General features: G+C 34.8%; 2 long non-coding RNA genes across 7 annotated transcripts; one reads left to right on the plus strand and one right to left on the minus strand.

Annotated features, from left to right (window-relative positions):
* Positions 1–10,043: 10,043 nt before the first annotated feature.
* On the plus strand, positions 10,044–32,096 carry LOC101025220. The gene is made up of 4 exons (XR_004181997.1): positions 10,044–10,132; positions 12,527–12,605; positions 15,604–15,689; positions 32,016–32,096. It is a non-coding gene; the product is annotated as an uncharacterized LOC101025220 (long non-coding RNA).
* A 1,903-nt stretch (positions 32,097–33,999) lies between these two features.
* On the minus strand, positions 34,000–59,590 carry LOC110742496. Of its 6 annotated transcripts, none has more exons than XR_004181999.1 (4): positions 57,404–59,590; positions 52,963–53,058; positions 47,170–48,267; positions 34,000–43,141 (listed from the first exon to the last, which is right to left on the minus strand). It is a non-coding gene; the product is annotated as an uncharacterized LOC110742496 (long non-coding RNA). The 6 variants fall into 6 exon arrangements; XR_004182001.1 differs by lacking the exon at positions 34,000–43,141 and having other exon boundaries at positions 45,351–48,267; positions 57,404–58,904; positions 59,042–59,590; XR_004182002.1 differs by lacking the exon at positions 34,000–43,141 and having other exon boundaries at positions 45,351–48,267; positions 57,404–57,487; positions 58,726–59,590.
* Positions 59,591–72,089: the final 12,499 nt, after the last annotated feature.

Consider the following 72,089-nt stretch of genomic DNA (forward strand, 5'->3'; position numbering starts at 1 on the left):
AACTGTTAAATTCTCAATTAATGCTCTAAGAAGTTAAATAAACCAGAGCCATTGAATACAGTTCTTGGGAAGCTCTGAGGTTAGAATGTTTTATTTGCTCCACAGGTTCCTTTTCTCAACACTAGGCAAAAGGTTTTGTACAAAGTTAAAGTAGCCATAATATAACTGCTTGTTAGAATAAATACATTTACCACTTACTCTTTATGCCAAAAGCTTGGAAACTCAATTGTCAAAATAATATTGATAGTAAAATGGCCAGTAATAACATTTTTGACATGTTCAAGAACAGTTTTTATTTCTCTGTTGCATTTATCTATCGCAAATATATATAATATAATTTTTTCATGGTATAATTCAAAACCTTTCATTTTTTAATAAGAAACAGTTGTATAGTGTTTACTATGTACAGGCAATATTCCGAATATACTTATGAATGTTAAATTATTTTCATACCTGTGTAGGATAAAGGTGAAGAAGCAGAAGTATGCAAGGAGAGCCTACAGACTGCAAAGTAAATATGACATCTGTGAAAGGAGAGAGGAAAGGAAGAATAGTTGGACAGGAAGAGTTGCAGATTGAAGCACAGTTCTAAGAAAGATTCAGTGAGTCAAATAGGGAGTCCATGAGCCAAAGATGTCAGTAAGTGAAGTGCTGAATATTGCAGGGATGGCAGGGCACTAGACCTGCCGTCATGGTAAGTCATTGGCTGGAAGCATTCTGGTCAAGCATGGTTCATTACAAAGGCAGTGATACGTTCAGAAGGTGACGGCTGGAGATATCATCATGTCTGCTGTTCCTTACAGCAAGTTTTAATAAAGGAAATCTGAGGCCTGGAATTCCATGTCTACCATTCCTCACAGCAAACCTGTAAGTTATTTTTTTACTATAATTCCATTTTACATAAGAGAAAATGGAGAATTAGAGATTAAATAAATTGCCCAAGACCACGTTTTTTTGTTCAATCAAGCTAAATAATTTTCTTTTTTTGTGGAGTGATTGTTTTTTACGTTTTTCGACAAAATCTCACATATCTACATGTGATTGGTTAATTAAGTAACTAATGATAAAATCATCCTGTAATTCTACCATTCTAGGTGTAAATGTTTAGAGAATATTCAGCTTCCATGTGATCTGTTCTTAAACTTCCTCTCAGTAGAAATTGCACTAAGCAACAAGGAATTGGGGAAGTATAAAGTTAGTGATATCATTAGAAGCTGTCTGAAATAGTAAATAAAAATCCTAAGGAAACTCAGACAGATTAAAATTTACTTACTGTTTTATTGATATTCATCTTCCGTTTTATATCAAGGTAATATTGGCAATTCATTAGGTAAAGGAAGAGCTCATATGCTTGAGAACTTCCTTTATATTAAGGGTAAAAGTTTCCCATCATTGCTAAAATAAATATATTGAGTTTTCTCTCCAGGTCAATATTCTGTGATGTATATGTTCATTTTTATTGTTTTCATATTATACTTCCTCAAAATGTGTGACTACTCTTCACCACTGGAAAACACAGTGACCAAGATGCTATGCACATAGCAAACTAGCAAACAAGTCTCTAATCTCCCATCAAACATTTGTCTTAATTTTGTAGGTCTTCAGTTTCTCATCTATACATGAGGAAAGCTAACCTCTACCCAAAATGTTAAAAAAAAAAAAAAATTATCATAATTAAAGTCACCCTAGAAGCTATTTTTGAAAAATCAGGTTTCTCAGCCCAAATGTAAAGAATCAAACTATATAGGCTAGTATGAGCCTGGGGAATTCTCTAAAAGTGTACAATGATGAACCAGGTTTAGGTGTCACTAAACTATATAACCTGCAGTAATTACATTCTTTTAAAAAATCTCTCTACTTACCTAATATTAATATTTTAAAATTTCTTTGCATGCAAAATTAATTGAATGTTTACATCCAATTAAACTTTTTATGAGTTTTTTGCCTTATACTATGTGAGCAAGAAGAGCACTAAAATATACTATAACTATCATATTTGGTTTTTAGCCAAATACTATATAAAATATAATATTCTAAAGCATCACGTAAATTAGAAACATAAACTATCTTTTTTACAGGCTAATAAAGCTTTTGTATAAAAATTTAAAATATGTTATCTTCAATGATATGTTAATCTACTACCAGTAGAAATACTTAACATTTATTAAAGATAAAATTTCATACAATGACTTGAGTGCAATTTTTTTTCAAGTGAGAATTCTTTGTGCATTTGGAAATACAGCCCTCTACCACTATACAGTTTAAAATTTCAATTGAATGATGTTTTTAATTTGTTTCTCTATTCTCATATATCATCAGTAGATTACCACTTCATGTTACAATTACTCACAATGCTTATCTGTAAATGAAATTTGAAAACATGATGGGAACATAATGCACTGCCAGCACAAACAGAAACACTGCTCCGTACTCCTATCACACCTTACGTCAACATGTTCATTCTTAATAATAAAAAAATGCACCTTCAAGGAAATAATTTGATTAAACCCTATCAGAACAACTAACATTTCCTATTTTAATGTAACACTTCAAATACTCCAAATCTTACAAGCTGATCTACATGGCAGTGAAGCGCATCATGGCAACACTTTTCAACACACATAAGCAAGACACTTGCTTCTGTGCTGTCTTTGCTTCTGTCTCCATGGAACATTGCAGGTATGATGAAATGAACATTCCTGAAGTGTTTTGTTGTTGTTCTGAAACTCGTACAATCACGAAAGTCTCTGAGGCAGTTGCATTAGATTAAGTATATTGAATAACTTGCATCTGCTTCCTGCTCCTGCCATCACCAGCTCCCCAAACATGTATCCCCAGACGTTATTTTTATTCAGAACTCATCACTCGCTTACAGAAAGGTCATTAGAAACACCTCTATGCGCTAATTATTTGATCGCATGCTCTATTTAATTCTGAAATCAGGGAGAAGTCTGGAATAAATTAAAGACTTTTACAAAGACATGAAGTAACAAAAGTTATGTCATCATTCCAGGGATCGTAAAGAAAAATGTTTTTAGAAACACAATTGAATGTTGCATTTATATAATTAAAAGAGTGACTCATGAAATTTGCAAAAAATTAAGCAGTAGAGATATGCATACAAACACAAAAACTTTTCAGTTATCTTCACCACAGTCCAGCTCCATCTCTTGGGAGTGATCAATATTAACCGTTGAGTGTGCACTCTGCTACACTTTTCCTATGTCCTTTATGTATATATGCAGAGATTTTGAGGCTATTACGTTTATTTTCTCGTAAATTACACACTGCCTCATAACCTGGTTTTTTTTTTCAGTTAGCTGGACATTTCATAGGTAAACAATCTTTTCAAAATATATTTACAATTTTATTATAAACATATACATACATAATTTTAAATTTCAAACATATTACTTGCCTTATAATGAAAAGAAGCCGTATTTGGCCTAAGCCACACTTTGACTCACATTCCCCATAGGCAACCACTTTTACCTTTTCAGGCATTCATTTATTCACCAAATACTTATGGAATGCCAGGTGCTATTCTCAGTACATGGATATGAAATGCAGCAAAGAATAAAACAGCTAACTTTTCTGCTTTCAGAAACAAAACATTCAAGGGAGGGAACTCTACCAAAAAAGAAACAAACCAAAAAGCTTCAACTAATTAATAAATTATATGTTAATGGTGATTAGGTGATGGAAAATGACAAGGAAGTATTTCGGGTTGTTATTTATTTAGATAGTTCTTCAAATATTTACTTCTGCATTAAAATGTTTTTAATACTATTTTTTGGTTTTTCAATACCGAACACTGTTTATTGTCTTCCAATTTTGCAAGATGAGAAATTATCTAATTTACATTCCCTTCCCTTTTCTTATTACACACTATATATATACACACACACATATGTACACACAAAGAATTTTAGGTTAAAATAATATCCATGGTTCATCCTTATGACTACATATTATTCACAGAAAAATTTAAATATTTTTATGATTGTATTTCCTTTATTGAGCAACCTCTCTACCTTTGATATTTAAAATTACCTTATTTTGGCTGGGCGTGGTGGCTCACTCCTGTAATCCTAGCACTTTGGAAGGCCGAAGTGGGTGGACTGCATGAGCTCAGGAGTTCTAGACCAGCCTGGGCAACACGGTGAAACTCTGTCTCTACTAAAAATACAAAAAATTAGCCGGGCATGGCGGTGTGTGCCTGTAGTCCCAGCTACTCAGGAGGCTGAGGCAAGAGAATTGGTTAAACCTTGGAGACGCGGGTTGCTGTGAGCCGAGATTGTGCCACTGCACTCCAGCCTGGGTGACAGAGCGAGACTGCATCTCCAATAAATTAAATAAATAAATAAATAAATAAATAAATAAACTTCCTTATTTTTTCCCTCCCTCCCTTCCTTCCTCCTTCTCTTCCTCTCTTCTTCATTTAATCTTCCTAGGAATGTTTGCATGGGATATGTGTTACAGAGGGCGTCATCAGGAAAACAAAGCAATCTAGATTCCAAGCATGCCAAAGCTGGAAGAGCAAAGTTCAAGGTAAAATCAGTTTGCGGATTCCAGGAGAACTGAGGTATAAGGAGTTTGTTGCTTAAAGAACCAAAATGAGTGATTTGGAGCAATTAGCACAGAATCCACTGCAAACTTCGTTCTCGCTGTCCTCGCATCTGCCCACTGCTCCCATAATAGTACATCAAAGGCAACATCTAACTCAAATTTTACTGGCAAGAGGTCTAGAAAATCTCATTCACAATTTTATCCCACAAGATGTATAGGAGAATGTGAAGTGGAAGGGATAATGTTAAATAACAGACAATCCAACAAATAAATATAAAAATCTGAGACTTTATGTAACTGTAAATTTATTTACCTAACAAATGATAAAAATTAACAGGGTAAGTAAGATGTCAGAAAGATTTTCTCTTTCTCACTTTTGCTGTTTTTTAGGATATTCTTTCAATCTCCCAGTTGTTGAAATTTAATAAGGGTAAACTTTGAGGTTGATGTTTTTATTCATTTTGTTTATTTTAATTTACCGAGTTAGAAACAGTCTGAAATTTTTCAGTCTGAAAATTCATGCTTTTCAGTTTTAATGCATTTTCTTATGCAGTAGTCCCCTATTATCTGTGGTTATGCTTTTGATGGTTTCAGTTTCCTGAGGTCAACTGAAGTCTGAAAATACTAACTGAAAATTTCCAAAAATAAATGATTTGTAAGTTTTAAATTTCCTGTTCAGGATGTCAGTCATCCCTTGTCCAGTGTAGCCACGCTGTATACAGACCAAACTGTTAGTCACTTGTTTAGCTCTCTAGATTATCAGATCAACCGTCACAGTATCCCTCAACGTTTATGTTCAAGAAGCCTTCATTTTAATCATGACCCCAAAACACGAGAGTAATGATGCTGATCATTCACGTATGCCAAAGAGAAGTCTTAAAGTGCTTTCTTTAAGTGAAAAAATAAAAGTTCTTGACTAAAAGAAAAAAAAAATCATAGATTGTTCAGTGATTAGAAATAATCACTTAGTGATTATCTCTTAGATAATTTAGTACCTGGCTTATATTCAAACAGTCTTAGGTTGTTAAGTGAAGAGAACAAATATATTTGTGAAATTATGAAGAAGGAAAAAAGAACTCATCCTAGTGTTACTGTCACATCTCAAACTGTAAAAGTTATGACCACAGTGCATGGTTAAGTGTTTACTTATGATGAAAAAGACATTCAATTTTTAGGTGAAAGACATAAATAGAAATGAGTTCTGACTGACGACAATTGTGTTCTATAATGTTCTTGGTTTTAGGCAACTATAGGGAATCTTAGAATGTATTTCTCGTGGTTAAGGGAGGAACTATTATGTATTTTTCTTTGATAATCTCCTAACAGCTTTTTTCTGTAGTATTTTCAGAAGCTCCTATTAATTGAATATTTGATTTATTGTAGTAGTGTCTATAGTGTCTATTTTTTTCTCTTGTTTTCCATTTGTCTACATTTTAGTTCTATATTCCAAACTATTACTTTCATTTTTTATCTTCTAACCCTTCAGTGTTTGTAATCAGCTGTGCAATTTCCAAAATTGTGCATTTTTAAAAAGTTTTTCTTTAACAGCATTTTTTATAGATGCAATATCTTCTCTTAGATTTTGCAGACCTTGAATCTAATAGTTCCATTAAAATTCTGCACTAATCTTGAATTTTCTCAAATTGTCTCTTTTGTTATCTGTCATTTATGTAGAAAAATTTATTGGAATGCCTGTTGACTTGACTACCATTCTTTGTTTAGTATTGAGGCACTAGTAAGCTCCATAAAGCCCTGGGAACTGTATGGGAAGCATAGAGAGATAGGCCTCATCTTGGTGTGATGGTACAGGCACCAGGCTATTTCCCTGGACTATGCCAAACTGAAATCCGTCTATTAGGCAAGCATTTTCCCAAAGAAGGATGCCCAATCTCCCACATAGGGGCTATTTGCCTATTCTATTTGAATTAGTTGACTATTAGGAATAATAATCTCTAAAACATATCTTGTAAACCATTTCTCCATTTTTTTCCTTAGACTGTGCTTATGGTGAAATTTTATGTAATTTTTTTCATGTACCAAATATCCTTCACCCGACTTTGACTCATGACCCTTGCCTAACAAAGTATTCTTTCAGAGTGTAAATGATTATTTTAAAGTAATTTTCAAATGTTTGTTTGTTTTTTAAAACATAAATATTCATTTATTCTATAAGGACCTCCCTCCTTCATTTTTTTAACTTTCAAATGAATGGCAAATTATGCTAAAAAAAATTACTAAAATCACCATCATTTTCCACAAATTTGAAAAACCATCTTTGCCATATATTGCTTAGATAAATGCCTTGGTTTATAACTGTATAATTTAGTTATTTTTAATGATTTTTTAAAAATAATTTCATTGTAAATAATGCACATTTTTAGCAGTAATATTATAGAAAATGTTAATATCAGATAGAAAATATCTTGCTTCACTTTTCTTTTTTTGACCATTTCCAGACTCTAGTCTATTCTTGGATGGTTTTCTTCCATTTGAACTGCTGCTAAAAGAAAGGAAAAAATTTTCTGGGGCTAAAAATGCTAGTCACAACAGTGCAATTTTTTTTTCTATTTTAGAAGTTATTAAAATTTTGCCCATTATAGATATACATTTATGATTTAATCAAGAAATATTAATATCCATGTCTTTTCCCTCGATTAATATGGCTGTGAATTTAGAAACTATTAGCAATTTTAAAACTGAAGCCTTTATCTAGCCAATGAATAAATAATGTTTAATGAGAGGTTATTAATTGCAAAGTAATATGATAACCACTTTATATGTATTATTTTGTTAAAATCTTATAACAAACATCCCACAAAGTAGTCATTATTATTCGCTTATTTATCATATTGGTAAACTCTTTCTGCTGTCTCACATGTTGCCCTCTTCTGTGAGAAATATCTTCCTCTTGCTCATCTTATATCCTACTTCTGTCCCTGATGATGAGTTTTTACTTTTCAGTTCCAGAAAGATTATTTTTTTGCTTTTAAATTATGTATCTTTGAGAGTTTTCTTTTCATTGAAATTCTCTTCTGCCTATTCTGTTAACTATTAATAATATTTATAACTATCAATATTTGTTGAATATTAATTTTATGTCAGAAGCCATTGTAATTACTTTAAAGATATGACTTTACCTATTTTTCATAACAACAATTGAAGTTGGTATGATTATTATATCAAAATTACATGTGGAGAAACTGAGACAAGAAGAGTATAAATAACTTAGTGTCATCCAGATAATAATAGGTGAAGCTGAGTCACAAACCTAGGGGTTCAGACCACAGAGGTCATGAGTTTAAAATAAACTACCTATGCACCTGTCTCTGTAGGAGCTACTTGCTCTTCCTCCCTTAAGTCACTGAATATTCTTACACTCGTTTAACTTTTTTTCCTGCAGATACATTTTTATCCTGAGCTCTGGAAATCCGAGAGTAGCAAGGGGAATATGGCAGTCTAGTGAGTCTGTAGCTAATGAGCTAAAAACTGAAACAAGATACATGTCCAGAGGGAGCTGAGCTGCCAGTAACTTTGTTAGCAGGGACATCCAGTTCTTCTCTCCCTCCTTCCACTGGAGTGTCTGGCTTGTATTCAAAGTAGACACATGGTCAAGAAGTCTTTTAGTGTTCCAGCAGGATACAGGAAAAGTGAAGGAGGGTAGAAAATAATTTTCTGGAAGCTTCAACCAATTCTTCTTTAAATCTCCTTGGGCAGAAAATGGCCATATTTTCATAACTATTTACAAAGTATTCTGGAAAATGCATATGAGAGAAAGAGAGAGAGAGAGAGAGAGTGTGTGTGTGTGTGTGTGTGTGTTTGAGGACACTTCCATATCCCAATAATATAAGTTTCTGTGTCTATATAATTAACTTTAATCCGTTCACAGTCCACACTTCTGGCAATGAAGCTGTCAAGGGGTATACTGATACTGATTCTAACACATTATAAGATTCCGAATTTCACCCAATTACCAAACAAGCTCAAATTCCAGGACGTTTGCCTTCTGTTTACCTCTCTACTGGGACAGCAGATGACATCTCATAGTCCACTGAGCTAAAGCTAACAGACAAGTCCTCTGTCTTCAGTAATAAAGAATACACAAAGGCAGACATGAATTAAAAAAATATTTAGAAGACATATGCAGAAATTATTAGTACATAGCTTTTACCCAATACAGCTGTGCAGGCATCACAGGAACTCCCGCCTGAGGCTTTCTCTGGTTCTAGTGCCTGAGAGGCACTTTCCTGTCTTTTTCACTTGGCTATAATTGAGGTGGATGATGAGAAGGGTATTCAGAGTTCCTAAGCGATATTCAAATTAGCAGCCTACTTTATGATGGTATGGATTCAGGGCCTTTGGTATTTTAAGGTACTTAAAGGCACAGGCAATTTAGCAGGAGCAGGAGTAAATTCCTTTCACTAAGTATGTGAAATGCTTACCCTCATTCCCAAATATAACAAGTTTCAAAGACGCCCTTGCAGAGTAACATCAGTGATTAAAATTTAAGGTGTATGGTACCCTCGTGAGACACCTGTATCTAGTGAAAAATTTAGAGCATTTTGGAATGTGTCATTTTTTGAAGACCTAACAAAATATAAAAGGGTGCAGAATTAGATGTCTGAAAATCTAGGTTCAAGTCTCTATCTATATTTATTTCATATTTGGCTTTGGTCAAGCCACAGACATTCCTTAAGTTAATTTCGTCTTCTTAAAAATGCTATTAACCTCAGCAAGGAACAAATGAGATAATATGAATAAAATAGTGTCATGGATTATAAAATAGCCCATTATAGGAGGTATTATTGTTATAACAGCAATCACTGAAGAGCATCTACTGTAATAGAAAATTTTCTTTATGCAAAATATGCCATAAAAGAAAAAAATTATATAATGTGCTGAGCACACTATCAAGTATTGTATATTGCTCAAGGGGCATTTCTATAAGAACTTGGCATTGCTGTTCTCTCAGTGTCAAATACGTCATTGTGGCTGCATTCTATAACACCGTAATTTGGGGCGTCTTTCACAAATTTCTCATATAATGAATATACACAATTTTCCATATTGAAGCAAAAATAGAGAGTGCTGGTTTCTTATGATTGAAAAAGGTTATAGTTTATTGTAGAAATAAATACTTACCAAGGGCTCTGTGCCCTTTGTTTCAACAAACTTTAAAAGCCTAGCTCAAACATGTTCCTTAATGACTGAGGAAATATACAAAACATACTGAAATATTGGGAAAAATCTGGGGCGATTCAGCATGTGCAAATATAGATGTCTCAGTCTGTGTTTCCTATTGTGCAGATGGATTTTTCCCCAGTGCGCCTGGAATGAGTCCATAATGTCCTGCCATATACACACATCCAGGGTTCAAGCCCACGGCAATCTTTTCATTGCCAAACCCACTGTCAAAACATTGGCATCATATCAAGAACATGGAGACAGCAAAGCTAAATTCTCAGTCGCTATGAGAGAGAATGCTAGATTGGCTACATGGATATTTCCTTTGTGTTAGAGATAATTATTCCAACAAAGAGTGAAAGAATCATTTTCATATGACCAGGTAAAATTTCAAATCTTATCTTTCAGGGGTTTCTGCATTTAAACATCATATATATGTGGGTTTTGTGGTGTGTATACGTGTGTGTCATATCTCTCTATATATGCACATATAACATGTACATGTATATATTACATATTACATATATTTATATTAAATCATCATTATACTTAGTGAAAAATCTATCCTGAACCCCACCTCTACTTAACATCCACATCTACCAAAACATACAAAAAGTTAATTATTTTTCTGCCTCTACTTTTTGATTTTTTCTATATCTACATGTGACAAAGGATGTAAAATCTATTCCCCCTTATTACACATAAAGTAGCATACAATCACACACTTCTGTACCTCACTTTCTTCATTTAATAGTAGTATACAAATACTAATATATACATTTCTCATTATTTTGTACAGAAACATATTTTCCACTTTATGGGAATCCATAATTATTTAACCAGTGCCTTCTTAATAGCATATTACAAATAATTTAATATTTAAAGACTACTTTAATGGAAAGCTATTGAAGTCATTTCCCAGGAGAACAAGCAGAAGTAGACATGCAGATTAAAAGGTTATACACATTTATAATTGTGAAAGATATTGTCACATTTTCTACATAGAGATGGTAGAAATTTAATATGCAAATGGAAATATATAAAACTTCCTGTTTCCTCACAGCCTCACCAATGTATTATGTAATCTCACTATGGGATTTGAATCAATATATTATGTATTTGGGAAGAGAGTGGCTTGGTGTAATTTTAAATGTAATTTTATCTTATTAGAAGTGAGGTTGAACATTTCTTCATCTGTTTAAAGAACAGCTACATTTATCTGTGACTGAATATTCTATAGTTTTGCTCATTTGTAGTAAGAGTTTTGAACCTTTTCTCATTGACTTCTAGAAACTCTTCATGTAATTAGATATTATCTCTTTAACAAAGTATGAGATACAAACACCTTTTAATTTCAAGTTTTGTGTTTTCTCTTTTGAATAGGTGCATGGTGTGAAGTAACACGTAGAAGTTCTTGACTTTTATGAAGTCATGATTATCAATATTTTCATATATATCTTCAGAATTTTAATATTATTAGAAAAGACTTTCTATTTCAATACTATGAAGACATTTTCCCATCGTTTTTATTTTTATTATTTTATTTTCTACTTTTTTTCTTCTTTTAAAAAGTGTCCTTTTGACTTACAAATGTAATTTTATTTTTTTCAAGATTATTATTCAGTTTTCCCTCAATTTTTGGCCTTCTCTTTCATTCATTTGGCTTTATAATATTAATTTCTACCGTTTTTATTAAAATGTGTATATATTTAAGGTGTATAGCGTTGTAGATATAATGGTGACATGCTGTATTATATGTAGTGATATTATGACTACAGCCAAGCTCATTAACCCATATCCACCCTCTTACATATTGACTCTTGTGCTTGTGGTGAAAACATTTAAGATCTACTCTTTTAGTAAATTTCAAGTACATAATATAACATTATTAACTATAGTCATTATGCTATACATTAAATCTCTAGAACGTACTCATTCTACCTAACTGAGACTTTGTACACTTTGACTAACATCTCTCCATCCCCACACCATTGTTAACTACCATTCTACTTTCTGCTTCTATACATTTGACTTTTTTAGATTCCAGATATAGGTGAGATTAGACAGTATTTTTCTTTCTCGGTCTGGCTTATTTCACTTGACATAATGTCCTCCAGTTTCACTCAAGTTTCAGAGGGCAGAATTGGCTTCTTTATAAGGGCTGAGTAATATTTCACAATTTCTTTCTCCATCTATTTACCAGGTACTTAGATTGTTGCCATACATTGGCTATTGTAAATATGTAGCCATGAACGTAGGAGTGCACCTATTTCCTTGACACACTGATTTCAAATTTTTTGGATATAAAGCCAGAAGTGAGATTCCTGGGTCATAGGGTAGTTCTGTTTTTAACAGTGAGGAAACTACACACTGTCTTCCCTAATGGCTATATTAATTTGCATTCCCCAAATCAGTATACTAGAATTCCCTTTTCTCCACATTCTCACCAAAACTCATTATCTTTTGTATTTTTATAATGGCCATCCTAACGGGTATAAAGTGATACCCCACTGTAGTTTTTATTTAATGAAAACTACTGATGATTAGAGTGTTGAGCATTTTTCATATACCTCTTGCCATTCGTATTTCTTCTTTGAGAAAATGTCTACTATTCATGTCTATTTTAAACCCAGGTTATTCTTTTTATTGCCTCTGAGTGTGTATGTGTTCCTTATGTATTTTTAATATTAACCTCTTATCAGATATATGGTTTGCAAACATTTTCTGTCAATCCATAGGTTGTCATTTCATCATGTTTTTTTCTTTTTCTGTGCAGAAGCCTTTTAGTTTGGTGTACTCCCAGTTGATCGATTTTTGCATTTTTTGGCCTGTGCTTTTGGAGTCATAGCCAAAAGGTAATTGCCAAAACCAATGTCAAACCTTTTTAATATATTTCCTTCTAGGAGTTTTAAGGTTTTAGGGCTTACAATTAAGTCTACAATTCATGTTGATTTTATTTTTGAGTATGATACATGATGATGGTCCAGTTTAATTTTTTTCTTTGTCGATACTCAGTTCTTCTAACACCATTTATTGAAGTGACTGTTCTTTCCCTATTATATATTATTTGTGCTCTTGGCAAAGACTAGTTGATTAATTGATAAGCATGGCTTATGTCTAGGCTCTCTCTTCTCTTCTATTGCTCTATGTGAGTGTATGGCAGTACCAAGCTGTTTTGATTACTATGTATTTTTGACTAGCTTTATAATACAGTTTAGGAAATGTGACGCCTTCCACAATGTTCTTGCTCAGAATTGCTTTGGCTAGTTAGTGTCTTTTTGTTCAATAAATATTTTGAATTTTTATTTTTATTCCTGTGAAAGAAGCTTAGAATTTTGATAGTATTGCATTGAATCTACGTATTATTTTGGGAAGTATGAACATTTAAAAAATAATTTTTCCAATCCGTGAACATGGGATATATATCCATTCATTTGTGTCTTTTTTCAATTTCTTTCATCAGTAGTACAGCTTCATATCATATATCAATATGTATAGTTTTCAGTATACAAATCTTTCACTATATTACTTAAATTTATCCCTATTTTTTGTTGCTATTTAAAATGAGATTATTTTCTTGATTTTTTGGTACAGTTTGTCTTCATTTCTTCTCTTTCAGAGTCTTCCTGATTAGTCCTTATTTGTTCATATAAATCTGAAATTAACATGTTTAGCTCCAAAACATTACAAAAACCAAAGAAAATTAAAAACAAGAAAACAAAACAAATGTTCTCTTTATTATTACTAATGAAACCATGTTGAATTTATAAACTCATGTTGGAGTTAATTCAAATTTTAAGCCTAGCATTTTAAATTGAATTATTCAAAAAGATAGTATTGTCTTGTGTTATAGAAGGCGAATAAAAAAAGAACAAAAAAGATTTTGAAATGCGATACATTGTTATTTAAATATTATTTTATAGTTCTGTCCAATTATGTCTTAAGCATCTTTGAGGCTGATAACAATGGATTACAATCTTACCTTTTCCTTCATAAAGAATAACAATTTTTAATACAGCAAAGCCTTAGTAAATATTTATTGGAATAAGTCTTAAATATGACTACAATAACTGTGTTTAGGGATATATTAGGCAGCTCCTCCCACTTTATATAAAATGCTTAAAATTAGACACAGCACACAGTTTATAGATATAATTTGTATAGTATTATACATAGTTTATTTTGCTAGTATGTAAATATATAGAATGTATATATAATGTATATCCAATGTTAGATCTAAGGTTTTTTTTTGTTTTTTTTTTGTTTTGACAGTGTCTTGCTCTGTCACCCAGGCTGGAGTACAGTGGTGCTAGCTCAGTTCACTGCAACTGCCTCCCATTCAAGTGATTATTGTGCCTCAGCCACCACACCAGCTAATTTTTCTTGCTGTTGTATTTTTAGCAGAGACGGGGTTTTGTCATGTTGCCCAAGCTTGTCTCAAACTCCTGGCCCAAGCGATCCACCAGCCCTGGCCTCCCAAAATGCTGGGATTACAGACATGAGCCACGATGCCTGGCCGCATTTTAAATATTATATAAATTTATAAGACAAAGATATAAAATGTAATCTATACAAAAGTTGAATGATTTCCAGCTGTCCAGTTAGCAGATATTTTAACATAAAAATACGTTTTTTTTCCAAATTTTAAGCATTAATGATTCTGGATCATTCACAGAATTGTAGCATTGAGTATTGAGTGTCATAGACTTGTCCATGGGTCTAACTGGAATTCCAGAATTTCACATCACTTAAAGTTTGCCAAATGGCTTGATATTATGATAGTGAACCTATTTTCTCCTGATATCTTAATTGAATTCTGGCCATAATCATATAATGTAGATTTACCAATAATTTTACTTTTACTAATCTGAATCTACTGGTTTGTGTCCAATATAATAGAGCCCCAGATATAGACAGTTATATATGTAGAGATTGTTATAAATGTCTATGTTCCTTTTGTTATAAATCCCCATCTTATTATTTTAAAACATAGGATTAATATTATTATAATTAAAATATTCTTCCAAGTTCCCAATGTAAAAAGATACCACAGAACTATTTTAAATGCTACAAATTGTGTTTATATTTTCCATACCACCAGAAAGTTTCAGGAAAATTCACAAGTTTTTAATATTAAAAGGAATGTGTGATTGTAAAATCATTCACACATACTGACATGCAGTATTAAAATATCCAACAATATATGTAACCTACAATTAAGATACCACTAAACTAACTACTTTCAGGACTTAAAGTATATTTTTCAAATATTTTTATCTACTAAAAAGGTGTTGATAAGACATAATAATAGATTCATGCTTACTTATGCATAGATATAGAAATAGATATAAATAAACAGGAATGTAAAAAGATTATATTCAGAGTCACTGAATAGTTCATAGAATTGTAGCAAAAATTGAATATAACCAGACCTTGAAAATTGGAAGTATCAAGAGTGTTCTCAACAATTTTCTCTTTTATACTTTGTAAGTGCTCATTTTAAAATTCTTTAAATTTGATTATCATTCTACTCAGTTTTCTTAAAAAAACCCACCAGATTAATGTAGACTGTATTATGGTTATTGACATGACAATTCTCAGCTGCATGTCCCCAATGCCAGCAGAAATGCAAGAACCAGAAAAAAATATACCCCTCCAGAAGTAGTGCTACTACCAAAATAAAATTGTTGCTAATAATTGTTAAAGGCCTATTTTCAGAAAGCCTTTTAAAATAGAAAATATTTTATTCATAATTTTATTTCTATATGTTTATACATATATTCATATGTAGACTTATATTTAAGACATCTTATGTTTATGATCATCATTTTGTTTCTTTTCTCAAAATACCAGCTGTTGCACAACTTTACCGAAAGTAAGAAATAATAAAGATACATTTCAGCCTTTGCCTTGGAGGAAATCACTTTCACATTTTTCAGGTATGTGAAAGACAATCATAAGATAAATTTCTCCAAATTTTCTCTGTATTCAGGAAAAGGTTTGTGCTTTATATATAAAAATTACAATAATATATTACCTTTTATTATGTTTTTAATATAATATCCATGTAAAAGTCATTTCTACCAATATGTAAAGCATCAATAGCCAATAGGATATAATAACATTTGTTTTTAGAAAAAAAAGATTATAGGAAGTGTAAATTTATTGGCATAATATTTGCATTCCAACTACCAGTATAGACATATATTAAAGAGTGTTGGTTACAAGAAGATTATTGAACAGAAACCATCAGAGTGCCTTCTTATAAAATAATTGATCACTCATATACATGGTTCCGTTTAGAAATCATCGTTGAAAGGTTAGTGGTTATAGACACAATGCAAAAGATTTTATTGCCATTTAATTCACTATTCTGAGTATGGTATGAGACGCTGAGAGTAAAATGGAGCAGAGATTAGATTAAAAGCTTACATTTTTAATAAGCTTTATATAAGACAACTAATTAAGTATGTTAACTGCAAGGTTAATGTTGAGGCCCCAGTGTAAAACACTGGAAATATAGCATTAAATGTTCTAATTTAAAATGCTTTCAGTTGCAATTATATCTTTAATAGAAAATTTAATTTTGTAGAGTAGTATAGGGAACTAAAATTAGCATTCTTATTTTATACACACACACATACTCGCGCGGAGTTAAGCATGTACGTTGTATTAGTAATGGATTTCCAATATTTCTATGCCGTTATTACTAAGGTAACTTTATTAAGAAAATTAAATACTAATGTTAACACAAAAATCATTTTTACATAAAAAATTTAGAGAAGCATGAATATCAAGCTTTATATTATGAAGTAACAATTTTCTTGATAGTACTAAATTATATCTGAAAGTCGTCAGAATGAAAATGGAGCCCATATTGTTTTTTAAAAAATCTTGATAAGTAGAGCCACCAAAAGCCTTGAAGAGAGGATTTATATGCTTACAGGCCTGATGACAAAAACTATCACAGAAGACTGCAAAAACCACAACGTTCCACAAAGCCTATTTGCAACCTTACACAAAAATACCTCTGCAAAAACATCTGCCCGAGAACTGCCAGACCAACATCAAACTAGAGTTATCCTTGTTATTGATATTTTTAGCCAAGGATAATTATTTCAAAACAATGATATAGTCTTCCTCATTTTTTCCTTTAAATATCTTTATCTTCCTTTACCTCTCTGAATACACACATAGTTTACTATGGCACACATTTTCCCACTGCATTTCTCTATTCCCAAATAAATGCCATTTTCTGTTAGAGATCCTCTGTTATTTACATTATTTACATAAAAATCGTGGCTCTTATATGCAATGACTTAATCTTTAAATACGTTTTACTACATTGTTGTATCTTAATCTTTATTTATTAGAATTCTTGGCAGAAAATGACTCTTGGGACTGAGTTGTAATAGTGGCAAACTCATCTTAAGCTGGTTGAATTCATGTTGGTTGTGAACCAATGATTAGAATGTAGTTCAGACTCAAAAAATACAGAATCAGGTGACTGAAAGCCGTGAGGCTCTTCCTTTCTGTGTCTCTAGCTCTAGACAAAATTTCTCTATGTAGCAAAACAAAACAAAACAAAACATAACAAAACAAAACAAAACAAAACATAACATAGCCTTCACCAGTTCCTGAGATTTAGATTCTGTAGTTTGAATCATCTGTAAGAATGATAACATGCTCTAGCTTCTAGTTTGAAAACCTTATGCAAAGGATTCATTGTCTAGTCTAGGACTAAGCCTAGCCATTCTGTGGTCACCCTACTAACTTACCTTTGATGAAGCAAGGAGCAGCTGTGATACTAACTTGTAATCCCCATGATAATCATGTGATTGTGAAGGAGGCAGTTGCCAGAAAAGGAGTACAGTTTCAGAAAATTCCAGCAATTAAAAAAAAATGGAGGATTAAAATTAGTTTTTCAGTTGCCCAATTAAGAAACTTTTCTCGAGGAATCGCCATACTGTTTTCCATAATGGTTGAACTAGTTTACAGTCCCACCAACAGTGTAAAAGTGTTCCTATTTCTCCACATCCTCTCCAGCACCTGTTGTTTCCTGACTTTTTAATGATCGCCATTCTAACTGGTGTGAGATGGTATCTCATTGTGGTTTTGATTTGCATTTCTCTGATGGCCAGTGATGATGAGCATTTTTTCATGTGTCTGTTGGCTGTATGAATGTCTTCTTTTGAGAAATGTCTGTTCATATCCTTTGCCCACTTTTTGATGGGGTTGTTTGTTTTTTTCTTGTAAATTTGTTTGAGTTCTTTGTAGGTTCTGGATATTAGCCCTTTGTCAGATGAGTAGATTGCAAAAATTTTCTCCCATTCTGTAGGTTGCCTGTTCACTCTGATGGTAGTTTCTTTTGCTGTGCAGAAGCTCTTTAGTTTAATTAGATCCCATTTGTCTATTTTGGCTTTTGCTGCCGTTGCTTTTGGTGTTTTAGACATGAAGTCTTTGCCCATGCCTATGTCCTGAATGGTGCTACCTAGGTTTTCCTCTAGAGTTTTTATGGTATTAGATCTAGAACTAGATGTACCATATGACCCAGCCATCCCATTACTGGGTATATACCCAAAGGATTATAAATCATGCTGCTATAAAGACACATGCACACGTATGTTTATTGTGGCACTATTCACAATAGCAAAGACTTGGAATCAACCCAAATGTCCATCAGTGACAGACTGGATTAAGAAAATGTGGCACATATACACCATGGAATACTATGCAGCCATAAAAAAGGATGAGTTTGTGTCCTTTGTAGAGACATGGATGCAGCTGGAAACCATCATTCTTAGCAAACTATCACAAGAACTGAAAACCAAACACCGCATGTTCTCACTCATAGGTGGGAACTGAACAATGAGATCACTTGGACTCGGGAAGGGAAACATCACACACCGGGGCCTATCATGGGGAGGGTGGGGGGGAGGGATTGCATTGGGAGTTATACCTGATGTAAATGACGAGTTGATGGGTGCAGCACAGCAACATGGCACAAGTATACATATGTAACAAACCTGCACGTTATGCACATGTACCCTAGAACTTAAAGTATAATAATAAAAAAAAATTTTTTTTTAATTAAAAAAAAAAAAAAAGAAACTTTTCTCTGGAACATTGTTGACAAATGATCCCCTCTTTGTGTTTAAATAATTCTCATTGTTAAGAATGTATTATTTTGATCACTATTTCTTGCAAAATGCAGGCAGGCAGTTATGAGTTCCAATCTGTAGTCTACCTCATGTTCCATATGTGACTTTTTACAAAAGCCTAACCTCCATAATCTCAGTTAACTGTCCCTTCTGCCCAGCAGTGCGATAAGGACTAAGTAGAAGAATGTGGCAGAGCAGCAAGCCTCTCTATGGGTGAAGCTTCTGAAAATGTTAGTTCCTGTGCTGTTATAAACTCTTCTCAGATTCTGCTACAAACTGCCTTGATTTTTGTTCATTCTGCTGGTTCTGTCATGGAGATTCATGCAAACGATGTCAAAACGCTCTTCTACAAAAACACTTCAGATACTTGAGGATCATTGATATGCTTTCTTTAAACGCACCTGGCATATTTGAACCTAAGCAGAATTTTATCTGCATACAAATTTTGTCTTGCTGTATTTGACCTCTTATTCCAGTCTGTCAGGATTTTAAACTACGGATTCTGGTACATGGAATTCTAGCTGTCAATCTCAGCTTGGGGTATTTGACAACCGTAACTTCTATATCTTATCACATCACGGATAATAAATATTTGAAAGTGTAGACCCAGAGCAGATCCTGATCTTCTCGTTAAAGAATTCTATCAACGTTGACATCAACACACTTTGAATAAATATATTTAATAATCTACAGATCCACCTACTGTCTTTATATTCCAGCCCACATCTTTTTACCTTGCCCAAAAATTTGTAATGGAAGACTTTATCAGTCATTTTCTGCAACTAAGATTTGTAGATTTAATATAATGTCAATAGACATAACTACGTAAAAGTAAATAAGTCTTTACAATCTCAGAAATTCAATTTTAATAAGATTAATCCCTATCGATGTCTAATATTCAGAATTGTGAATGCATCATACAATAATATACATGAAATAGTATTTTATCAAGAGTTAAGAGAAAGATAAAGCAGTATTATTATAAGGCAAATTTCATTTATCTTAAATGAAGCAACTACCAAAAAAAAAAAGCCTAATTTGCCCCAAGTAGTACTCACTGAATTCATGTTGTATCCTAGCAATTACTCCTCTCTAGCTCCTGCAATGCCATCTGTCTAGTTCCTCCTGTATTCTGTAGAGATTTGATGATACCACATACTGGATGATAATATTATTTCCTTAGAAATATGTTATAAATAATGCTTAGGTTCACAGGTAAGTCTTCAGGGGCCTAATTATCTATAACATAGGTATTTTTACCTTGGCTACATATTACAAATCCCTGAGGAGCTTAAAATGTTCTAGTGATCAAGCAATTAAATGCAAATTAATTGAATCATAGTCTCCACAGAAATCATTTTTAAAGCATTCAAGATTGGTTCTAATGAATAGTCAGATCAGAGAACTGTAGACAACACCATTTCTAAGATTCTAAAAGCAGCATTGCTAAGATAGTGTGAGAAGAACGCTCTTCTATGCCTAAGGTAAATTTATTAAATAGGAAAATTCTATCTTACATCCAAACATAGTCTTTTTCTTTCTTCCTCTATGCCCTAAGAATGTCTTCACACCTTAGTGAGCTCTGCACTGCAGGGCTTGTCCATTTCCACAGGTAACACAGTTTTTCAGCAACACTTACTTTATTCTTCCTCTTCCACGCTCAAAGTTCTCATCCCTTCTCAACACACAACATATGTGCTTCTCAAGTAGCTTGTGAGGGAATTGGTTGTTACCCATCTAATGTGTCACATGAGAAAAAGAGCTTGTGTCAGAATGCAAATCTAAAGAATAACTGTCTGGTTCACCTGTCATTCTTTTCTTAATCACTTTTTCCATGAAGGAAGACAGGTGTTGATTTACATTCTTGCACAAGTTTCGTATCTCACTGCAGAAGAGTAATAGTTTCCAGGTTGCTGTGGGTCCACAGGGCCACAGTGTTATATAGCACTACTAATATTTAGCTTCTTAAAGCATAATCTGTAGACCAGCAGTAGCAGGTTTACTTAGATTAGAATTGCAGAATTTTAGGCCCCATCTTTTTAACAAGATCACCCAAGAAACTCATTTCCACAGTAAAGTTTGAAAATCAGTGATTACCATGCACCTTAAAAAGAAAACAAGCTGATAGGCAAATTTACACACACACTGCTGGCTGACATGCTGAGGGAAGAATTATCTTTTTCAGATAAAGTAGTGATGGCATAATATTAGGAAGTATGAACAGAATAGCATTTTAATCTATATATCCTACTCCTCTCTCTATTGACTATGTGATATTAGGCTAGTAATTTAATCTCTATGAGCCTCGTTTTCTTGTCTTATAAAATGAAGTTAAGAATACTTACATTTCAGAGATGTCATGAGACTTAGTGTTTTATGTACATAAAACACTTGGTACAAGTCTGAGATATCATAGATGCTAAGATAAGTCTATGGTTTCTCATAATATTGTAAAGCAGAAAAATTTGGAAGAAAAACCCCCGACAAAGGTGGTCAGGGTTTATGATGTCAATCATAGTGAGCTGATGGTCAGCTAGTTGTGATTTGGACTTACTCTGCATGTTGGTCAATGTCCATGGACTTAACATGCCAATGCCTCAGTTCTCTATATATGAAAAGAGAATTTTTAAAAAGTAAATTTTGACCTTTAAACTTTATGAATCTGATAGTTAATCAATATTTGACTGCTTTAATTAAATCAGCATTTTCAATTTCTGTAAGTTATATTTTTGACTACGAAGAGTTGAAATTAATTAAAATGGCTAGAAATCACTAATGATTGTCTTATATTACCCTTAATTTTGGTCTACTCTTTTCATCTGAATTATTCTATATGACAAGAGTGACACAGCAAAACTTTGGATGTGCTGTTTTCATTTCTCTATCATTCTTTAATATTATACAATTTATCTGAATTAATGGGTCATCTCTCTATTTTCTTTTCTATTTTGACCTTTAAAGTCCATGTTCAGTGATTTTATAAGCTTTTTCTCAATACACACATTTTTAGCTGTGTCTTTTCTGAAACTTTCCTTGTCTCATTAGTGCCTCTTTTTATATTTACGGAAAATAAAATGCCATCTTGTCCTAAATTCTATATTCATTTTTTTTGTGTGTCTGAGAAGACAGTGCTACCTGCTGTATTACCTTTTTGTATTTTTTATTTGATCCATATCCACTGTCTGCAGACTCTCCTCTCTCTTCCCAAAATTAGTGCTACTCCTACATTGAAAGTAATGTATGAGCTACATTTTTTAGACTTCCAGAATAATGAGAAGGGTTTGTAAATGACAAGCCAATATTAAAAACTAAGGTATGCCATAGCTATTTGTTTTACCACATATTTTAATATCTCCTCCCCCAAATACAAGTTAATGTATAGCAGGTTGAAGAAAGCATCAATCTCCACATTTGAAGCCTTTTATGAATATGAGGGAACTTGTCCATCCTGGCCATCTTTCACCTACCTGAGAATTACTATTCAAATATTATTTTGTTTTCTCTTTTGAGTCATAACTGACAGAGCAGGAGCATCACCATCTTGGACAAGCACCACCATTTGAAAGTACCCCTTGATCAAAAACCACCTAAATCCAAAGGGCATCAGCATAATGGCTAAGGACAGCATGACCATAAACCACAAATGACCTCTCCAACCAGAAACATTCCAACCCTAAGATAAACCCCTCCCCAACCAGAAACATGCCAGCCCCAAGATAACCTCCCCTCCAACCAGAGACATTCCAGCCCCGCAATCAACTTCTCCTCCACACAGAAACATTCCAAGCATTCTTATAATAACTTCTCTCGCCCTTAGTCTTTAAGAGAGAATCCTCCTGACCAAAATAGGCTGGAAGTCCCTCTCAGGTTTATTCTCCAAAATAAAACTGTGTTTGACTGTTGACCCACTTTTCGTGTTTCTTTCCCCTTGCTTTAACTCTTACAATAACTTCCATGTTAGTCTACACATCCATCGTGCCTAGTAATTAATTAAAGTAGAACAAGGTCTCACATATTTTTTTTTTACATTCTCTTGTAGCAGGGAGTCTACCTTACATACAGCCCAGCAACCTGGTAACCACCATCCCATCAAGCAAATGGTTTTCTGGCAAATTGGTAAGAAAAACAATGCTGTCTACAGCTGTCAGACACTGCAATTCTTTTCGAATTTTCCATAGCTCCTAAATCTCAAATTAATCTAAAATTTGTTGTGAATTCCTTTTAAAACCTGTTTATTACTCAAATCATTCTTTTTAAAAAGTATCAAGAATACTACTTAAACTTGCTCCCCTAACTTGTGTGTGTGTGTATGTATCCAAATAGCCATGAATCTGTCACCTACTTTTATTTAGGCTTTCATTTTTCAAATTTTAACCAGAAATCTAAACATAATTTAAAACTGGGAAGTATTAGTTTTACATTAAAGAAGTAGAATCATTCGGGTTTACTGCAGTAAACGTACGCATCTCTTAAAGCAAAGCTTTAATTTAAAGAGGTAGGGAAAGGCAGAAAAGTACATGGTGGTCTCTCCTTATGTTCATTGTACAAAATGAGTTCTGCCTTTAGAAGGGGACATTGACTGTTTTTTTAATCTACAAATAGCTAGATATTATCAAGTCAGCAAACTTTCATAAAAACGCCTGGGTCCAAACATCATGCAAATACTTACTGTATACATTTCACTGGCATTTTTACCTCTTTGATTTATAAATGCCAGAGGTTTTGGATTGTTATGAGGGAAAAGAATGACACCTTTCCTTGATAAAGATGGGAGAGATTCAGAATAAAAGGTAGCAATCTTTGTCAGGCTGTAGCCTCAAAGATATGTTTTATTATAGTTTACAAACAGAAGCATTTGTCCTGAACTGCTGGTTTTCTCATGCTGAGACATGTTAATGGAATCATGTTACTACTCAATAAAACCACTTAACATATTACAATAGTTTAAGCAGCCCCGTCTAGGAGTTGACTATGAAAACCATTTGCTGCAACAGGAACAAGAGAAAATAACAAAAAAGTCAGAAAGAAATACAGCATGCCACTCATTATTCACTAAAGCGAATTTTGTATGTGTTTACACCAAAATGAAATGCAAATCTCCAAAATCTCATGTAAGATTCTTGCTCTGATTCCACTGTAACAGCTCTCAGAACAATTTAAAATAAAGTCTTAACTAATTTAAATGCATTTACATATTTTAACTAACATGTCTAAGTAATGCAGATATTATTGTTCTTCTCAAAAACAATTTTGGGAAATATATGTGACCTTAAAGATACTAAAATGTCAAACACACAGTACACACATACACCCACAAGCTGACTGAAGCTGGCTGTGATTACCTCTCTCTGTCATTTTCTTCCACAGAAACAGTCATTAGCTTGCCCTGTTCTTTTTGGTACTAACAGGTGATCACCTGCCATGTGGAAAATCTACATCTTACTGTGTTAAGTTCAATTCATCCCAATTTTAAATTTGAAGTAGCTTCATTATATTGTGTGTCATTTCTGAAAGCAGAACCTAAGTTCAGCTAAATATTGCTGAATATTAAAAAAAATTTCAAAATAATGCTTTTCTTTTTCTAATGGAGATACTTATTTTCAAAAATGTTTTGAAGAGTGCTGGAACTTTTAGACTCAAATAAATTCAAACTCTGATGTATATTTAATGGGACTCAGTTCTGTAGCACCCATTTTCCACAGTTTCTTCAAATTCTCTACAGTGTGTGTCAAAATTCCTATTCCCCTTAAACTGATCCAGGATCAGTTTAGATGATTAATTGTATATTACATTTCAAAGTAATATCTAACTTACTCATGGAATTTTAAAAGGCTTGTATCATATATATACTATAACGTAGAAAGCTGGATGTACTTGAGTCCAAATTCTTCTAATCAATTCTCCCCTCCTACTCTACAAAGAGGACAGATAAGGGTGAGCTTTATTATATATAGCTGGTGCCACAGCATAGAATCAATAGTTACTAATACAACATATCCTTAATCTTCACATTTTTGCCTTGCACCAGGTCAAGAGTGTTATCCCGTGATGCTTTGCCAGAGTCCCATTAGTGACTAAATATAATGAGTTGAATAGTCCCCCCCCCGACAAATTCATGTCTATTCAGAACCTCAGGATGTGACCTTATTTGGAAATACTGCCTGTAGAAGTCAGATCTCACATCGCTAATAAAGACATACCCAAGACTGGGTAATTTATAAACAAAAAGAGGTTTAATGGTCTCACAGTTCCACATGGCTGGGAAGGCCTCACAATCACAGTGGAAGGCAAAGGAGGGGAAAGTTCATCTCACATGGCTGCAGGCAAGAGAGTGTGTGCGGGGGAATCCCCTTTATAAAAACCATCAGATCTTGTGAGACTTATTCACTATCACAAGAACAGCACGGGATAGACCTGCCCCCATGATTCAATTACCTCCCACAGGGTTCCTCCCATGGCACATGGGAATTATGAAAGCTATAATTCTAGATGACATTTAGGCAGAGATACAGCCAAACCATATCGGAGTCTTTGCAGATGTAGTCAATATGAGATGATACTTGATTGGGGTGGGTCCCAAATCCTATGACTGTGTTACTGTGTCCTTATGAGAAAAGGAAAAGACACATAGAGGTGTGTGTCACATGAAGGCCATGTGACAATGAAGGCAGAGATTGGAGTGATGCTTCTACAAGCTAAGGAATGCCAAGGATTGCAGGAAATGATCAGTCACAAGTGAGGAATGGAAGAAGCTCTCTCAGAGCCTCCAAAAGGAACCAGCCTGGCTATACCTGAATTACAGACTCTGGCTTGCTGAACCGTGAGAGAATAAATTTCTTTTGTTGTAAGTCACTCAGTTTGTGGTAATTTAATAGGGTAGCCCCAGGAAAATAATAGATTAGGCTTATTTCATTGTTGTTTAACATATCTTCTTGTACTTAACACTATTAATCTCCAAACTTGTGTAAACTTTATGATCCCTTTGCTGATCTTACCAAAGGCACAGAGGAAAACCTAATGAAGTTTAAATTTCAGTCTCTACAATGCAAGAGGCTCTTCCAAGGCTCTGTACCAGATACTCCTTTTAAAAAATTATTTTATTTATTTATTTATTTATTTAATCAAAGAGAATCCCACAAAACCTTCATTTACTTTTGGCAAAAGAAGTTTCTGGACACCTACTAGAAGCCCAGTAACAGATTGCTAAATAGAGGAATGAATGAGTGAATATATTATATGCTACCCTTCAACTCTAACCAGCTGAAAAGTAGTATTTAAAACTAAAGTTAATATCTTCAAATATTCAGGATTTCCATGAGCATCATCCTTCATTCCTAGGAACAAGCAGGATTTGGGACAATGATTCTATCATTGTTAAGCAACTATAATAGGGTTGGTATGAACCAACAGTGGCAACATTTAAATTCAAGATAAATGTGCATGTTAAAATAGATTCCCTATGACTTTATCATAAAAATATTTGAGAAATGCTACAATGTAATTTATTAGTATTCCCTCTTCACATTAAAATTACTAAATTCCCGTGTGAACAAATGTATCATATATAGTCTGTTCTCCTTATTCATGGTAGTGATGTTTTATAAAGGTACCACAAATACCAAATTAGCAAATACTGAACCAATGTTCTTATGGGAAATACAGAGTTAGATTCCTGAAAGTCTCTGGTCATAACATTTTCATCAATTGACCAATATATAACCTGGTTTCATGTGTTACTCTTTAATTAGGCCTTAGTGAATATACATTGTTGATTCATTAAAATTTAATTCAGGGTCAATAGCACTACTACTCAGGCCTAAATAAGCTTATGTAAAATACATATTTTCTCTATAAGGCTCATCCTAGGCACCATGCACTGAACACTACACAACACTTAAGCACTAACCTTGAGAACCATTATAAATCATGAAATCATCCCAACAAAAGCACAAAAACATGAAGAATGCGTCACCAAGTAGACCACATAAGGACTCTTGTTTACAGTATGGGAACTGAAACAAGAAGGCGAGGGTCACTTTCAGCCTAAGCTGGAAACATGCACGTGGGCAACTCAGATTTCTTGCTGCTTTCACATGTCCGTGAATGATCATGAAAGTGTCACAACTATTAATTTTGGGGTTACAAATAAATTTTAGGGAGCATGTGAATTTGCAAATATAGAATACATGAATGAGAATCTACTGTATTATGGCTTTTTAATGAATCCTTTTCCGTTTTGTTTGCATATTCTGTGATGGCTTGTCACTCTTCTATTTCCTCCCTCTAAGTTTTGTCAACTGTCTTGCCTGCCCACTGCCACATTGCTTATCTATGCTCCATTTCACCATTTTTAATCCCTGAGTCCAATGCTAACATTTCTTACTCCATACCATGGAATTTTACATGGATTTCTTATTAACATGCTGGCTCACTATTTTCTTTTGGAGGGTTGCAATTTCTCCTAGATATACTATTTTGGTTAATGGCACTGCGATGGTTAATTTTATGTGTCTACATGTGTGGATCACAAAGCGCCCGGATATTTGGTCAAACATTATTCCATATGTGTGCATGAGGGTGTTTCTGCATGAGCTTAACATTTAAATTAAAATGAGTAAAGCAGATTATCCTCCCTAATGTGCATGAGACTCATCCAGTCAACTGAGAAACTTCACAGAGTAGGAAGAAATGTCACCTGACTTATCGCCTGAGCTGGGACTTCAGACTCCTGCCCTTAGACTGCAACTTATACCATCATCCCTCCTTATCAGGAATTCAGACTCAGACTGGGATTATACCACCACTAACACTACTGGGTCTCCAGCTTGCTTACTGCATGTCTTCTTGGGATTTCTCAACCTGCTTAATAATATGAGCTTATTTATTTATTTATTTTCTTTCTTTCTTTCAAGACAGGGTCTTGCTATGTCACGTAGGCTGGAGTGCAGTGATGCAGTCATGGCTCACTGTAGCCTTGACCTCCCAGGCTCAAGAAATCCTCCCACCTCAGCCTCCAGAGTAGCTGGGACCACAGGCATGCACCACTATATATGGTTCATAATTTTTTCAATATTTTTTGTAGTTATGGGGTCCCAATATGTTGCTGAGGCTGGTCTTGAATTCCTGGGTCTAACTCATCCTCTTGCCTTGACTTCCCAAAGTTCTAGGATTGCCAGTGTGAGCCACCACACTTGGTCCCAATTTCTTATATTAAATCTTTCTCTCTGTTTCTACATACACACACACACACAAGCCATATCATATATACATATATATTTAATACATGTTATATATATTATCTCCTACTGGTTTTCTTTCTCTGGAGAACCCTGACTGACAGAGGCACCACTATCCTCAAAGTCACCCATATTTTGGATTTATCTTCCATTCTTTTCTTACTCCTCTCTCTCACAAATGAGTTTGTCAAGGCCTCTCATTTGTGTCTTCCATTAAATATTCCTTGATTATGGTAATAGTGCTCCAACTAGATATTCTAAACAGAATAGTGGCTGTACAAATACAGATTTATTTAAAATGGAGAGCTTCTGTAACAAAGATCTATTGAAATATGTGCCCTGATGGTATTATATGTCAGAAAGTTGAACATTATGTAGTACATACAATAATTTTATCAAGGTTCAAATACCAGGAGACAAGAGAGAGCAAGAAAAATTAGACAAGTTACCTTTGTAAACATGGAGGTTAAGTTAGATATTTAAGGATGCATCATATTTAAATACCAGGGAAGGATCAGAAAAGGGCACCCTTGGCACTGAGAATATAAGCATAGACACAGAGTAGGATATGAGCATGGTCAAAATAGGATGAGTATATTCGGACAGTAAGTAATCTGCCAGAGTAAAGTAGAAGTTTGTGTAGAAAAATGATTGATTTCAATTTGTGAAGAATAGAAATGGCAGTTCATAATTGTGCATGGCACCCAAACAGAAGTGTTGAGATGATGAAATCGACAATAGTGTGTTAAACCCAGAAGATCCAATTAATTAGTTCTAGTTTGAGTCGTAAGCCCTAAAAACAAGGAGATCTGATGCTATAATTTTTCATCCAAGCTCAGGAGAAGACCTGTGTCTCAGCTCAACCAGTGTTTTATAGCACTACACAAGTGCAGAGTACTGAAAGTATCTGGGGAAGATTTTTAGATGGCACAATGACTAGAGAATGCTACTGATATTTAACAAATGGCAGCCAAATATTCTAATCCCACCACATTGCAAAAAGTAGTCACATACAACAGAGAAATGCTACACGTCAAATGTCAATAGTGCCCCAGTTGAAAACAACTGAGAGAACGTGTTTTTAATTAGAAATACATAGGCAGACTTTGGGAGATGAAGGATCACCTGGAAATTAGTATATGCTGTTATTCCCTCATCTTTCCTATAGAAGCCAGCCACATTTCTCTGAAGAAGTTAGCAATTACTACCTTAAAGCACAATGATTTTTGATTGATAGTATACATAACTCAGTAGTTCTCTAACTTTAGCCTGTTTCTTAATCACCAGGTGGTCTTGTAAAAGTAGGTATTGCTGGACTACACCCTAGAGTTTCTGATTCAGAAGCCTGTCCAAGGTAGAATGGAGAATTTGCATGTCTAACAAGTTTATATATAATGCTGAATACCATTGCTATAGTCGGGGGGTCAGAGGGGAGGCAAAAACAAATACAAAATCGATGAATGACACCTAGATATTTTTTCCTTGCCTTTTAGTTTCATGGTTAGATGGGAGACAGGTGGAGGGGATGACACTAGAAGAAGTCTGGCAAGATATGGCAATATTTTGGCTTATAAAATCTTTCTGAAAATTTATTTCTCTTGAATGGGACATGGAATAGAATATTACCGGATTTATGAAAACTATGTGTCCAGTGAAACCACCTAAAATCATTATGGCCAAATGTTCCCTGCTCTCCTTTAGGTAATCTCTTTTGTAGTCCGCTGTTACTATAATAGTCAGCATTCCCTAATATATGCTGAACAGACGCAATCTCAAAGACTTTCTGGTGTATGTTTATTTCTCATTTATGTGGATATAAACAAAGACCACCTGAATGAGAACAAACAAATGCTACTTCTTCAGAGCTTGCTATAGCAAGAGAGTCAGCCACTATCAACTGCATTTACAGAAATTTACAGGCAAAGGAGTAGGAAAGCTTTACAGTATAAAAAAGGGGGAAATGGGTGGGCCCTGTGGCTCACGTCTATAATCCCAGCAGTTTGGGAGGCCGAGGCAGGTGGATCATGAGGTCAGGAGATCGAGGTGATCCTGGCTAACACAGTGAAACCCCGTCTCTACCAAAAACACAAAACATTAGCCGGGCGTGGTGGCACACACCTGTAGTCCCAGCTACTCCGGAGGCTGAGGCAGGAGAATCGCTTTAACCCAGGAGGCCGAGAGGTTTCAGTGAGCCGAGATCGCTCCACTGCACTCTAGCCTGGGCGACAGAGCGAGATTCCATCTCAAAACAAAACAAAACAAACAAACAAACAAAAAAATGGGGAACACTCAGGTATGCCTTGATTGGAGCCTGTTGGGAAGGGAATTGGAGGCAGGCTAACTAGAAATGGAGCATCATATATAGTTGGTTAGGGGAGCATATTTGCTTTCTTTTCGTTGGTCATAAGCTGGAAATGGGGGCAAAAATTAAAGAAAGTGTTAGTTATTGATCAAGCCCTGGATGTTGGGGGCTGATTGCTACAAAGGTTGTAGCTTGGCTTCTTTGGCTGGTTGCTACATACAGGTTGTGGGGAGAGTTTTATTTTTATATGTGATATGGCTGTTGTCCATTTGTATGTTCAGTCTCTCACTTCCAGCACCTATCAGCATCTTTAGGTCCAGATATATTGCTGTAGCTCTACTCTAAGCTATAGATAGGGTTTAAGTCTCTTCCTCCTAGGTGTTCAATTGAACTGAGGCTTGTGTGTGTGTGTGTGTGTGTGTGTGTGTGTGTGTGATAGAGTGCACAGGAGCAAGAGAACTGTTGAACATCCACAGTATCTCTATAATCTTTGAATCAAGATGCATTGGTTATGGCTTCTCACCATCCTAGTGACCAAAGCAAATCATATGAACAAGATTAAAGAAAATAGAAAAATGCACAAAATAATTTCAAACACTATTATCATCTCTCAGAGCCACAAAATGCCATAACTACACAAATAAGGGAGAAATGGAGCAGGAAGTTGGGTTATTAGTATATGCACACAGAGATGTGTTAATATAATCTGATTCTGAGGCATGTATTATTTTTACTAAAATTCTAGACCATAGATTATTCATGGGAGTTAATACTTGGTTATCATATCGCTGATTACATATGTTTATGCATTTTACATTATGTATAACTTCAGAAATCTGATGACTAATAGAAAATGTGAAACTATTCTAATTTACCACAGTTTTAGTTATGCTTTCAATTTATTTTGTTTTTTACAATATTACAATTGTTTGTATTCCTCTTGTGCTGAATTTCTCTATGGAAAAATAAGAATTAAGGATATATTAACTATATAATTATAAAATTTGTATGTATTGTTAGTAGAATGATTCTAAGGCTTATATTTAACTAATAATTATAAACTCCTTATATACAAGTATAGATGAGTGGTTTTTTTCCTTTACTTTTTCATTTATAGTATTACTTTAGTGTTAAAACCGTGAATTTAGTATTCGTACTAAATGGGAAAGTCTTTCCAGTAAAATTTTTAGCACTTTATAGTTTTACCTTCTCTATTCTCTAAGCTCCTTGAAGTAAGCTTGATATCATCCATCTAAAGTGAATGCCACTATGAGAATAATGAGTAGGGAGGTAAACATACACAGCTAAAATACAGAATTAGTAAAAGCTCTAGTGTCATCTCTAGTTTATCTTATATATAATAGGCTTGAAAAGTTCCTCTCCTGTATGGACTGAAATTTCTCTTTTATCTGCAAACTGCGATCGATATTCAACCAGCTGGCGAGTAAACTAGTCATTAGGGTGTCTCTCAGCTTCAAACCCACACTTCTATACTCTGGGGTACTGTGGCTGGAACTCTGCAAACACACATTGCTTTGCTGGGGGATTCTTCGTTATGTTTTGCAGATATTAGAAACTAAAGGAAACCAGACAGTCCATGAAGGGCAAAGTTACTTTTGCTTCTTCGTGTTTTGCATCGCCTCAGCAAAAGTCATTCACCGTGATAACAGAAGTGGATGCTACTAATACCAGTCGGCCACAGTTTCTCATTTGCATCCCAAACTCTTAGAACCAGCCTCATGAAACAACATCAGAGATACACGCCCAGCATGTGTTTTGAAAGTCGGAGCTGGTGCTGCAGAGAGCAGCATCTCCGTATTTCTAGATTCTGGTTATCCTAACCTGTTCCTGTTGGTCTGTAAGTGTTGACAATGGTGGCTACTTTGTGTAGTTACTACCTCTGTGTTATTTCTATTTGTATAATAATTTCCCAATAGAATTACTAACTAATTCTACTTAATAATTTTTATATACAATTTCTAATTTAGCATTTCACTCTACCAATAGCTATTTATACAAAATTGCTTATTAAATGTTATTTGTTAAAATAACTGGAGTGGTTCAGATTTCTTTACTGGAGTCTACCTGATACAAAGAGAGCTAGATTAATTTTTTTTATTAATTAAAAACAAAAAACAAATGAAACCTTAGATTTTATTACCGTGATTATTTTCCTTTACACCTAACAAAGGCAAGTTTCAAGCAGAAAGTAGCAGTTTATTAGCAGTTGGGATGAGAAAGAAAAACAAATAATCTCAAAATGTGAAAAATGCACAGAAAAAGCAAGTCTTGGCATTCTGTTCTTGAGGTATTTATGGAAATTAAAACGCTGTTCATTCACAAAAAAGCAATAAAGCCCAAAATGTTTACATAGTTCCCCCAAACACTAATAAGCGTTGATTGCCTCCTGCCTTCTTGTGCACGTGCCCATACCACTGCCACATTGCTTTACCGTCTGGACAAAAGCTTTGGCATTTCTCATACCTTTCACACTTTGCTTCATGTCACTTCCTTTATGTGGAGCCTCTTACATTTGTCCCTCAGAATAACTCCTCCACACCCGATAAGGCCAGTTTGGAGACGTGCCCCACACCCTCCAGTCAGTACTGCCAGCTTCCTTTGCTAGGCTCCCTGAAGGCCTGACTAACATTTTCAAAATAAATCGGTGTACATACACACATACACACGTGTGTGTTTATATTTTATTCTAATAACGTATTTGGTTATTGGTTTTCATTATAATTTAATTCTGCCAGGTTAGAAATCATGTTTTATCTATTCCTGTGACACTGTCTGACATGTAACTGGTATTCAAAAAATGTGTTTTATATGAGAAAATAACTGAATATTAATTTACTTTATGATCATTGGCTAAATATATTGACAAACTATGTATATTAAAAGCCCCACAAAGCAAATGCACATAAAGATTTCACACTTGGTTAATAGCTCAGGATTCCATTAAATTGTTTTCTATTTATACAAAGATGCCGTCACCATTTCATACCTAGAATTTGGGTCTAGTAATATGTTTAGGGGTAAAAAGATTGACTGAAAAATTAAGCAAGAGGGGCAGTGGTTTGTGTGGGTAAGCCGACTGAAATGCACTTTAAATTACTAATTGTATATGTACTAGATATTTGTTATCATTTTCAGAACTATTTCTCACTTCAAGTGATTTTTCTGTTCAGTTCTTCCAATCCTCAAGCACCACAATAGTATGGATTTATTGTAGGCGCTGTCTGTGAACAACAGAGATGTCTCCTGAAATACATTCAAAAGTAAATATAATAAAAGCGCAGTGGCTCACGCCTGTAATCCCAACACTTTGGGATGCTGAGGCGGGCAGATCACCTGAATTCAGGAGTTCGAGACCAGCCTGACCAACACGGAGAAACCCCATCTCTGCTAAAAATACAAAATTAGCTGGGCATGGTGGCACATGCCTGTAATCCCAGCTACTCTGGAGGCTGAGGCAGGAAAATCGCTTGAACCTGGGAAGTGGCAGTTGCAGTGAGCCGAGATCATGCCATTGCACCCCAGCCTGGGCAACAAGAACAAAACTCTCTCAATAATAATAATTAATTAATTAAAAATAAATAAATAAACAAATACATAAATGGATCAATCGAAATACTTATTTTAGAATCCCCCTAAATGCAAGAGAAAGTAGATCTTTATACTTTCCAAGATCAGGAAGTTTAACAATTAGGTGTGCCTGGATATGCTTGTGGACATATTTCTCAGCACAGACGTGAACTTGCAGAAAATGAAGCACAACAGATGAAATAACTGCTGTGAGAGATGGAGAAAAAGAGAGAGGTGATGAATGTACCAAAAAGGAAGGTGTCTAAAAATATGATTTGATCACTTGAGTGTGGTGATGCCTGAGTCTACCTAGCTCAATTCTAAGACTTTGCTGGTAAGTGATTTTATAAATTTTGGGGGGATTAAACTAGATCGAACTCTGTCTGACTTTGACAGTAAGGGTCTTGATCATACTTCCTTTTAATTATTTCTGTTAGCACGGTTCTTTGAGAATTTATGAAATAGTTTATATGACTTCACATCCTACAATAGAGTAGTTAATTGTGAAAATCCATAACTCAGGCTTCACTTCAGGTATATTAGGTAGTACTTATTTACATGACCAACAAATTCTCATAAAATCTAGAACCAAAGGAATCTTAACATCTTTCTCTTGAACAAGTGTAATAATTTCATACATTATATCTTGGAGAGGCAGATTACTAACTTAAATTTCATGTATCCAGTGAGTTTGAGCTTCCAGCTTCACAGTGAAGACCACAACAATGATGAAGAGAACATATAAACTTCTTGCCTATGTTGATTTAAAATATGCCTTTGTTTTGTTCTGGTTTTGCTGACTTATTCATTTTTAATTGACAGGTAAAAACTATATATATTTATAATGTACAACATGATATTTTGAAATATGTATACATTGTTATTTAGATACACACCAAGAATGGCTAAATCAAGCTAATTAACACATGCATTACTTTACATACTTCTTTTTGTGGTTATAACACTTAAAATCTACTTTCTTAGCAATTTTCATGAAAGAGTACACTGTTATTAACTATAGTCACCATGTTGTACAATAGATCTCTTGAACATAACCAACATTCATGTAATGTCTAATCTTAACACAATACTGAGCAAGCATACTCTTTCTTACATTTGACAGCTCATCGTATGTTTTGAGTACAGCTGTATTTTCTTCTGTGTCTTCTTAATTCTAAGTTAAACAGTTCATACTCCTCAACTATTCCTTTTGAAATAAAATGCAGAGTATCTGCCATTTTCTTTACTTCTCCTGGGTGCTCTCTGTTTTCATTATATCATTTTTCTCCTAAAATGTATTGAATGTGCTTCTTCTAAATTGAAAGCAATTTGCAAAATGTTTTCTACCCAGAGTAGCATATAATGAACACATTACTAATCATGACTAGGATACAACATAGTTATTGGTGCAAAGTCTGTGTTATATTTCAAGTATAATTGAACAATATCGAACTGCAGTTAACTAAAACCCACAGATCATTTACACACAAATTATACCAAACACGGAGCTTTACTAATTCACATGAAGATGTGGCAAACTAAGCAATTCACTTATTTTCTTCTATTTGCTTTTGTGCATATTTGGTTATTAAGAAGTATGGATCAATTAATAAACTATTTAGAACTATAATTTTGAAGGTCCTTAGCAGATTATTTTACAAAGACAATTTAATGTAAGTTGGCTGAAATAATTAGTTAGCATGAACATGAAATGATCAGACAGCTAGAGGACTGCCTTTTCATTCTTAACTGAATTGTGTAGTTGTGTTTAATTCACTAAATTAATTAAATAGGTCAATACTATTGTAGACTCCAAGCTTAATATGTATTCTGAGAGCTCAATTTTCATTACCACATATTTTATGTTATGTGGTTTATTATAAAATTTTAAAATGCTTAGTTTATCAATTGTGTAAAATAAGCAAAGGCATGAATTATTACAAGAAATGTCTCAACTTATGAAAAGGGCAACTAGTAAAATATTTAGAAACACATGAAGAGAAAATACATAATACATACAACTGTAGGATTACATATTTTCTCAAACAAATTTATAACATGAAAATATTTCTATTATTAAATAGTCTTCAAAATTATAATTTTTAACTAATAGAGTAGGATTTCCTATGCCTTAGTAATCAATCAATTATAAGTTTCTGGTCTTTTTTTGAATTATTATTTCTAGCTGAACCCAAGGGAGTTGCAGAACAGGACTTGTAGCTGCTCCGAGAACCTTTTAGTATGATGATTCCAAAATGTCTGGATAACAGATGTTTTTGTCTAGTGCCTTATTCTAAGTTAGGAAAATATTTGGATTCCTTGTTAGCCAGTAGAACCTGAAAGTGATAAATACCGACTGACTTCATGCCTGTGTGCACTGTACTCCGTTGTACTCTGTAATTTTAATGTGTACCACATCCCTGGAGATGGATGAAGCATAGCTGGGCCAGCTGAGGTGTTCTCTGGTGCAACACCCAGATCTCTTTCTGTGCTGTGTTTTGTCAGCATAACTTATGCCAGCTTGGACCTGGATGGTAGCAGTGGAGCATCCATATAGCATCAAATGTTCTTAATATCTCAGACCTGTTATCCACAAGAGTGTATCTCATAGTCATGCTTGTTTGAGACCAGGAAATTGACACTTTCTTTGTGGCATGTTTCTGATTATGCGGCCATGTATCCTGATGATGTTGATTTCCTTCAAAATCTTTTGGCATTTAAACTGTGTTTGATGTATTGCCCGGAGATCTTCATTTATTACTTTTATCAATATGATCTCATCATGGAAAGTTTTCCATTCAGTAGTCATGTGTTTGTACATTAAAAGGTGCAGAGTGTGCAAGAGAAGGGAGAAGGGAGATTTTTGTTTCTGATAAAAGTCTCAATTAATAACCCTATCATGCAGATATGACAAGTTATGAAAGAATTTATTTTCTTGTCATTGTTTTAGATTTTACTTTCTAGTTAGTTTTTGTGTTTGAAAAAGGATGGGAATTTCTGCTGTTATCTGCCAGATGATAGGAGAAATTTTTTAAAGTGTGTTGTAAAAGGATCCAAAATACACCATACTTGAGGAACCGAGACCCTTTTCATCCCAGAATATTCTGTGCTATTTGAAGTGCACTCTTATAAGTTCTAGTCTGGTAAATAAGTTACACCCTTTCTAAATAACTATATATCCTTTTCATAATTCTAAATAAATATTTCCCAAGGAAAACTAAATCCTTACATCAAGTGGGCAACCTTTGGAGTTAAGAGGTGTGGCTTTCTAAACATGTCATCCTGCTGAGACTCTGACTGATGTAGAATATGTTTTTGGATACCTAGGCTTGCCTTTTATCAGCATAAGCAAAGGATCAGATGAATAGAATACTTGGGAATACATTGTTATACTATTCAAACCTCTGACATTTCTGCTGTTTTTTGGCTTCTAATATGTGTTTAGGTCTGAAACCAGCCTCATCACTTTTTATCTTATTTCCTTCTTTTTTAACATATTGATTCTAACAGATTTATATTTTATTTATGCTCAAAATTCATATTTTCACTAGATAGTTTTTATATGTGAATCACTTAATTCTATGTTGTATTGACAATCCCCTTCTATTTTCATAATTTGTCATTTTTTCACAACAATAATAAAAAAATTAAAAACTGCCTTTTTATTATATATTTGATTATTGAGTTTGTTCAACTTTCTTCTTCAGGAAAACTAATATTTTGAACTTTGCATCTGTTCGTTTTCCTACATCTCTATCATTTTTTAATCACTTTTACTTCTTATTTTTCTCCATTTTTGACTTTTAATGACATTTCTATGTTTTAATTTTTCTAGGGTAAATAATAATTATGCTCTTCATTTATAGTTTTCTTATTCTTCCTTATTTCATCTATCTTCATTTTTATTTCCATCTCTTTTTACCAACTTTCCCCAATTCAGTTGTCTTCCATCTCTTCTATTGTCTCCCTTATGTGAATCCAAGCCTTAATACTATCTGACAACACAAAGTAAATGCTTTCCAAATTTTTCTTGTAGCCAGTCCTTTCAAGAGATTATTCTCCTCCAACTTGAATCATTATTTTCTCCTTTTCTAATAAATAATCTTGTAAGAGTTCTCACTTTTATTTATTTTCAATATACTAATACTTCAACCAGAAATACCAGTTCTAGTCATATTTTTATCTATAAACAAGGAGGGATTCCTTGTTTCTCCTCTGTGTGTATTTTGATGTCAGAAGGTACTCCTTAAGTGATTACCCTGGAAGACTTGTAGACGTGTATAACTCATCACCCAATTTCAAAATAGCAGCAATCATTCAACATTGTGTGGCTGGATGATTAAGGAATGTGTCGTTTCCACTTTCTGGTCATCTTAAACACTCTGAATTTATCCTACTAAAGAGAGATGGAAGGAGATTGAATATGAATAATAAGCAAGAATACCCAGGGAAGAGCTTCCCACAATTTTCCCCACATATATTCTCTGTACTACTCAATCCGCATGTCCTGTGTAAACTTCCAAGACCTGTCCATTTCTGCCCCAGATCTGTATAGTATTTCTGGGAACCACTATCTAAAAGTGATGGGGAAAAATGTTATGGTTGTGTAAAAAGGTGGAAGAACAAACAGTGGGTCATAGATGGTGGTTCTCAGCAGTTAACTGGCACATTTCTTGGTGGTGTAGACCAGGACTTTCTTCCCTTCACAGATATGTTTGATCGGGTTTACATAGTCCTTTAAGCTAATTTTTTGTTTTTGTTTTTGCTTGTGTTTACATTTTGAGTTACTTTAGACAAGCCATGTACTCACTTGCTATGTAAGCCCAACTTTCTCTATGAATGAGAATAAAGTCTGATTTGTATGTTTCTGTTGTCTGCAGCTTCTGGTGGGTATTCGAATTTACAATCTCAGGAAATACCTCAAATTTACAGGAGAGGCTCAGCAAACTTAATTATGGTGTATCTGGAGGGTCAGCATGGTGCATTTATTTGAGTACATTTTGGCCTTGTTAGTGAAAGTTTCTCCCATATTTTAGTGATAGTGTAGTTGTTTAGTGTTAGTGTTCAATATAATGATAAAATTTTGTCTTCCATTGAGCTATCCTTAGATATCTTAGGTGGAAAATAAAATAGTTAAATCATAAACTTGAAAACAATTCAATTTCCAGAAATTTCCTCCAAGGTAAATTTAACCAATTCTCCTCACTTTATAGATTTATTTTAAGAGTTTCAAATTGCTTTCCTGAGGTTGTATTGGTATTTATGGTAGGCCTCAATCTAGGGACAATATTCTTTCCACACTCTGCACACATCGAATATTTCATATGGAGCTTGTTATTTTGCCAACTTTTAAGGTACTTTTTATATTTATTAGTTTCCCCCCAAGGGCATCCATGAAAGTCATTATGTGAAAATTCATGTAATTCTAATAAAATAAAAAGCAGTTTAGACAATTTTTTAAAATTTTATTTCTAAAGCACTGTTGCTAATCAGTTATTCTATTTTTTTAAAAGTAAAATTTCCTATATTAGTTTTCCACTAATATTTCAGGTTGCTCAATAGTAGGTGATTTCTTAAATTTTCCAGTTAAAATATCCAAATATTTTTTGTCAACCTATGTAGGTAAACTTGAGAGGTGCTAATATTTCTTACGATATTTAAGTTATTAATTTGGTTATATATTTGATATATAAAATTATAATTAACAAAAATTTTAAAAGAAAATTATGACTGATGAAAATACAAATAAACACATGTCAAAGAAGTAGTAAAATGTTACAACCAGTTCAAAGATCATCCCAGAAGCTAGGATATTTACGGTCAAAGTTAGGATAAGATTGCCATATTAGATAAAAACTGGTTGATATCCAAAAATGTCATAATTCTCTGGTTTATTTGTTACACTGCATGGAAATTATTTTGCAATTCTACCATACAAATGTCTACAAGTTCACAAGTAACTTCACTATTTCTAGAGCCCTTAATTAATATTAAATAGTGAGTTTAAATACATTCCTTAGACAATTTTTTGTGGCTTTTCAATTCATATAACATTGAAGAATGTACTACCTTTCTTGTCTTATTTACAAATTTTGGATAATGTTCTCTGACGTATCGATTTCAAATTATAGTTTTCCACTAATATTTCATAAAGCCGTTTTTCTCATATGAACAATTTTATTTAAATCAATATCTTTATGATGATTGGGACAGGTTGTGGGGTATAAAACACATTTATTTAAATCATATCATCTTTATTTCTCATTTGTTTTCAATGCAAAGCATTTTGAATCTATTATTGTTGCTGTTGTTCTTTAGCAGAAAGGCCCTCTTCTTATTTGTCATCTCCAAAACGTAACTATTTACTTTATTACCTTAAGTAATCTACAAAAAGTTTCTTTGCAGCAGCAACATTTGAATTTGTGAAGTCAGAGTCAGGAATAAATCAATCTATTTTAATTCAATTTTTTTGCTCTTCACAATTTTTCTAGTGACTGTCTCGTGTTTTCTTCATGAGCATTCAAAATTAGCATCGATCAAACACATTTTATGCTACTGTGTATTTATGCTACTTTATTAACAACAATAATGTAATTGAGAGATTGTCTCCATAAAATAAAAATACAGAAATTAAAACTAAAAGCCTTTCTCAAGATTTATGAGAGTTAATTTTGGGGCCAAATAATAATTCTCATTAATTTTGGCATTAACAATATTTTTTCAACTAATCTTTTTGACAGAGCAATTTAGAGGTAATGCCTGTTACTCCCCCTGTTCCCCAGAAATAACAGGGACATTTTTGATGCTCTCAAGATTAATTTTTAAGTTCATTTATGAGCTTTACTAATTTGTGAATTATACTTTATCCTCAAAGCCAGTGTCATTTGTTTAACCCTTTGTTTACTGTTTAATCACTCCTTTTAGAATAGATAGTAGCAAACTCTCTATTTACAAGATCACAAAGTTTTTGTCTTATATCTTTGAGGGTTATGTCTTATGTTCAACATTGTAACACAGCAATAAAAATTTCAGTGATATATGTTCACATAACATACCTATTTATTATGATCAATGTTTTCAAAAGAGATCCTGGAATTAAACAGAAGATACCCTAGTGTCACTCAGATATCTGGTAAATTTGTCATAATTTTAAAGAAGATGTGGATGTTTTATATCATATGAAAATATCCATTGATTATTAATTATGGTGCTAATAAGTACTACATCTCCTAAATCTACACATACCCTAAGATAATGAAAATTTTACATAAATAGCATTTTGAATGACCATAATGTATAAGAAGATTTGGAGAGTATCTCTGGACTGTCTATTATACCATCCTTTCTTCTTTTTACTTCTTATCACTCATTACTCCCTTTCAGTTACTGGATTGTGAAATATGATAGATAAAAATTTTAAATACATACAGCAATTGGTATATCCAATAAATAAGACAGCTAGATACTAATACTCAGTTTACACGAGGGGGTCAGAATCTGCAGTAAGGGCCTCCTAATATTCCTTCGTAATTTACTTACAATTAGACGTATGCTTTATTTCTGCTATTTGCTAAAGCTTACAAATTATAAACTTTTAATAAAGTCAGAAAAGGAACTGGACTTCTCTGTAGCTCATTAAATCCATTCCATTTTACATATAGGCAGGATTTAAGTACACTCTATTGTCAGTAGCATCCACACTAGTTTTAGGTGACAACTGAAAGCCTAACAACCCATGGTTTATCTCATACAAATTTCCTGTTCTGTCCCAGATTTATATATCTTAGCAAATGAGCCTAGCTGTATCTCCAAAGCTATTTTACAAAGCCCTACTATTACTCCGATTTTGTTGTTTCATCAGTTTCCAGACAACCAGTAATATGGCAAACACATTCACATGCTAATATGGCCTCAAGGACATACCTGAATTTATAGTCAAGTAATCACACTACAAAACAAACTTTCTTTTCTCCTAAAACGTGTTGCCTTTCTTATACCAGGCTTAATATTCAAATTACTATTGCATTAATCATGGATAGTCTCTAAGATATGAAAAATTAGATTTAAAAAAAAATTTCTTACTCTCATCCATTAAAACCTAGACATCAAACAAATGTTCAGATTCCGTAGTGTAAACTGCACATTAATATGTCTTCATTTAAGACTTTGATAACTACCTATAATATAACTGATTCCCAAAGTGAGGGCACAAATCCTTTGAGAATTCAGAGGTCTAAATTATTTTTGTTCTCCTACACCATGCCTTCATCTCTGTCTTTGCAACTATGCCTCTCTCTCTGCCTAGAGTTTGAGAATGAAACAATGTCATTCTTTTCAAATTTGTTCTTGGTCATGAAAGGCTCAATATACGGTAAATTTCTGAGATTGAGTGATTTTCTTTTTTTTTTTTTACTTCACATTTTCTTGCAGGAATATGTGCATGTCTAAGATATTGCAATACTCTGGCATGGACTAACAAGAAAAGGAAGCTATAAGGATAAATGTGCTTGGAGAAAGAAAAAGAATATGAGATAATCTAAAATTTGTATAGAAATGTGAATACAACACTGTGATTAATTTAATATGCAAAAACAATTGAGGAAATTTTTTGAATATAAAAATAGGAAAAACAGAAAATCTTGGACATGGGCAAAAGAGATTTCTGGGTTTTCTTTCAGTGGCATGCCAGTTGTTGCCTAAGAGACTCTGGGGATCATCCGATGCTATTGGGGTGTATACCTTTTAATGTCCTTGACTAAGCTATTAATAGAAGTTAACTTGCAGAAAACTGAGAGTTACGCACATTCTTCATGGTCAGAGCAATGAAATCGTTCTAATTCAATGCTGATGGAAATACATTTCAACTGGTAGAGCAGCAGTCCCCAGTGTTTTTGGCACCAGTCACCAGTTTTGTAGAAGGCAGTGTTTCCAGAGACAGGGGACAGGGGTGACGGTTTCAGGATAATTCAAGCATGTTACATTTATTGTGTACTTTATTTCTATTATTATTACACTGTAATATATAATGAAATAATGATACAACTCACCATAATGACAAGTAGTGGGAACTCTGAGCTTGTTTTCCTATAACCAGAAGGTCCCATCTGGGGGTGATGGGAGACAGAGACAAATCATCAGGCATTAGATTTTCATAAGCTGTGTGCAACCTAGCTCCCTCCCATGTGCAGTTCACAACAGGGTTTGTGCTCCTATGAGAATCTGATGCCACTGCTGATCTGACAGGACGCAGAGCTCAGGTGGTAATATGAGTGATGGGGAGCGGCTGTATTTTCAGATGAAGCTTCGCTCACTCACCCACACTTTTCACCTCCTGTTGTGCAGTCCATGGCCCAGGGGTTAGGGACCCCTGTGGTAGAGGATATAAATCTCTGTGATTCAAATCTTTATTTTACTAATTTTAGACTCTTTCTGGTTCCCTCAGTAATCAGAGTTCAAAGTTGACATATGCATATTTTATATTTGTATGAGAACAATGGTTTTAACATTTTATAAACTCAACTTTTACTAAATAATTACGACAATTATGTCTGTCGAGAATAAAATAAAAATTAAGAAAAATTATGTTTAGTCCCTAATATGAAAAGTTACTATTTGCCAGATCTTGTTACTATAGACAGTCTAAATCATACTTATAAATCAATTACATTTAAGAAATTGTGGCTTGAATGAATCAAGTATGTTATATTTTAACACAAGTGATTGTCTATATTGGAAGCAGATTTCCTTTTTCTTTATTTTGCCTTGGAGTATCCTTTCATTCAGTTTCATTTTATCCTACATTGTGCTCTCACAGTCTTCATTGCTTTGGTAGATCTGTGTCTGCTTTTGTTGAGAGGACTTGTCCAAGAAGGATGAACAGTGAGTGTCAGTGTCAGAAGACACCAGGAACGTAGTGCAGTGTGGATTGATCTAAACTCAAGTTGGCCTAGCAGATTCTAATATAAACTGCACATTGTACTGTTCTTATAGTTTTCGTTAAGACTGAGTAAACACAACGTTAAATAATGATAATAATAAAAGTAGTTATCTTTTCTGTAAATTGGAAGGGGACTATAGAAAAGGGTGAAATGCTGACAGGTGGTCAGCAGTAACTCTTGGACAAAGTAAATACGGGTGACTGAAGCCGCATGAGACAATCCTCGGACGAATGGAGAACAGAAGCCTGGTCAGAACACTGTTGATGCCTATGCAGATATAACAGAGAGGCAGGAAATTTCAAAGGGTAGCCTCAGGTTTTCTTGAGCCAAGCATATTTAGACTTTATTTTTGTAACCTCTTTTGTTTCCATTAACTGCTCAGGGATAAAGAACAATCCTTGAGATTGTAACAAAGACCTGAGATGTCTCCCGTTATATGTGCGCAGAACCACAGTGGGAGGAACTTCCTAGACCTGTGATTTAAATCAAATAGTTTTTATTAAAAACTTTCTCCAATAACTAATAACTTTCCCTAAAGTTCTTTTTCTTATCCATTATCAAAGTTCCTAACTGCAGCAGCAGCTGAAGTTAAAACTAATATAAAAATTGCTTTGTTGATTATTTTCCTTTCTCTTTCTCTCTTATATTTGAGCAGCATGAACAGATTTTACAATTTTCAAAATATGTATTGATGGATCCTGGCAGCATTCACCTGAGGGATAAGAATAAGAACGTTTATGGAATAAAATAATTTAAGAAATTCAAGGCTGTGTGCAAATTTATGAAGCTATGTAATATTTTGCTTCATGAATCTACTTCTTTAAATATTGTCTGTGAAAATATAAAATAAGAGCAAGCTTTTATACCTTAAATAAACTATCATTTTGGAAGAATGTTTATATTTAAATGTAGATGTCTTAAGGAAGGATTTATCTTAGTTCCAAAAATTAAACATATTAAATTGCATATAATGGGTAAGACATTGTGAACTAAATTCTGAGGTAAGCTGCCTCATGTTTTATGTGGAATACCTTTCACAGTAGTTTTCATGTTAATACCTGGCAAAATGTTTTTGTAATTTGAAAGCAATAAACATTATTTACAATTTATGATCAAGTTATTCATCTATGCACTCAATGTATTTTTAGTGAGCTCTACTTTGGTCCAAGCATTTTTGTTCTGCCTATGGGACAGGGCAAAGACAAAAATGAGATTAGAAAAACATGTAGTCTAGGCTGGGCAAGGTGGCCCACACATGTATTCCCAGCACTTTGGCAGGCCAAGGCAGGTGGATTGCTTGAGCCCAGGAGTCGAGACCAGCTGGGGCAATAAGGTGAAACCCCACCTACCTCTGCAAAAAACACAAAAAATTAGCCAGGTGTGGTGGCATGTGCCTGTAGTCCCAGCTACTCGGGAGGCTGAGAGATGGAAGGATCCCTTGAGCCCAGGAGGTCAAGGCTGCAGTGAGCGGAGATGGAGCCACTGTAATTCAACCTGATTGACAGAGGGAGACTGTCTCAAAAAAAAAAAAAAAAAAGAAAAGAAAAGAAAAAGAAAAAGGAAAATAGGTACTCCTGACATAATTCATGTAGAGACAGACATACATGCCCCAACTATTTTTCTAATTCTACTGTGGTTTGTACATTAGAAGAATGAAAAACAGTGTACTATGAGGCCACAAAGAAGGAAGAAATTAAAACTAACAAGGATAACTTGTAAAGACTTCAGGATGTAAGGGGAAATTATCTGAACGATAAAGATAGGTATAAGTTTACTGAACAGAGATGTAGGGAGGGAGGGTGAGTACGCACTAGCCAGGAAGAGGGTACACCACAGGGACAGAGGCATAATCATACACAAGGAGTAGAGAGACTAGTAAGAAGTTCAGGATGACTGGAGGGTTTCGTAAGTATATTGTACATATGAAATGTACGTGTGGGATAGGTGGCTGAATGGTTAGATTGCTGAGAACGTTGCATGCCAAAATAAGGAATACTGATAAAATTAGTCCACAGTGGGTAGCCACTAAAATTGTTGGTCCATTTTGAAGTAATGTAACAGAGCCTCACATTTGCATAAATAAGAGGTTTATGAATATGGTATTATTGTCACAAAAATGAAGGACTAGTCCAATAACTCAAAAACAGTAAATGACAAAGTTGGTAGTAGAACCTAAATCTTGCCAGTACATCAGTTCAAGTCTAGCCCAGTTACATATAAATTGGAAAAGTTTTCTTAAATATCAGGCATATTATTTTGGCTTGTATTTTTATCTTCCAAAGAAGGTTAAAAAAATATTGCCTGGAATAAATGTCAAAAAATCATTTTTATATGTATTGTTCCAGAGATATTCAATGAAGTATTAATTTCAAGTTTTTGCACATAATACTATAATAGAAATATTGAATAATACTGACAAGCATGTTATGACAAATAATAAAATCCATTTTAACTATTTTTAACAGATTCTCAATTATATAGAAAGAAAGGTCATGGAACTCAGTATCCAAAAACTAAATTACTGAAATTTTCTTCAAACAGACAGTGTGTATTGAGAACACGTTTTCTGTAAACATTGTACTCTAGGTCATTATCTTTCTATACTAAGAAGGTAACTCCTGTCACAAATATTATACATTTTATGCATAAAAATATCTAAATATATGTTTTAGTTTTACATTTTATGTGAGAGTCAAAAACGTTCTAAAGAAAGGCATCTTTTAAAATTTCTTAAGCATTTACATTTTTCTACAAAGTCTACATTACACTTAGGTTAAAAAGAAGAAGGAAAACCCCTCAAGCCAGAGTTTATGACTTTTTATGTCACACTGAAAAGTCAAGTGAACTACAGATTTGAACCATGGAGATTTGTGCCCTACTATGAAACGGTCAGTATTATGAAAACTGCCATTATACTTTATGATGCTATTTGACCTCTACATAGGTACTTTCATTATCTGACAATAATATTCAATTTGCAAAACTAGCCCCAGTCATTTAAAGCGCTCAGCATGCAGGAAAGCATTAGGCATTTTGTATTGGTTTTTATAGAGGGCCTTGTAGTGACCAGACCGGTACGTTCCATTTGTCTCTTTTAACAGTTGGGTTGCTGATCTCACAAATCATATTTCGGTTGGAAATGAAAGGTGCACCGCTGCCAGCATTTTGTTAGAAATAATGACACACTTTACTACCTGTAAGTGCTGACTGAGTGCTTCTGCCTTTTCTTCCCAAGGTGACTGTAACACAGATTGATGAAAGATTCTGCAGGACGACAAAGGTTAAAGATGTGGACCCGGAGCTAGAAGCCAGCGCTGACACTGATGGAGTGGACCGCGATGAGAATGCCCACATTATGGTCCTGTCCTCTGATAACCAAGGTAATATGAAAACCGACTACAGAAGAAAGGAACAAATTAAATCCATTAATCAAGCATATCTCTGCTAAACAGTTGTTCAAAACTGATGAACAAATGAAAAATTTACTGTTTGTTTTCATGCTTGCAAGGATTGGGGAAGAAAATTAATTATAAGGTACTGGCCACACTATTAGTTAAGTTTTTCTTGAGGAAACTATTGCCTTGTCAAAGGACGAATGAACCTCATTAGGGAGATTAGTTTCAGCTGGTAGTTTTGCATTAGTACAAACTAATAATACACACTTCAAAAGATACCCTGAGTGAAATTATGAAAATTGAAATCCATTTGTTACTTCTTAATTTACTGTGAGAAAATGACCACTCTATTACTTATCATGAAAGCAGAAGGAAATCAAACATTGCTCACCTTTCACCTAAGTGCCTGAAAGAAAACTGTTCCAGTGTGGGCTTTGTGAGTGCTGCGATGATGAACTTACGCATCCAGGAGTTATAACTTGGCCACGGCATTTTACTCTTACGTTGAAGCATGTCACGCGGAACTCCATGTCAAACGCAACTTTTGATAAGCTCCTTTGAAATCCTTTTCTTTTCAAAATGTTTTAAATGACCTGGACAAATAGCAAACTGACATCTGATATTCTGAAATTCCCCTTAAATCTATACAGTGCAAGAACAGAAAAGAGAAAACGCTACTTTGCTATCAATCCTGTATGGCCAGTGCACTGAGGCTCCTTAGCTGGCCACAGTGAGTGCAGTCCGGTTTCAATGTTCATTTAATCCCTGGCCTTTCTGTCAAGGCAGCGAAGAACAGGGGCAATCATTGCTCTGGATGACGGGGAGGGCTTGGCTGCAGACACGAGTCTTCCAAACCTGGAGGGAGACCAGGCTCATTCCAAAGAGTGTGTAAATCAGCTGTGAAATAATAATGACTTTCTTGGGTTCTACTCACCCGGCCTGGATTCAGACTGCTGACCCAGAAAAGAAAGGCTTCACACATCCCATTACCAGTCCTTTGAGCCATTGAAGACATCCCCATCCAATCTGACTTCCTTTCCTTTACAGCAGTCTTGCTCTTTTTTATGGGCATGTAAACCAAATTGATGTTTACTTACTGCTTTTGTTTGGTTCCTTGACCTAACTTCTCTCATTTAACGGAAGGTTTCCTGGCATAGTGTTTGAATGAATCAGGCCAAATGACATTAAAGTTCACTTCCTCAATGCTTAAGCTCTGTTACTGAGAAAAGATGGGGGTAGAGTTTTAAAGTATTCTTCTTAATGTAAAACGAAACGTTTTTCTCTAGACATATTGTCTCTTTATATTTTTAAAAGCCAGCATTATTTTTTTTTTTCAGGAAAATTAGGTCAGTGTATAACAGTGATTCCACCGTTTACCCTGTTGTCCTGGAGTGGGTAGGAGATTTCAGGACTAGCTAAGGGTTTCTTTTTTCCAAAATAAGTGTCCACGTTGAACGAAAATTACAGGTTATATGGGACTGAGAAGTTAGACAATATAAGGGCTCTTCTAGTGAAAAAAATCCAAATTTTCAAATATTAAACAGATGTCTTCGTTTGAGTTTTCCAAAAGCAAATTCCAGGAGGAGAATATGAGCACGATTTGCTCATATGAGAAGTGATTCCAGAAGCACAACAAAATCATGAAGTGGTGACATGGAGAAGGAAGACAGCCAACAGAAGGGTCACAAACAATAGGGAGTACCACTCTGAGCAACTGGGGCTCACTCTTGCTGTGGGGCCCTCTGAAAGGCATTTTAGACCACACCTCAGGATGCCAAGTCAAGAGACAAATGCTGGAGTGTATACCACTGAGGCTTGTTCCTGGGGGTCACAATTTCCCAGCATTTCCAGCTTTCTCTGTCTTTGCATATGTTCATGGGGGGTGTATATTCACGCAGCAAGAGAAAACCCTAAGGAAGGGAAACGCTAAGGTGGAAGCCATAGACATGTCCAAGAACCATTCAGCAAAGCCCCAGTTGAGCTCCAGTGTAAGTTTAGGGTGGAGAAGGATACTAGAAAAGTGTGACAGCTTCTCCACTAGATGTCAGATTGAATATTTAATTAAATAAATCACAACAAATCACAAATTTTAAAAGATGGCAAATATGGTCATTTCATACTCACCAACATGAAGGTCAGTATGACAAAGGAGAAGTCAGGAGAGGTGTGATAACAGGCCCCACTGACTGCTGCCAAGAATCTTATTGTTGCAATAGTAAAATAAAAATAATAATAATAATACCATATGAACACACTGCTACAGTCTTTCTCAGTGTCTCAAAAGAGATCTGTATGAGAGCTCCTCAAACGTGGGCTTAAAAAACTTCTTGGTAAATTTCCCATGGCTGCTATTACTGAGTTTCTCTAATATCCCATGTATGTGTCACCTTGAAATTAAGTTGAACATCACTTTTCAAAGCATTTCTGAACAACAAGAATAACAAAAATGAAAATTGGAAAAATTACGCAAAATATTTATTTTAGTATATGCATATATTTATGATAATTGATAAGCCATAATTTTTTACAGCCTGATTTATTATCCCAGGCAGTACTGACATTTTCAACTAAAAAAGTCCTTTGGTCGGAAACAGGGGGGCTGTCCTGTGCATTTAAGATGTTTACAAATATTAAACAGATGTCTTAGTTTGAATTTTCCAAAAGGAAACTCCAGGAGGAGAATATGGGCATAATTTGCTTATATGAGAAGTGATTCCGGAAGCACAACAAAGCCATGAAGTGGTGACATGGAGAAGGAAGACAGCCAATAGAAGGGTCATACACAATAGGGAATACTATTTTGAACAAAGTATCCCTGGCCTCTATGCACTAGATATATGTACCAGTACTGCTGGATACACATCTTCCCCAGTTTAAAGAAATAGAAGAAAGTTTCTAAACATTGACAAATGTAAAAAAAAAAAAACAACAAAAATATCTCCTGTTAGAACCACGATTTAGAAGAGAGAAAAAGTTGCAAACTAGAGATCTGGTAAACAAAAACAATTCTGAGATCTTTTTACGTTCAGTTTATCTGCTTATACACCTTATATCTCCCTCTATGCTACTTATGGATTTAGAAAAATTCTCTAGTTCAGTCTTTTTAAATATTCAAACAAGAATATTGTAAATGAGAAAATGTTCTTAATGAATAAACCATAAAATATTTGTAAGGATATCAAGAAATGAAGATACTTTAAGAAGCTACCCATCATCCCACATTAATCGACATTCCAGAAAACAAAGAATATCTCCCACATTTAAACAATTCTAAAAAAGAAGCCAGCTATCCTACTGATTATTTAACATTTTAAGTAAAAATGGTAGGCTTAGTGCAATGTTTAATATCTCTGTGGTACCATATAAGACTGTTACGATATGTGACATGTATATAAAAAGTATTTAACATAAGATATTGACTAATAAAAATAGTCTTTTTAGCTTCTGCAAAACCATAAGTGTATGGGAAAAAATTACATTAAGCTTAAGTAACATTTAAAAAACAACTACAGTGGAAGGATCACCTGAGCCCAGGAGGCAGAGCTTGCAGTGAGCCAGGACCATACCACTGCACTCCAGCCTGGGCGACAAAGTGAGACCCTGTCCCCTCTAAAAAACAAAAAAGAACAAAAAACGTAACTACCATGTTCTATAAAACTTTCCCAAGCTCTTAAAAGTAAGCACATTTACACTTTTTGCCCTCAAGAATAAACAATCAAGTAAAGGAAGAAATACAGATTTGTGGATTGTAGCAACATAATTAAACTTTACAGTGCCAAATAATGCTATTTCTCCCTAATAGTATCCTGCCATAAGGGATCCTTGGAGATGTTAAGAGGTGACAGGAAAAAGTTAAATAATTTAAGGCAATGGAAAGCATAGTCTCTTCTCAGAGACATACACATTGTTATATAAAAGGCTCTGGAAGGTTTGTCAGAAGAAATGTATATTAAAGTTTTTCTAACCCAACATTTTACAAGTAATTTGAGCAGAGAACGATTCTCTCACAACAAGATCAAGATTTGTTGGGACATCAGATCAGAAATAAATGTATTAACGAATTTAATTTCCACTGAAAGATGAGAATACGCATAAAGAGAGAAATTCAAATGTTAAGTGGACATTATAAAATGGGGAACATTTTTCCACAGAGGAATGTGGGTGGAAACCACCAAAGGTATAAGAAATACCAAGAATAGAAAATGCTGGTCAGGCTGGGCACTGTGGTTCATTCCTGTAATCCCAACACTTGGAGGTCAAGGAGGGAAGATCGCTTGGGGCCAGAAGTTCAGGATCATCCTGGAAAACGTACCAAGACTTCACCTCTACCAGAAATGTACAAATTAGCTGGGCACGGTAGCATGTACCTGTAGACCTAGCTACTTAGGATACTGAGGTGGAAGAATCACTTGAGCCCAGCAGTTCAAGGAGACAGTGAGCTTTGATCAGGCCACTTGATTCTAGCCTGGGCAACAGGGTAAGACCTTGTATTTAAAAAAAATAAAAAGTGAAAACTAAAATGCTAGTTATATTACGAAACAGCCTGACTGAGGTCTAAATGCCTGCAGAATGCTGTTTCAGCAAAAGTAACATCCCAGCAATGCAAAACGAGTGCTCTTCTATGCCACAACTTGCTTGAATTTTAAAGAAGGATGTTGATAAAATGTATATTAATTAAGGAGATAATTGACGTAGTGTGCTCAGTACAAGTTTTGGCATATTACAAGCATTCCATAAACCCTATATCTTATTATAATTAAAATATTAATACATATTGTCTAAACATCACTACTTTTTTTTCCTGGAAAATAGGGCTATAAATACCTGGAAATCCTCACAAAGGTATTACAAATCTCAGGTGATCTGCTCTATGTGAAAGTGCTGGTAAGTGGAAAGTGCTACCTAAGTGCAAAATCTTATATTTTATTTAAAGTGCTACTAAAGTGAAAAATATTCTGTTTTATTAGAGTAGTTTGTATTTCTGTCTAGAGCTGCTCAATGGGTCAAACTGTTTTCCTCTTCTACCCTGTATTGTTGGGCATGGAAATTAGATTTTCAGCTGTAGGTTTTACTGAAACGTCATTTATTGGAAGGGTGTCAAGGTAACTCAGATTTGAAGGAAATCTTGAAGGAACCAGGGCTCTTCTGGGAGCCTCACTGAGTATAAACCAGGGCTTTCCCCGGCAAAGACTCTTACCATCTTTTTCCATCTCATCTCTGCTTCTTAAAGTGGGTCACCTTCATTTATTCGGATTTTTCCTTAGAGGCATGGAAACTGGTGTCTCTGAGACTACGTTGTCCTAACTCCAGGACCTGAGATAGGGGATTTCCCTGTGAACTGAGCTTGTAAAACTCTAGGTGAAAGAATTTGACTGTGTCTTTATCACATTTCTATTCTTGTACTGATTCATCCATTCAATAATATTGTATAAAAACCTAACAATTTCCAGGTCACTTTTTCAGCCTAGCTAGATAGAAGTGAGCAAGGATAAGTCTCTCTCTTTGTCTATTTTAAATTATAATGTGTGAAGTAGAGAACCAGAAAGGAGAAAAGTTAAGTGGAAGTACAGTGAGGAACTTAATACAAAATACCGTGACGTGAAGAGACGGAGCTGAAAGCAGGATGCTTTTAGTCAGCTGGAAGAACAGAAGCACGATGATGGGCAATGCCAGGCCAGTCCGGGTTTTCTGAAAAAGGATGAATCCGAAATATAAAGTTGTAGTGAAGAAGCAGCAGTTCCCTCAAAGGAAAGGGTGTGGCTATTTCCCAATTGGTATTCCCTAAGGACATGATATTGAGATTTATGGTGTGTCTCTGTGTCCCCACTCAATCTCATGTCACATTTTAATCCTTATGTATCAGGGGAGGGAACTGGTGAGGGTGACTGGATCGTATTGGTGGATTTCCCCCTTGCTGTTCTTGTGATAGTGAGCGAGTTCTCACAAGATTTGATGACTTAAAACTGTGTGGCACTTCCCCCTTCTTTCTCTCTCTCCTGCTCTGCCATGGGAAGATGTGCTTGTTTCCCCTACACCCTCTGCCATGACTGTAAGTTTCCTGAGGCCTCTCAGTCATGCTCCCTGTTAAGCCTGCAGAACTGTGACTCAGTTAAGCTTCTTTTCTTCATAAATTAGCCAGTTTCAGGTAGTTCTTCATAGCAGCATGAGAATGGAATAATACATTGAGTAAACACAACATAGATGTCTATTACATCCTCTCCTTCTTTTTTTTTTTTTTTCTTTTTTTTAACTACCTTAGTTGTAAAATTACATGAAAGCAGGTTGGGCATGGTGGCTTATGCCTGTAGTCCCAGCATTCAGGGAGGCCAAGACAGGTGGATCACTTCAGGTCAGGAGTTCAAGACTAGCCTGGTCAACATGGTGAAACCTCATCTCTACTAAACAATACAAAAATTAGCTGGGCATGGTGGCACACACCTGTAGTCCCAGCTACTAAGGAGACTGAAGCAGGAGAATCACCTGAACCCAGGAGGTGGAGGTTGCAGTGAGCTGAGATTACGCTATTGCACTCCAGCCTGGGTGACAGAGTGTAACTCTGTCTCAAAAAATAAAATAATAAAATAAAATAAAATGATATGAATTCAAGTTTTGGACAATAAGTGATTTAAAAAATCACTTTATAGATGGCCTCTTAGCCAACATAACTAGAGATTGCATCTACAGACAATGTTGCTTAAACATTTGGTAATTTAGTAGTTTATAGAACAATTCCAACACTTCAAATGTTTTATTCAGGAAGTAATAAAATTGTTAGACAATAATCCTGAAAAGTCACTGGAAGTTGTGGAAAAAAGTACATTCTCTAAAAATGTATGACAAAATAACATATCATGTATTTGTTGGAATATAATGCATAACTAAAACTGTGAAACTAAGCCTTGTGACAATGATGGAAAGAGTAAAATATTAATATAATGACCAACCCATATTCAAATTTAGCCAATAATATTACTAGTTACTTTGTACAACACTTTTGAGGTTGGCAGTAAACTAATTTTATATTTAACGTTTAGGTCTGTAAATGTTTTATCTTTCTACTCCAAAAGTTTGAAGATGGCAGAAAAAGTACAAAGAGAAATAATCATTTCCTCCTCTGTGCTGCCTCTGATCTTTGTGCAATCTTATTAAATTACTTTTTATATATTTTTTTGTTTTAATATATTTCATACACATTATTTCAATGTGTTTGTATTTGTTTACAGTTCTGTCTCTCCTACTGGCCTGGATGTTCAATAGAACTGGTACTATTTATATTCCATTTTTTATCTCTAATGCTGAGTTTAGTAATGCTTGACACATCATCACTGGTTAATTAATATTTATTAAATAAATAAATGAGCCCATAACACTGAAGGGCTTTGGAAAAGTTATATTTTTCTCTTTACCAGTTGGGGACGACTGGAATAAAATTGAATGACGTGAACAGGAATGAGGTAATTGGTTTACATTATTCAAAATCTATTGCAGAAAAGTGATAACCAAAAAGCAAATGGAGTTCCTTTTCCAACCTTAAGTAGGAAATCAAGGGAGCGAGGGATGTCCTCAATTCCTTCTGTTATGTAGGAGTCTTTGAAAAGGGTTTTTTCCCTTTTGTGACTTCAGCTACAATGTTTTGCCTTAGACAGACTAGATGGTGCAAACTGGTGATTACTTATTTCAGTTTTGAGCGTAATGTTGAACGAGCCATACAATTGTTTCCTTTCATCAGGGATGCGATGTGGCAAGTACAGGGGCAGCCATGCAAACTCAGTCCAACCTTTCTAACCATCTAATTGGATTCTATCGGGTGCTGTCTTTGTGGACCATTTCCCATAAGGAAAGGAATCTTTTCTGTGACCTCCAATGCAATCAAAACGATTTGGCTTAATTTTATCTTTTTCTAGAAGAACAGACCCAAAGAAAAATTACAAAAGACATGTAATAGAAGTTTTACTCCTTTCTGCTGGAGGGGTTTGCAATGTGACTACTTTAAAACTTACTATTTTGCAAAAGCTAGTTTTCTTCAAGAGGCCGTTAGCACTGAAATCAGCAGCACAATAAACTTACCAGAATCAAACTATGTTGAATGATGAAAAAAAATTGTTGCAATTTTATAAAGCAGAATGACTTGCTCTGTGATATTATTTATTTATTTTACTATAAAATACATGTTAGAATTGAGATGAAATGGATGTTTCTGGTTTAAGGTCAATGCATACTACATAATTTGGTGAACCTCAAAGCAGCCACTTCATTACATTTCTTAGAAAAGGCAGCGTCATAAGAGGTAACCACGCAGACACCTAAACCTGACAACTTAATTCAAACCTCAGATCTGTCACTTATTAACTATGCAAAATCATGTAACTTATCTTTGCCTTACTACTTTTCTTGGTAAAATTAGATTAATGTGTGTGTTTATATATAAATATACATATACTATGATACAGGCCATTATATATGTGTGTGTGTGTGTGTGTGTGTGTGTGTGTGTGTGTGTCTGTGTACATGCACCAATATGTCAACCCCAATTATGTTTTCAGGAACTGGTAAATATACACCAAAGTGGCCCAGAGAACGATTGGACCCATTGGACTTTGGCAAGTATAGGGCATTCACTGACTCAATTGGCCCATTTGTCTTCCATTCTCCATATAGCTCCATTCTTTTATTATTATTATTATTATTATTATTATTATTATACTTTGAGTTCTGGGATACGTGTGCAGAACATACAGGTTTGTTACATAGGTATACACGTGCCATGGTGGTTTGCTGCACCCATCAACCCGTCATCTACATTAGACATTTTTCCTAATGCTATTCCTCCCCTAGCCTCCCAACCCCTGACAGGCCCCTGTATGTGATGTTCCCCTCCCTGTGTCCATGTGTTCTCATTGTTCAACTCCCATTTATGAGTGAGAACATGCAGTGTTTGGTTTTCTGTTCCTGTGTTTGTTTGCTGACCCTAGAAGAATACCACTCAGAACATAGGCATGGGCAAAGACTTCATGACTAAAACACCAAAGGCAATGGAAACAAAAGCCAAAATTTACAAATGGGATCTAATTAAACTAAAGAGCTTCTACACAGCAAAAGAAACTATCATCAGAGTGAACAGGCAGCCTACAGAATGGGAGAAAATTTTTGCAATCTATTCATCTGACAAAGGGCTAATATCCAGAATCCACAAAGAACTTAAAAAAATTTACAAGAGAAAACAAACAACACCGTCAAAAATGGGTGAAGAATATGAACAGACACTTCTCAAAAGAAGATATTTATGCAGCCAATAAACATATGAAAAAAGCTCATCATCACTAATCATTAGAGAAATGCAAATGAAAACCACAATGAGATACCATCTCATGCCAGTTAGAATGGCGATCATATAGCTCCATTGTAAGGGGGGGCCATAATAACTCTTCCAATGTTCAGGTATCCATGTCAACTCACATTCTCTGTGCAATAATTCTTTGAATATATAAGCATGCTGATTTTCTCAATGAACAGTCACCTTAGAAAACTTTCACCATGGCTTCGACAGTTACCAATCTCCTTGTTCATGAGCTTATAGTTGCTTACCCTTGCCTCAAATAACTGCTTATTAAGGTGTAACAAAAATGTGCTTCATTCTTTGTTTCCCCTCAACTCCAGAATCGTAGCTACCTCTTCTTGCTTTTCATTCTATTTCCTTTCTTGACTTCAGGCTTGTATGTATTTGGAGTATCTACCCCAACCCTTCCCCCATATTTTGCTCCCAAACATCATTTTAGCTTCCCAGTTCTGGCTTTCTCACTGACACGATGACGCTCCTTTGTTCACACTTTCAGTTCCAACTAGCATTCCCATCAAGAACATCCCACAGCTCCACAGCTGAAATTTCCACTCTTTTTACACTTTCAAACTCTCTAATCTTCCCTTCCCATGGTTGAACTTATTCCTCTGAACTCTCAATAAACATTTACTTCTTAATTTACCAAACTAATTTTGTAATTGTGTTTACATTTGATTTTATAAAAGACATAGTCACCCATATAATTGTTTTCTCACTTTCCTCTTCTAAATGGATCGTTTAAGATGATCTTCACCACCTACTTTTTTGTTGTTGTTCTGGCTGCCAAAACAAAAACTGACTCAGAATTTGAAACACTGTAACACATTAGCACATCCCTTAGAAATACATGACATTTCATTCTAACTACTCGTTCTGCTTAAATATTTTAAGCCCTAGGATACTCCACTGGGGACTGTCTCATACCTTTATGGTTTTCTGACACTTTGTAGATAACATAATATTCACATAACAAACAGGTTTAGCATTCCGATATCTTCCTTTTGAATTAAACTCTTTATCATTATGAAATTCCTCTCTTTAGATCTAGTTATAAGTTATGACTGAGTTCTATTTTGGTAAGACTGGAAACTTCTGGCTTACTGCTGTTCCTAAGATGTTGCTTCTTTCTGGGGCTTTTAAATAGGGATCTTTGTCACCTCATCACTGCAAGATTACAGGATGTGTTGAATTCTACCTGTTAGAAGTTTTTAGCTCACTTTTTAATATTTAACCGCACACAGCTTCAAGTTTTGACAAATGCCTTGAGGTAAATGATAGATATGTTTGTAAAGACTCCAACATGTCACCTTAGCCCCATATGAAAAGTAAAATGTCTCATGGTTTCCTGTCCCTCATTAGCGTATGTTATTTATTTATTTTTTTATAAGCACAATTCCTGACTTCTCAAGCTTTGACTAGCTCTAGTCCCTTGTAAATGATAAGTGTTCACATGTAAAAAATAGCTGTATATCCCCAGTGTCACTTCACCACTTCCTTTACTGTCATCTTATACAGCCTCTTCTGTTCTGTTTCCTTACCCTAGATGGACGGGCCTCCGTTTCTACGTACTGTGAGCTGTGGACCACTTAACTTATTCAGAATTCAGAAAACAAGCCATATATTCAAGGCCCCCAAGTCTCCAATTTTGTTACTTTAGCAACCTTTGCCACCACTAAAGTTTCTGTGATTTAGCTTTTGGCCCAGCAGGAGCTCATGGCCTGGTGTGTGCCCACATCTGCAGCCACACCCAGGACCAGCAAATGCATACAGGGAAAAATAACAGCTTCCAATTGTCATATTCCTTCTGAACAGTTCTCTGGCAGTTGTCAGAGAAAGCATTGTCCTGACATTACCAACTACACCTAACTCAAAAGCAAGATTTTTATTTTGTTTTAATCTTCAATTTCTCCCTCTTGGCCACTAGTTTGCTCCCCTGTAAGTTGAAAGTTCTATCCGATCCTACTTAATACAACCTTCAACACTTATGAAAAAGATAGTCTCTTTCTGGCAAGGCTCACCTTGAGTTTGTTTGTCCTAAACATGGAACCAGTCGTTCCACTGAAAATCCTGATTCCTGTTAGTGAAGAATAGCATTAGAGAATTAGAGGCTGAAATCTTGGCGTTAAGGTTGTATTTCAGGTTGTTTCTTGTGACAGCTAAGTAAATGCAACCTGAAATGAGTTACAAAAGGTTATCCCTGAAAAAAAAAATGAAGAATTCATGTTGACATTTCTAACATGATACAAATATTGCTGCAATCATAGCATATTAACTTATTACCCATTTTTAATAAAATATGATAATACTGTTTTATGATATCATAATATACTTTACCATATTGTTAACTTCCACTTCTATTTTTCTTTTAACTCTTATAAGAAGTGTCCAGTCATGGGTTATAAAGTAAGAAAGTCCAGTAAGTAAAAATTTTCAAATTCATTTTAACACCAATTTTCCAGAAAACATCAAAACCTCATAGCTTTTCTCTGAAAACTGAAAAATTCAGTAGCCTAGGAGACTGATACGGCTTGGCTGTGTCCCCATCAGAATCTCATCTTGACTTTGCATGTGCTGTGGGAGGGACCCAGTTGGAGGAAATTGAGTCATGGGAGCAGGTCTTTACTGTGCTGTTCTCATAATAGTGAACAAGTCTCAAGAGATCTGGTGCTTCTGTAAAGCGGAGTTGCCCTGCAGAAGTTCTCTTTTTGCCTGCAGTCATCCATGTAGATGTGACTTGCTCTTAGGACAAAAACCTAATTCACGCAGGGCTGAAAACCTAGATGAAGCGTTGATAGGTGCCACAAACCACCATGGCATATGTATACCTATGTAACGAATCTGCATGTCCTGCCCATGTATCCTGGAACTTAAAATAAAATATAATAAAACAAAACAAAACAAAATAAATAAAATAAAATAAAAAAGATGTGACTTGTTCCTCCTTGCCTTCTGCCATGATTGTGAGGCCTCCTCAGCCATGTGGAACTGTAAGTCCATTAAACCTCTTTTTTTTCACAGCCTTGGGTATGTCTTTATCAACTGTGTGAAAACAGACTAATACAGAGACATGTGTTTCAGATAAAGGCACAAGCAATTAGTTAGGAGCAAAGAAAAGTATAACACAGATTGTATTAGTTTGTTCTCACATAGCTGTAAAGATACTACCTGCGACTGGGTAATTTATAAAGGAAAGAGATTTAATGGACTCAAGGATCCTCATGGCTGGGGAGGCCTCAGGAAACTTACAATCATCGTGGAAGGAGGAGGAGGCACCTTCTTCACAAAGTGGCAGGAGAGCAAGGAGGAAGTGAAGTGGAAAGAGTTCCTTATAAAACCATCAGCTTTCATGAGAGCTCACTCACAATTACAAGAACAGTATGGGGGAATCTGCCCCCATGATCCAGTTACCTCCCACTGGGCCTCTCCCTTGACATGTGGGGATTACAATTCAAGATGAGATCTGGGTGGGGACACAGAGCCAAACCATATAATATTTTGCTTTGTTTTAATTCGAAACTCACCTTCTCTTTGTGGCATTAATGTCATGGACTTAAATACATTAAGCTTTTTTTTTTTTATTTTTTGAGATGAAATCTTGCTCTGTCACCCAGGCTGGGGTGCACTGGCAGGATCTTGGCTGACTGCAACCTCCACCTTCCAGGTTCAAGCAATTCTCCTACCTCAGCCTCCTGAGTAGCTGGGACTAAAGGCATACACCAACATGCCCAGAAATCTTTGTATTTTTAGTAGAGATAGGATTTTGCCATGGTGACCAGTCTGGTCTCGAACTCCTGATCTCATTAATTATCTCGTCAAGTAAGCCAAATGGTTATAACCTATACTTAGTTCCCTAGATAAAGCTCCCCAAGTGCCATAGGCTGCAAAGCAATCTCCCTAAGTATTTACCTTTCAAAAGAAGACATGGGAAACATCTCTAGGTCATAAAAGCCAGAGACACCAGGCATTTATTTGTCCCTAGGAAAGGCATATTTATGTTCCAAAAATTTAGTGTGAGAACTCAGTCTCTTCTCCACTCAATTTTTAAGAACCAAAAATGTTTTCCATACTTTTGGGAGGAGTGAGGTTGATGGTCTATCTCCTATACATAAACAGAAAAATTCATGTTTTGTCTCTCAGAGTGATATATCTGGTCACTCTTGTAGGAAAATTTTCGATCTGGCTTTCATCATGGTACTGCAGGGGTTAGCTATTTTATCAGTGTTTGGCGGGTTTTAGTATGCAGATTTTTCACTTTCTTGGTTAAATTTATTCTTTTTTTTTTTTTTTTTTTTTTTTTTTGAGACGGAGTCTCGCGCTGTGTCACCCAGGCTGGAGTGCAGTGGCGCGATCTCGGCTCACTGCAAGCTCCGCCTCCCAGGTTCACGCCATTCTCCTGCCTCAGCCTCCCAAGTAGCTGGGACTACAGGCGCCCGCCACCACGCCCGGCTAGTTTTTTGTATTTTTAGTAGAGACGGGGTTTCACCATGTTAGCCAGGATGGTCTCGATCTCCTGACCTCATGATCCACCCGCCTCGGCCTCCCAAAGTGCTGGAATTACAGGCTTGAGCCACCGCGCCCGGCCAAATTTATTCTTAACTATTTTGTTATTTGTAATGCTATTATAAGTGGAATTGTTTTCTTTTTTTCTGATAATTTATTGTTAGTGTGTACAAATGCAACTAATTTTTGTATATTAATTTTGTCTTCTGAACCTTTACTAAATTTCTTTTTTAGTTATAACAGTTTTTTGGAGGAGTGTTTAGGGTTTTCTATATAAAAAATCATCTTGTCTGCAGACAGAGACAATTTTACTTCTTATCTGATTTGGATACCTTTTATGTCTTTTTATTAACTAATTGCTCTTGCTAAGACTTTCACCACTTTGCAGAACAGAAGTGGTGAGAGTGAGCACTCTTGTCCTGTTCCTAATTTTAAAAGAAAGCGTTCATCATTTCACCACTGAGAATCACATTGGCTGTGGGCTCGTCACGTATGGCTTTTATTGTGTTGACTTACATTAAGTCTACATCTAATTTGTTAGGAGTTTTTATCATGAAGCATTGTTGAATTATGTCAAATCATTTTTCTACATGTATTGAGATAATCACATGATTTCTCTCCTATATTCTCTCAGTGTAGTGTATTACATTTATTGATCTGTACATGTTAAACCTACCTTGCATACCAAGAATAACTCTCACTTGATTGTAGCGTCTGATCTTCACAATACACTGTTGAACTAGGTTTGATAGTATTTTATTGAAGATTTTTGCCTTTATGTTCATGACGGGCATTGCCCCGTGTTATCTTTTCTTGTAGTCTTCTTATCCGAGTTTGGTTTAAGAGTAATGCTGGCCTTGTATAATGAGTTTGACAGTGCTCCCCACTTTTCAATTATTTGGAAGATACTGAGACAGATTAGCTTCCATTCTTCTTTTAATGCTTGATACAGTTCACCCTTGAAGTGATGTGGTCCTTTGCTTCTCATTTTTGGGGAGTTTTAGATTACTGATTAAATATCCTTACTCATTATTGGTCTGACAGATTTTTCTGTTACTTCATGATTCATTCTTGGCAGGTTATATGTTTCTAGACATTTATCCTTTTCTTCTAAATTATCCGGTTTCTTGGTATATAATTGTTTATAGTAATCTGTCACGATTTTAAAAAATTTCTGTGGTAATAATAATAGTGTCTCTGTTTCATTTATAATTTTATTTATTTGAGTCCACTTTCCAATTTTCTTGGTTATTCTAAAAAGCAGATTTACAAATTTTATTATTTTTCCAACACTCAGTCACATTGATATTTCTATTATTGTTCTAGTCTCTATTTTATTTATTTCCATTTTAATATTTAATAGATAAGTCTCACCTCATTTTTAAACTAATACCGGCATATTCCCCTAAAGAAAATTATGTTGGGTTAAGAAAAATCAATCAATATATTAGTTGAAACTCCTTGAGACCATTCTAAATTATTATATATTATAATACCATAAATGAAGATCATTTTAGTTATCAACTTCTCAAACATGGGTAAGAAAAATAGTTACATATTCTACTTGATTTAGCATCACATAGACATTTAAAATCTATTTAACGAGCTACTGTTTTCTTTGTCTGCACTTTATTAATTTTTATTGTCAGTTAAGTATGACTATTGTTACTTTCATCCATAAGTATAAAATTCACTGGTAAAAATAAGTATGAAGTCAAATTTAGAATAATTTAATATTGTCATGATGGTGTTAAATCACTTATATCTTTAGTGAGAAGGTAAAAAGACAACACTATTAAAAAAATAGTAAGTACAATAATTTGTTAAGATATACAAAATATAAAAAGATGAAAATTATGACATCAAAAACATAAAATGTTGGAGAAAAGGATGGAATAAAAGTGTTGATTATTTCATGCAATCAAAGTTAAGTTGTTATTGGTGTAAAGCCTCCTGTTTTAAGTATAACATGTTTTATGTGCCTCATGGTAACCACAAAGCAAAAGCCTATAGTATATGCACAAAAGATAAAAAGTAAAAATCATAGAATTCTATTAGACAAAAATTAATCTCAAAGGAAGACAACAAGAGAGGAATAAAGGATCTACAAAATAACCGGGAAGAAAATAACAAATGCATTAATAAGTTCTTATCTATCAATAATTATCTTGACTATAAATGGGTAAATTCTCCAATCAAAGAGTAGATAAATGGATTTTTTAAAAGATCCTAGTATATGTTAACTGCTAGAGACTCATCACCTATAAGGATACATGGAGATTCAAAATAAAAGGATACAAATGCTATTCCATGCAAATGTAAACCAAAAAGAGCAGGAACAAATATATGTATAATATGTAAAGTAAAATTTAACTCAAAAGCTATAAATTAAATTAGATAATTCTATATCAATAAAGGAGTCAGTTGATCAAGAGAATATGGCAATTGCCAATACATGCCCAAAGCATCTGAGCACCTAAATATGTATAGCAAATATTAATAGAACCAAAGGGAAAATAGACCATAACACAATAATAGAATGGGACTTCAGTACTACCCTTTTAGCGATGTATGAACCTTCCACACAGATAATTGATAAGGAAACATTATACATAAATTACACTTTAAATATATTTAACATACATACAGAACTTTTCATCCAACAGTAGCAGAATGCACATTCTTCTTAAGCACACGTGGAACATTTTTCAAAAAAGACCTTATGTTAGGCCACAAAACAATTCTTTTAATAAGAAACAGGTTTCTAATTTAAAAAAATAACAACATGCTGTGAAATGACCAATAGGTCAAAGAAGACACTGAAAGGAAATTTCAACAATATTTTGAGATAAATTAAAATGAACATACAACATACCAAAACTTATGGGATGCAGCATAATTCATTCTAAGAGAGAAGTTCGTAGTAATAAATGCTTACATCAAATAAGAAGAAAGATCTCAAATAAAAAACCTAACATTACATTTCAAGAAATTTAAAAAAGGAATAACCTAAACCTAAAGTTAGTAGAAGAAATAAATAATAAGGATCAGAGAAGACATAGATGAAATAGAGACAAGAAAACAATAGAAAGCTCAGCAAAACTAAAATGGTGTTTCTTGAAAGATAAACAACAAAGAAATTTAGCTTCACCCCCCAAAAGAGAAAAGACTCAAATAAACCACAAATAAAAGTAAAAACATTAGAACTCCTACACGGAAATGAAGAAATCGTAGGAGACTACTATGAACAAGTGTGTGACAATATATTGGATAACCTAGACGAAATTGATAAATTTCTAGAAATTTACAACCTACCCAGACTGAATCATACAGGAGAAGGTCTGAAAAGACTAATAATGAATAAGGAGATAGTATCAGTAATAAAAACTCTCCCATCTAAGATGAGAGTGATTCCCAAGACCTGATGGCATCTTTGATTTCAAACCTCAAACTCTTCCAAAACTGAAGAAAATAAAATACTTCCAGATTCATTTTACAAAGCCGGAACTACCTACGGATACCAAAGTCAACTTAGGGGCACTCTGAGAACAGAAAGTTACAGGCCAACGCCTGTGATAACACAGATGCAAAAACTGTCAACAGAATACTAGCAAACTAAATTTAATGACATATTAAAATAATCATGCACCAAAATCAAGTGTGGTTTACCCCATGGATTCAAGGGTGACTTAACAAAGGCAAATCTAAAAATGCGATACACCACATTAACAGAATGAAGGACAAAAACCATATGATCATCTTAATAGATGCAGCAAAAGAATTTGACAAAATTCATCATCTTTTTGTGATAAAACTCTCAACAAATTAGGTATAAAAGGAATGTACCTAAACACAATAATTCCATAACTGACAAGCCCACAGCTAACATCGCACTCAAATGTGCAATCCTGAAAGCTATACTGCGAAGATTGGGGCCGGGGGAATGAGGATGCCTACTCTCACCATTTCCATTCAACATAGTAATGGATATCCTAGGCAGAGCAATTCATGAATAAAAACAAATAAAAAGCAACCAAATTGAAAAGGAAAAGGTTGTTTTTCTTCAGATGACATTCCCTTGCATATAGAAAATGCCAAAAACTCCACCAAAGAACAGTTAGAACTAATAGAAGAGGTCAGTAAACTTGTAGGGTCCAAAATCAACAAACAAAAATCAGTAGCATTGTTATACACCAGCAAAGAACTATGTGAATTAGAAATAAATCATCCTACTTAAAATAGCTACAAAGATAAAATAAAGGCCGGGCACAGTGGCGTACACCTGTAATCCTTGCACTTTGGGAGGCTGAGGCAGGTGGCTCATGAGGTCAGGAATTCAAGACCAGGCTGGCCACGACGGTAAAACCCCATCTCTACTAAAAATACAAAGAAATTAGCTGGATGTGGTGGTGGATGCCTGTAACCTCAGCTATTTGGGAAACTAAGGTAGAGAATTGCTTGAACTCTGGAGGCAGAGGTTGCAGTGAGCCAAGATCCTGCCACTGCACTTCAGCTAACCTGGGTGGCAGAGGTTGCAGTGAGCCAAGATCGTGCTACTGCACTCCAGCCTGGGTGACAGAGCAAGACTCTGTCTAAAAAAACAACAAAAAAAGATGAAATAAAATACTTAGGTATCAATTTAACCAAGGAGTTGAAAGAGATGTTCACTGAAAATTATAAAACACTGATGAAAAAATTTGAAGAAGACATAAATATTTGGGGAGATATTCAGTGCTCATGGATTAGAAGAAGAGATATTGTTAAAATGTCCTACTAAAAAAAATGCAGACACACATACAATGCAATCCTTGTCACAATTCCAATGACATTTTTATAGAAATAGAAAAAAATTCTAAAATTTGTGTGGAGTCACAGAGAACACCAAATAACCAAATAAATCTACAGTAAAAAGAACAAAGCTAGAGGCATCACACTACCTAACTTTAAAATATATTACAAACCTCTAGTAATCAAAACCACACGTTATTGGCATAAAAGTAGATATAGAGAACCCAGAAATGTTCCTGTACAATTGTGGATATCTTAGTGTGTTTTAGGCTGCTATAATAGAATACTACATATTGGGTAATTTATAATGAGTAGAAATTTAAGGACTGGAAAATTTATAATCAAAGGGCCACATCAGGTGAGAGTCTTGTTGCTCCATCATACCATGGTGGAAGTCATAACATATTGAGAGAGGATAGTCAAAAGAACAAGACAGGGCCAAACTCACCTTTATAGCAAACCCACTATCACGATAGTAAATCCACTCCTAGAATAATGGTAATAATCACCTCTTAAAAGTTGCCCCATCTAAACAATGTCATATTAGAGATTAAGTTTCTGACATATGAATTTTGTGGACACATTCAAACCATAACAACAGTCAACTATTTTTCAACAAAGGTGCCAAGAATGCAATGGAGAAAAGACAGCATTTAGCAAATGATGTTAAGAAAACTGGATATCCACGTGCACAAGAATAAAATTAGACCCTTATCTCACAACACATACAAAAAATAAACTTAGAGTGAATTATAGAGTTAGAAGTAACACGTAAAAGTGTAAACTTACTAGAAGAAAACATGGGGGGAAACTCTATGACATTAGTCTGGTCAATGAAATTTAGATATGATCCCAAAAGCACAGACAACATAAGCAAAAAAAAAAAAAAAAAAAAAAGACAAATAATATTACATCAAAGTACAAAGCTTCATCGCAACAAAAGTCACAATCAACAGAACAAAGAAACAACCTATGGAAAATGAGAAAGTATTTGCAAATCATACATCTGATAAGAGGTTAATATCTAAAATATATAAAAAGTCAAACAACTCAAAAACAAGTAAACAGATAACCTGATTTCAAAATGACAAAAAAATAGACATTTTTCAAAAAAAGACATATCAATGATCAACAGATATACAAAAAAATGCTCAACATTCCTAGTCATCAAGAAATGCAAAATATAACCACAATGAGATAAGTATCTTACACTTGTTAGAATGGCTATTACCAAAAAGAGAAAAGATAACAAGTGTTGGCAATGATTTAGCAAAAAGGGAACCCTCACACAGTGTTGGTGAGAATGCAAATTGTACAGTCATTATGAAAACAGTATGGAGATTCCTTAAAGGATAGAAAATAGGATTATCATACTATCCAGCAATCCCACTTCTGCGTATGTGTTCCAGTTTGAATGTTTGCCCCCTCCCAAACTCATGTTGAAATTTAATTGCATTGTATTAGAATTATGAAGTAGGAACTTTAAGAACTGATTAGGCCACATGGAAGCTCCACTCTCATCAGTGGGATTGGTGTCGTTATAAAAGGGTGAGTTCAGTCCCCTCTTGCTCTCTCTTGCCCTTTTGTATTTTGTCATGGGATGATGCAGCAAGTAGGCCCTTGCTAGAGGCTGGCAACCAGATATTGGACTTGCCTGCCTCCAAAACTGAGCCAATACATTTTGTTCATTATGAGTTACTCAGTCTCAAGTATTCTGGTACAGCAGCACAAATGGAGTAGGACAGTAAAATTGTAATAAAAATGTCAGTATTGCTATAATGAATACCTAAAACTGTGGAAGGGGCTTTGGAACAAATTAAGGGATAGAGATTGGAGCAGTTTTGAAGTTAATGCTAGAAAAATTCTGTATTGTCATAAACAGAGCATTACAGATATTCCAATGAGAAGCAAGAAGAGCAGAGTCGTAGGAAAACCCGGAAACTTCTTAGAGATTAGTGGTCTGTGATCCAAAGTTGGTACAAATATGGAGAGTAAAGGCAATTCTGATGAAGTCTCCAACAGAAATTAGGAGGAGCATATTGGAAACTAAGTAAAGTCCATTCTTGTTGTAAAGCAGCCAATAACATGAAGGAATTGTGTCCATACCTAAGGCCTTCATGGAAGACAAAATTCAAGAGTGATGAACTAGGATATCTAACAAAATAAATTTTTAAGCTGTAAAGCATTGAAAAACTGTGTGGCTAATTAATTGCATATAGTAAAGTTTGAGAAGAGAAAAGTGATTTAAAGATTGTATTAGTTCATTTTCACACTGCTATAAAGAACTACCTGAGACTGAAATTTTTGAAGAGAAGATGTTTAACTGACCCACAATTCTGCAGCCTTAACAGGAGGCATGACTAGTGGGTCTCAGGAAACTTACAATCACAATGGAAGGCAAAGGGGAAAAAAAAGCATGCCTTCACATAGTTCAAGGAGGTGCGGAGGAGGTGGGGGGGCAGGCAAGAATGCTACACACTTTCAAACAACGAGACCTCGTGAGAAGTCACTCACTATTACAAGAAGAGAAAGGGGAAAATCCACCTTCCCTTGATCCAGTGACCTCCCACCAGGCCACTCCTTCAACACTGGGAATTAGTTTGACATGAGATTTGAGTGCGGACATAGAGCCAAACCATATCAAAGATGAAGTTTAAAATTAAAAGAGAAGTAGAATGTAAAAATTTGAAACACTGCCATCCTTGCACAGAATAAAAAACGCTGTGTGGGAGAGAATACCAAGAGTTGGTGAGCAAGATAAACTTTGATAAGGAAGCTTGTATGTATAGAAGCAAACCAGCTGCCACTCATCAACACAATAAGAAAAAGACCCTGAAGGCATTTGAGAGATCTTCAGGATTGTCCCTCTCATTATACTCTAGAGCCCTATGCCTTGAGTGCTGAATTGCTCTTGGTGAAAGGGACGATGTGCACATGGGACCTAAGGGAAACCTGTGGCCTCAGCTTTCCCAATTTTGGCACTACACTGCCTGGCACTCCACATGTAGCTCAAATGGGCAAAGCATGGCCCAACCTGCTGCTCTGGCATGCAGAATGTAAGAGCTGTGGAAGCATGACTGCCTCCACCTAGATTTGTAAGAACGTATCAGACAGCCTGGGTATCCAGGCAGAGACTTGCCACAGGGGTGACTCCACCACAAAACCTCTGTTAGAGATTTCTCTGTGCCATTTGGGCTACGGGAGTAAAGCTGCCCCCAGTAACCCAGAAAGTCGAGTTACCAGCTTAACTGCAGCCTGGGAAAGCTTCTGGCAGGAGGTTTCAACTAGTGAGAGCTGCTGTGTGAGCTGAGCTCAACAAACTCATAGCGACAGGAATGCCTGAGGCCTTAGGGGGCCATCACCTTCTTCACTGTGTCTAGCAGATAGGACATGCAGTCAAGGAAAATTATTTTGGAGCCTTCAGACTTAATGTTGTTCTTCCTGTTGAGGTTTTTACTTACCTGGGACAAGTTACTTCTTTTTTTCTTGTCTATGTTTTCTTTTTCAAATGGCAATGATGATCCTATGCTTGCTCCATCACTGTAATTTGGAAGCATCTTATGTATTTTGATTTCACAGGCTCATAGAGGAAAATTTACCATAGGATGAATTGTGCTTTAGATTTAGATATGACTTTGGAGTTTGGACTTTTGAGTTGATGCTAAAATAGGTTAAGACTTTTGGGACTATTGAGATGGAATTAATGTATTTTGTATGTCAGCCAGGACAGAGTGCTATGGTTTGAATATTTGTCTCCTCCATATATTAAATATACATATTAACAATTGGTTTTGTGTTTTTAACATAAAAGTTGGTACTAGATGTCTGTGAAATAAATTACAATCTGCCAAAGTACATTTTAAGAACAGTAAAAACGAGTTATCAATAAAGTGGTGATTAGGTTTCTATGCTCTTGCATTATTGTTATGACTACATTGTTTTGAGGAAAACAAATAGACAATTTGTAAAAAAAATAAAATTCTCCTGAGGACTGGAACAAGACAAGGATGTCCACTTCCACTACTTCTATTCAACATGGTACTGGAAGTCCCATCCAGAGCAATCAGGCAAGAGAAAGAAATAAAGGAGATCCAAATTGAAAAAGAGGAAATCAAATTATCACTGTGTGCCAATGGTATGAGTGTATATCTAGAAAACCCTGAAGACTCATCCGAAAGCCCCCTAGATCTGATAAAAGAATTCAATAAAGCCTCAGGTTACAAAACCAATGTATACAAATTAGTGGCACTGCTACTAATCAATAACTCAATCAAGAACTCGATCCCTTTTACAACAGCTGTAAAAAGAAAAAAGTCACCTAGAAATTCACTTAACCAAGGAGGTGAAAGATCTCTACAAGGAAAACTACAAAAAACTGCTGGAATAATCACAGATGACACAAACAAATGGAAACATATGTCATACTTATGTATAGGAAGAATCTGTTTGGTGAAAATGACCATATCACCCAAAGCAAACTACTGATTCAATGCAATTCCCATGGAAATACCATCCTCAATTTTTACAGAACTAGAAAAAAAAAATGTGACATTTCATATGGAATTGAAAAAGAACCCAAACAGCCAAAGAAATACTAAGAAAGAAAAAAAAACAAAACAAAACCACATCTGGAGCCATCACATCATCACATTACCAGACTTCAAATTATACTATAAGGCTATAGTTACCAAAAAAGCATGGTGCTGGTACAAAACTCGGCATTTATAGTAATGGAATAGGACAGAGAACCCAGAAATAAAGTCAAATAATTACAGCCAATTAATCTTTGACAAAGTATGCAGAAGCATAAATTGGGAAAGGACATCCTATTCAAGAAATGGTGCTGGGAAAACTGCCAAACCACACGTAGAAGAATGAAACTGGATTCTCATCTCTCACCATATACACAAATCAACTCAAGATGGATCAAATACTTAAATCTAAGACCTGAAACCATAAAAATTCTGGAAGATAACACTGGAAAATCTCTTCTGGCCATTGGCATAGGCAAATAATTCGAGTCTATGGCCCCAAAAACAAAGGCAACAAGAGCAAAAAAAAATCAATGTGACCCAATTAAACCAAAAGGCTTCTGCAGAGCAATAGAAATAATCAGCAAAATAAACAGACAACCCACAGAATGTGAGAAAATATTTGCACACTATGCATCTAACAAAAAACTTGTATTAATCCATTCTCACACTGTCCTAAAGAACTGCCTGAGACTGAGTAATTTATAAAGGAAAGAAGTTTAATTGACTCTCAGTTACACCTGGCTGGAGAGTACTCAGGGAACTTACAATCATGGTGGAAGGGGAAGCAAACACATCTCTTTCTTCACATGATGGCAGGAAGGAGAAGAGACTAGCAAAAAGGAAAATACCCCTTATAAAACCATCAGATCTCATGAGAACTCACTCACTATCATGAGAACAGCATCATGGGGGTAACTGCCCCTATGATTCAATTACCTCCTACTCTGTCCCTGCCACCACAAGTCTGGATTACAGGTACTACAATTCAAGATAAGATTTGGGTGAAGACACAGCCAAACCATAGCAAGAATAGTTTTCAGAATCTACAAGGAACTCCAACAAATCAGCAAGAAAAAAACAAATAATCCCATCAAAAATGGTCAAAGGACATGAATAGATATTTCTCAAAAAAAAGATGTTTAACTGGCCACCAAACATTAAAAAAAAAGCTAAACATTACTAAATTATCAAGGAAATGCAAATTAAAACCACAATGAGATGCCACTTTACTCCCGCACAAATGGCCATAATTAAAATGTCAAAAAGCAATAGATACTGGCAAGAATGTGATGAATAGGGAGCACTTTTACACTGTTGGTAGGAATGTCAATCAGTACAACCTCTATGGAAAACAGTATGGAGGCTCCTTAAAGAAATAAAAGTAGATCTACCACACGATCCAGCAATCCAAAGGAAAATAAGTCATTATATAAAAAGACACATGTACACATGTTTATAGTAACACATTTGACAATTGTAAAGATATGAAAATCAACCTAAGCACCCATCAACTAACAAGTGGATAAAAAAATGTGGTATATATACATCATGGAATACTA

Source organism: Papio anubis, chromosome 2 (genome assembly GCF_008728515.1).
Source record: "Papio anubis isolate 15944 chromosome 2, Panubis1.0, whole genome shotgun sequence".
In the NCBI taxonomy this organism is placed as follows: domain Eukaryota; kingdom Metazoa; phylum Chordata; class Mammalia; order Primates; family Cercopithecidae; genus Papio; species Papio anubis.